This window comes from Tribolium castaneum, chromosome 8 (genome assembly GCF_031307605.1).
Source record: "Tribolium castaneum strain GA2 chromosome 8, icTriCast1.1, whole genome shotgun sequence".
NCBI classification, from domain to species: domain Eukaryota; kingdom Metazoa; phylum Arthropoda; class Insecta; order Coleoptera; family Tenebrionidae; genus Tribolium; species Tribolium castaneum.
The window spans coordinates 7,206,668-7,278,606 of NC_087401.1; the positions used below are offsets into that span (position 1 = coordinate 7,206,668).

Here is a 71,939-nt window from a genome sequence, read left to right on the forward strand (position 1 = left end):
ACCAATCGCCACAACTTTCATGTGCTCTCGCAGAAGTAGTACCCGTGTTCAAAACAGGTAAAAACGCTCAATTATTGAGATTAAAATTACAGACCAAATAGTTTACTTTCGTGCATTTCAAAAATTTTCGAAAAGATAACTCATTTTATACTCAGCAAAATTTTTCAGAAAAAAAAACAATGGGTAGGAGAATAAAAATGAAGTAGATGCTAATACTACGGTACAGTGGAGAAAATAATTTACCTCCGAGATTATAATGAACTAGAAGCCCCCTGGTGTTGACGTTTGACTTATCAAAACAATAATCCGCAGTTTTCATAAATTTTGTCCATTAATTTAATATTAATTTAACATTAATTTAATTAAATTAATTAAATTAATTTCACAATTAGGCTCCAAATCTACACAGTGCAGCACTTCAAATAGTATAAAAAATATAATTTATTGAAACTTCAACGGTATTACAACCAACGGTAATATTATTTCCGCATATAACCAATTACCAGGAATACCAGTTACTCGTGTCGCCAACGTATTCTTAACGCATAAAACTCATATTTTTATTAGATTTAAAAAAAAAAAAAACAAACGATCTCCCTTTATAAAATAAAGCAAAGCGAAAAAAATAAAGTCTTTTACATGACGACATTACTCTAAAACCAAGGAAGCAAATGTTACAGTGGTGTCGAAATATGGCATTTTCAAGAATAAAATCGACCTGTTCGAGGATATTTGTGAAAAATGACTCAACAAAAATATGAATTTTATACTTTACTTTAAACTCACTCTGTATATCAGGACATTATTTTTTTTTAATTCTGAATTTGAGAATGCTCTAGCATAAAAATGTTACAGTATGAATTTCTAGAAAAAATACAAATTTTTTTTATTTGTACAATAGTTCAAAATATGTACATCTTTTTTAATAAGTTCACCCATCGGAATTTCTTCTAACTCTGTACACTTTCTGGCTAGGCTAGGCCCCATTTTTCAACAAATAAATGAGAATAATTAGTCGAGTAGCATAATGTACGTACTCGAAGTTCTTGTAAAAGCAACTTCATAAAAGTGAAGAAAATACTACAGTTACACGCTAAGTCAAAGAATTAGCAAATACTTCTTTGTCTAGTAGGTACTACAAACATTTTTATGGAAGATACTACGGGTTTAGCACCTTCCGAAAAAATCAGAATAAATGCTTCGAACAAAAGTAGGTTCTTCAGCGAGTAGAATTTACTTAGAAGAATTTACTACGACTTTGTGGTACTTTACTTCATTTTTATTCATACCACCCAATTATTGATTGCCAGTTTGGATTTAGACCGAAACACAATACAACACTACAACTTGCCAGAATCGTTAATGATATACAGATTAATTACAATAACAATAAAATTAGCACAAAAGTCTTACTTGATATTTAAAAAGCATTTGACAAAAATGACAAAAATCGACCGACGGTTTAATACAGAAAATGACCCGATTTAAAATTCGGAAAAGTTTAATTTTATTAATTCATTCATATTTAACAAACCAGGAACTCCAAGTACAATTAAAAGACACCCAATGGACGACGAAATTAACTGGAGTGGGGGACCCGCACGGTTCAGTCTTAGATCCGATCCTTTTTAATATTTTCATAAATGATATACCAATATTCGCGAAAACAAATAGGGCGCTTTACACAGTACATGCGAGCTCCTTTTCGGCTCAAATAGCGCACAGGCAAATCGAATTTAAATCAATTTATTGGAGAAATTTTATGATAAGTGGAAAATCAAAATTAACGCAAAAAATACAACAAATAGCAGGTGTTCAATAATTGTTCTGGTCAGATCGCTTATGTGTGGCAATTGTGACAAAAAACGTAGGTCTCGGTTACCATTACAAAACAATGACACATGACAGCTGTTAGTGTTCCGCTTTTTAACCTATTGCATACTTTTCGAGTTTCTGTTTCTTTCTCTAAATTAAAATCAGTTCTTTTCAGAACTTGCAAGTGTTTTCGCTGTGTTTTTTGCCCCACGTGCGTTTTTTTTGGCCACTGTGTTTTGGCCCAGCTCGGGCCTGCTCATCTTTTCTGGACTTTTCACGTAAACTTCGCAGTGGTTTATACTGACGAATCATGATCTACCAAAACTGGTTACATAAATTCTCAAAATATGAGGATATGAGGCGCAGAACATCCCCATACGATAATTGAAACACCTTTGCATCCTGAAAATGTAGGCGTATCGGGAGCAATTAGTACAAGAAGAATAATTGGACCCACATTTTTTAATGATAACTAATTTGTTTAAAATTTTTATTGAATCTTATAACAAAGTGTGATAATTTTAAGAAAACATCAATGCACTCCGTTATCGGGAAGATATTCTGCAACCAGTTTTCCAAGAGTTCTATGATGACGATCTTGGGGAAGGTTACTTCGAGCAAGATAAAGCAACATTACATTGCACACAAGAGTCTTTGGTGCTGCTTCGTGAATACTATGAAGATCGGGTTATAAGCAGAAATATAGATATTTCTTATCCTCCCAGATCTTGCCATCTAACTCCATGGGACTTTTTCTTGTGGCCACATTTAAAAAATTCTATTTTTACATTTGTAAGTTTTATCAAAAATTCCTAATTGCAAAAATAAGACAATATTTAGACAGTTGACAGTAAGCCATATCAACTTATCACTGATCACGTAACCACAGATTATAGCAATAATCTGTGACGTATAACGTGACGCAACCTACCTTTATGCTAGGAATAGAAAACCACAGCAAATCACGACCAGAACAATGATTGTATTATTGAGCACTTGTTAGTATTCACACGAAAATTCACGGACCATAAAATTTGAGATAAATTACGGGTGAAGGATAAGAAAATAACAGATGTACCGCACATTAAGTATCTCGGGACGTATGTACACTGACACACGTAAGGGGCCATACCCTAAAAACTAATGGTAAATTTGAGACTCAGCCCAACTCTGGTATGACGTGGAGCAAAAACTTGGTAACGTATTGAGGAATAAAATGGTACAGCGTAACTTGGAAAGTGATTGACAGCTATCATACAATTACAATTGTTACCGTAGTGAGGGTTTATCCCTGTGGTCGGTCGATTTACCTACTGCTTTGAGTAAAATATTAAAATACACTGCTCAACAATTGAAGTGGATATTGAGAGAAATTCTAAATTTTGGTAATTCGTTGTATATTAAATAACAAAAAATAATTACAAAAAATAAATTTATACTCGTTCACACTCAAAATTGAAAACTGAAAAAAATTGTCCGTAAAAAACCAGCACTAGAAGTAAAACACTAAATCGAATAAAATGTAACGAAACTTAAAAGTTCTCAAATTTAAATTTTACATCATCCCTACAAAAACCTTGTACCGTGTAGGACCTCTCCTGGCTGTTAGCAGGGCTCTTACTCAATTGGAGAGACTCATTATCAAATTGTTCATAAAATCTTGAGGTATCACTTCCCAAATTCCTTGCAATGCATTAGCCAGCTCTTGTAAAGTGTCAGGAGACTGCTGGAGCTGGTTTAAATGCCTAGACATTTCGGCCCAAACATGTTCGATGCAGTTCATGTCAGGCGAACAGGGTGGCCACTCCATTCGTGTAATGCCATGGTGTCCTATGCGCTCATTCACAAATCTGGCGCGACGAGGGCGGGCATTATCGTCAATAAATACGAAGCGTTTGCCTATTGCACCAAAAAATGACACAATTATCGGCTCTATCACTCTGTCTCGATAGCGGACAGCAGTCATTGTTTTATTAATTAAGACCAATAGGTCTGTGCGGCCATTAAAACATATGCCTCCCCATACGCAAACTAACCCGCCACTAAAAAGAGTGGTTGGATTTTCATTATACCGTTGTTCTCTTAGCCAAAATGCTAAAAAGTGTGGAAAGAAAGAGGACAACGGTACAATGCAAATGTGATGGCTTCAACCACTCTTTTTGATGGCGGATCAGTGTGCGTGTGGGGAGGCATATGTTTTAATGGCCGCACAGACCTATTGGTCTTGATTAATGAAGCAATGACTGCTGAGCGTTCTCGAGATAGAGTAATAGAGCCGATAATTGTACAATTTTTTGGTGCAATAGGCGAAAGATTCGTCTTTATTGATGATAATGCCCGCCCTCATCGCGCCAGAATTTTGAATAAGCGCATTACACGAATGGAGTGGCCACCCTGTTCACCTGACATGAACTGCATTGAACATGTTTGGACCGAAATGTCTAGGTGTTTAAACCAGCTCCAGCAGCCTCTTGAAACGTTACAAGAACTGGCTAATGGATTGTAAGAAATTTGGGATCGATACCACAAGATTTTATTAATAATTTAATAATGAGTCTCTTCAATCGAGTAAAAGCCCTGCTAAGAGCCAGGGGAGGACCTACACGGTACTAGGTTTTTGTAGGGACGGTGTAAAATTTGACTTTGAGAACTTTTAAGTTTCGTTAGGTTTTATTCATTTTTTGTTTTACTTCGAGTTCTGGTTTTTCAGAGACAATTTTTTTCAGTTTTTAATTTTGAGTGTGAACGAGTATAAATTTATTTATTGTGACTGTTTTTTGTTATTGAATATACAACGAATTACCAAAATTTAGAATTTCTCTCAATATCCACTTCAATTGTTGAGCAGTGTATTACAAGAGTTGAAGAATGAAGAAAAGAGGCAATAAAATTCAAAGACAATCTCACAAGTTTAATCGTAGATTTACATAAAAGTGGTAAGTAAAACGCTTTCGAAACATTCGTATCATCATCACTGTCTCATAACTGATGTAAACATCAAAATTGCAAGTTAGAAAAAACGGGAAAACGAGAAAAAAAGTTGAAAATGATAAGACTTCTGGGAATAAAATTGTGCAATTGATTTTAAGTTTTATTTTCTCTTCTTGTCAATAATATCAAAAAGCTCCGCTTCGAGTAAATGATGATAACATCGAATTTAGAATTGAAAAACTTTACAAGTAATGATATTACTTGCTTCTCGCTAGAACTACGTTGCTCCAATATTTTTTCATCCAAATAATGATTTAATTTTTTTCAGTGATAAAATACTTAGGTATCGTATGTTTCTTTTTTTTGTTCTAAATTGACATTTATTATTTTTGGGAAAATCGGATTCTGTATATCCATAATTCGCGTGTTTATTTTACTAATATACGGATTTTTTGTATAATACTACAACTCCTCCATTACCTACTATTTTTATAGTAGGTAATAGATTGTTTCACATATTTTTTATAATGTAAAGACAGTGAAGAAGCAAAACATCTTATTATATTTTATATACCTTATAAAATAAGTTGAGATTTCAAAACATAACAATTCAATCTTCGTTGTCAATGGCTTTTTTGTACTGGGTGGAACAACCTTATCGCACACCCAAGAAAATCCCGACTTCTAATGAAATAAATATCCTGAAATTTTACACATCAGCCTGAATGTTGATAAGGACCATTCTCAATTTTCATTAATTTTTTTTGTTAATAAATAAAGTCGTAGCAGTTTTGTGAGTTTTTATGCACTAACTGTTTTTGAAGGGTTAAATATTTCTTAATTTTTTAGAAATTTAAAATTTTAGAGAGATTTTTGCACTTGTAATTAAACGCCATGACGATATGCAATCCCATTCGAAAAAAACAGAGAACGTTTTTACAGGTTTATCAAAAACCATTCAAAATGATTTAATGCAATGTATAGCGCAACACATTAGGGATCATATTAAAAGCGAAATTCAAAATTCAAAATTTTTTGCAATTTAAGCGGATGACACAACGGAAAAATCACAATGTACAATTTCATTGAGATTCCTTAACAAAACTGCAGAGGTAAAAGGAAGATTTTTAGGATTTTTCGATGTATGCGAGAACAGAACTGCAGATGCTCTGTATGATCTTATCACCAGCATAATTCGACCCTTCGATTACAAAACAAAATTAGTAGCGCAATGCTATGATGGTGCTAGTGTTATATGGCAGTTTCCCTGAATGGCCTTCAAACAAAGATAAAAGCCGATGGTCCAAACGCACTTTTTACACATTGTTCAGCTCATCGTTTGAATCTTGTTTTGAAACATGGTTCTAAATGTATTAAAAACTGTAGAATTTTTTTCGCAACATTGTCTTCTTTGCCGGGATTTTTTAACCAGTCTGCAAAACGCACATTTGTGTTAGATTCTGTTGTAGGTCGCAAAATTCCTAAAAGTTGTGAAACCCGTTGGACCTCTAAATCAAAAAGAATACATACATACATACATAGTTCATTCAGAGTGGAACGGTCTCAAACAAGTTTTTCAGAAAATATTAGATGACCCAACTTCTTCTTCAGATTCAATTAACGGTGCTAAAGGCTATTTAAAAAACTTTAGTAATTTTGAATTTTCATTTCTAACGATTGTTTATGATGCAATTTTTAATATAACAAACCCCTTACCTAACACTTTGCAAGTTAAATGTTTAGATGTTAATTTTTGCCAAAAACAAATTGATATAGGTTTGGATAGAATTAATAATTTAAGAACTGATGCCAAATTTCAAGAATTCTTTAGTGAAGCTTTTAAGTTGTTGACTTTAATAGTCACAATATCTGTAACAACAGTTTCTGTAGAAAGAAATTTTTCTTGTTTAAAACGGATCAAGACTTATTCACGAAATGCGATTTCTCAGTCGAGACTTTCATCGCTGGCACTTTTATCTATCGAAAAAGATCTGCTTGTCCATCTTTACAACAGCGACGAATTTATGAATGAAATAATCAATAGATTTTCTATGCTTAAAGTTAGACGTATAAATTTAATATACAAAAAATAATGTAATGTAACAAGTGCTATGTAAAATTTAAAATTTGCGTTGTAAGAACAGTTTCCTTTTCTTCATAATAAACTCAAACGTTCACTATAGTTCATAATTTGGCCATGGGCCTTCGTACATTATTTTTACTATGCAACATTAAGATTTCTCAGTTCCATACGTGTGTATATTTAAACTTTAAGTTGTCGCCTACCCTATACTCAATTTTAACATACGCCGCCTCCGTATGCTGTCACCTGTCGGACACTGCCTTTAAGCCGCTGGAAATTTTTCAAAATAAATGTTTAAGATTAACTTTGAATAAAAGTCGCTATGCTAGAATTGTCGATCTACAGGAAAGATCGGCGACCACTAGCTTACGCGCATTTGTCAATTAACTTAGTAATAATTTTTAACATCAACAACTAAATTTCAATAAATTAACTCGTAGAATCACTAATTTAGAAGTCACAACACGCCCTTCAGGCTAAAACATGAACTATCTGTCAACATTTGAGCATAAATAAACTTCCAGCTGGACCTCAAACTACTTAGATAGACAGATCCATTGAATCTTATTCAAAGTTTAACCGAAATGAATCAGCCACCAATTTATTGATTTAACGTCGGAAATCAAAAATCGACCTTTGGTTCGCTATGTGGTCCACCAATTTCCAAAATGCACTTTTTTGTAAATATGTAAATATCTAATGTACATAAGTAGGTTAAGTTACATTAGTTAAAATTTCACAAAATACATATTTTCAAAAAGCACAAAACTACAGGACTGGGGTGACCTTTGGTTCACAGTCGTGGGCTTCGGTGCATAACTTAAGTTAACATAGGTATAGTCCGGGACATTTCAATATGAGATACGTCATACCGCATACCTTGACGCGAGACTATATAGAGCACAAAAACTAGATAAGAGCTCAAATTTAGGGAACTTGGTTGTTTGATGTGTTTGATAGATGACAAATGTAAACAATAATAAAAATTTAAATATTTCTTTATTGTAGTAAAGTACAGCAAAATGTACCAACTAGAACACTTAAAAACAAATGGAGAAACTTTCAAATGCTTTGAAGTACCGTTGCTGGAGTACTGTTGAGGTTATGTTTGACCTTGGTATGACTGTCAGGTTTAAAGTTGAAATTTGCATTAAAAAGGCCATAAAAGCCTCGAAGTGCCTTTTAGGGTAGTCATCCTCATGTTCCAATTGCATGCCCCCTCTCTGCCACATCAGTAAAATTTGCCACAAAAGTTTTAAAAAACGACTTTAAACAACAAAAAAGGCCCTATTTTCATTAACAATGAGACATATCTCGCTGCATGCGGCACGACATAGGCCTCATAGACCAATCTCATTGTGAATGGTTTTCGCTGAGATCACTTTGAGAGGGTTTCACTGAGACTGACGTTGGCGGAAGGCTGAAACTTGCCTCGCGACAAGTCTTTGCACCAACATTCGAAAACGCTGTCAATGGCTTAAAATGATGAAACTGTGTCAGTTTTTTTGTGTCTTTTGGGATTAGTCTTTGAGTCCTGTCGCGCCGCATGTAGCGAAGCAGATCTCATTGTGAATGGGTTCTTTAAGAAACAGTTTCAATGTACACCACAAGACATACACTGAGACGGCCTCATGCCTCATATCATGGCTTTTTATAAAATGATTTGGAATCATAATGCAGAGATTTTTGCGAGACAGGCAGGCAGGTCTCAAGCCTACTGCAGAAGTCGCTCTCAGTGAGTCCATGTCTTAGAGATGCAAGACCAATTTAGACCATTTACAGTGAGATTGGTGCCCGAGACCTATGCAGGAAGCCAAACTTCATCGTGAATGGACCCTTTTCAATGGGGGTGTGCTTTTTGAATAAATTTGAAATGGCCTTTTTGAAAAAAGCAGTTGTCTCTCTTTTATTCATCTATTCAACACGTTTGTATTTGATGCACTTACACCAATTTCATTATCAGTGACTTGATTATCAGGCAAGGGCAAAGTGGAATTGGAGGCAACCCAGAAATAAAAACACTTTAATTTCCTTTATTAGTAGGCTATATTTTTTATAAAAGACGACTACGCTCAGATAGAGACTTACAAAAATGTAAACAAGAGTAAAAGTTGGTTTTTCGCAATATTTCACACTATTCTTCCACACGTCCACAGTAAAATCAGAAAGCGCTTGTTGTTATAAAGCCCTTATTATGTTTTTCAACGATGAATGAGACTTTGTGACGTATTTGTTAAACGTAAGTTTTCAAATACCCCATGCCAGTGCAACGGAGTTATATTAACAATTTTATGGGATTATTTTTAACTTTACACCCATTCTGCTTGAAACAAGAGTCGCTACTGTCAGTACGTCACAGCAGCTTTCTCCAGCACAATCACTGACTGCAATTCTGTGTTGTGCCATTCCCGTCTCATCATATAATCTATAATTGTTATATGACAAATAATGTTTCTACCTTCAAAAATACTTGCGTAAATATTTTATTATCCCATTAGTACACACTTTTACAGCAGCCACTGGTTATATAGATTAAAATTATAACATTTCCTTTGTTATTGTGTTATTGTTTACATCAGTCAGCTGTTTACTGTCATTTTCTAATGCTACCAATTTAAAAAATGTCCCTGTTATTAAAGCTCAAGGACCATAGAATGAGAGAGAGAACATTTTTTGTTCACATAGACGCTGAATATACGTATAAATGTCAGAAAATTCAAATTTTTTGTGTCCAAATAGAAATGTCCCGGACTGTAGGACACGTAATTTATGGCACGCCGGGGTCAACAAAATAAGGGTACGTCTCTCCCTAAGTTTAATGATAATTTTGTCATGCATGTTATAAATATCTTATATCTTATAGTTATAAGAAAATTTCATATTGTGTTTATTAGCATAAAGTGCCTTCAGCGCACCACTAATTGTTTGCACTACAGGTTAAGCTTGACTTTGCATGAACCTCTAAATTATAATTTGTAAAATTAGGTTAAGATTTCTGACCCTTTATAATTTTTGTAATTGAATAAACCCTGTTAAATTAAATTGGATTGAAAAATTTTCAAAATTGTGACTAATATGTTCATTTCTGTGAAAGGTTCGAATCATGGTCGTGGCGAAAATTATTTTTTTGTAAAATTTAATAACAAAACACAAATTGAAATAGAGGAATAACGAAATAGAACACGAAGTTAATTTACCTATTCTGTTTTGTCAATAATATTAAGATTTACGCTAATTTCTATAATCCTAGTTCAGCGGTTCTCAAAATTTGAGATTTTAATTTCAAAATGATTTTTTGGGAAAACTATGCATTTTTGATCTACATAAATTTTGCTTAATCAATTTGTCAGACTCAGAAATGCTAATCTTATCTGGACTACTGTGTTTAAAAATCGATTATACCATTTTCAACACATTAGTTAAAATGATTTGTTTTCTCATAAATAACTATTTTTGTTTCCTCTCGCAGCAATCTACTCAATTTTTTCTAAAAGAAATCATTTAAAAGTAAAAAAAACACATAATATTTGCTATTTAAATTTTTTAAAGGAGTGGGTTACTTTAAAGTAACAACATTAGCGCAAATATTATTCCTGAATCCGTTATGACAAAAAACGTTTAAAATTTGAACGAGAGGGTTCAAGATTAACAATTTTTAAAATATCAATAATCATGTGATTCTCGACAATAAATCGGTCAGAATTAAAAAAAAGTACATGCCTGCATAGACACTAAAAAACAGCTTCAAAATGATGTGTCGCTCGACCCATCTTGCCATTAAATTTTTTTAAAGAGGTAGCTCTGAGCGCCAGAGGGACGCAGAATAAACTTTTAAACTAAGATAACATTTCAAAATTGTGGCAAATATGTTCATTTCTGTGAAAGGTTCGAACCATGATCGTGGCGAAAACAATTTTTGTTTTTTTTTTGTAAAATTTAATAACAAAACACAAAATGAAATAGAAGAATAACGTAATAGACCAAGAAAATAATTTACCTCTTCTGTTTTGTCAATAATATTAAGATTTACGCTCATTTTTATAATCCTAGTTCAGCGGTTCTCAAAATTTGGGATTTTAATTTCAAAATGATTTTTTTAGGAAAACCATACATTTTTTATCTACATAAATTTTGCTTAATCGTTTTGCCTTGCCATTCTCTATTTACCTTTAAATTTTTACTAAACCATTTTTTAACACGTTGTAGAAAATAGGAACTGAGCTGGACCAGCCTGTATAGTATACATAAATTTAATTATTTTTTCTTGTATCTGTCATCGTATTCGATGATAATTTTTAATTCTAAATAATTTTTATTCGCAAACATCACAAAACTGCCAATTTTTGCGACGGAATGTCACAGGTAAAAGATTTAGTTTTTGGACATGGGGTAATAGTACATTATAATACGAGTTTTATAAGACGCAATGCCAAAATGCCTTGTAAACAAGATATACAGTATTTTTTCTACTTCGCACATTTTGTACCAAAAAAATTGATTTCGAAATTTAGTGAATTTTATGGCAGTTGACAACATTTGCGCGCAAACAATGAAATGAAATTAATATTTTGGAGCAACATTAGTTTATTCGCACAAATGTATTCTAAAAATGTCCAAGACGTTTTATAATGCATCCCTTAACAAATACGGGCTTTTGTGGCAAATACATGAAATTTGAAAATTGGCCGAAGGATAATGAGGTCTCAAATTACTTACTTGCACTGGCTTTTGAAGTTATATTTGTACGTTACTCGAAAGATGTTCGAAAGGGCCACATATCAGGGCTATTACAAAAGCCTCTAATGGTTCGTATTTGATTGATTTGAATAAATTATGCACTTGAAACGGGTGTCGATTGACTCTGACAGTTCTCTGAGAGAATTGTCAAAAAACTAGGTTGGCAACATTATCCAACTAAATTACCCTGTTTTTTTTATGTAATTATTAAAGCACTCCATTGGATATTGCGATACGCAAATCGCGTATCGTAATGACTTCAATACCAAACCGGAATAGAAAAAAGATTTTTATGAGATAAGTCCGATATAGCATTTTTTTTACTTTCTTGTGCCTTTCGATGCGTTGCTGGAGAGGTGATGAATTGATGTTTTCCTTACTGCGTAACAGGGGACACTTCACTAGATGCTGTACTTATTAAATTAAAAAATACTCTACTCATTAAAAAATCTCAACACAAAGATCCGAGAGTGACGTTTGCTTATAAGCATTGTTATGGTAATGAACCACGTGCAAAGCTTTCTGATTGTTTTGTTCATCTACCATACAATTAATGTTGCTCAAAATTGCTCGTTACTCTCTACCAATACGTTTCCGGATAAAATAGTATACGGTGTAAATGTGAGCCTATGTGGTTCAGCTGAATTATCTGCTTCATTGCATTCGGCAAAATAAACATTTATTTTCGCCACATAAACTATCACATTTAAGCCTTTACGAAGTTTAACTTCGATTAATTCCATGTTGTTAATGTGGTGATTGTAGATAAAATGTTGTATTGCATTTGTGTTTTAGTCGCATTTTATCCACTTAAGAATAATAAACATTTAAGCTAACGCCCTCGTGTTTAAACATTCTTGTGTGGATAAAATGCTTTCCAAAATACTTATACAATAAATAACTATTATCAACAGTCAGTCTATTATTAGGTCATAATATTGCTACTAGAAGACGCCTTTTGGTATCAATAAAACAAATAGGTCTAATGAAAAGATCATAAGACCCGTAACAAAATTGAACTATACTTTCGACATTTTTTTATATATTAAAACAGAAATTGTGATGGGTTTCTTCTTTATTCGACGTCGAGAGCAGATCTATTGTAAACGAAATTGGAACTAATGCAATATTTCTATTTTAAAAATTAATTTGACAAACGTCAGTTCAAACGTTACGGGTACGGGTCTTACATGTGTTTAATCCGCTTAATTAAACCTTTGCGCGGATAAAACACATTGTAAGACCCTTATACAATTAATATATATTTTCTCATGTTTCTCATAAAAATTTTAGCCATCAATTTTTCTCAGTCTATTGGGAATGCAGAACGCATTTTTTCCAAATAAATTGGTTGAATTTAAACACGTAGTTTCGAGACAGGGTCATTTTTATTTAAAATTAACAAAATAGAAACTAAAGTGTTTTCTAATATATTTTTATTGACAGTACCTATTATAATCAGAAACTTATTCCTTCATTATGTTACACACCGCCTCCTTAATGAAATGTATGTATAAAGCCGGCGATGATGTTACATAAAGAAATCAAACAAAATCTTCAATTTTTGCAAATGTCACAATTTCCCAACTTGCAGTAAAACCTTGTCATTAATATTCAAAAGAAAAACATAAGGATTGAACTGTACTGGTTTCATATTAGAACTAACCGTCAATTTAAAATTTTTAATAATTGTAATGATTCCAATTTTTGATTGCATGACCCCAAAGCGCAAGCCTGAAAACGTAAAATTTTATTTAAATACTGAACCAAGTAACCAACAAATTTACCAATACAGTTTCTGGGACCATCACCAAATGGCAAATGCACAAAGGGATGTCTTTCTTTCTTTTTCTCTTCTGTGAACCTTTCCGGGTCGAATTTTTCTGGTTTCGGGAAAAACTCCGGATCCATATGAAGCCCTAAAGCGGAAATTAAAATCGGGGTGTCCTTCTCAATGATGATATTGGTGTCACGTAGAACATAGTCTTTGGTACAGCGCCTATTAAGTGTTGGCAGTGGTGGGTACATTCGCAAAGTTTCTGAAACCATTGAAAATTGAGCAAAAATTTTGGCCCGGTATTACCTATTGCTAGATATTTGTGTTTTTGTGAGCTAGAGTAAGGCTTTTTTCGTTTGTTCTATGAGAGTTTTCTCGTTTCAAAGCAAATAATCGTCAGTTAATCTATGTTTCTAGTTAGAATGAGCCGTTCTCAGCCAAGGGCGGCTCCCAAACATTAATTTAATTTTTTTAATCAATAATATGAAAACTTAATGAACAAATGTTTTAAAAAAAGTCTTTTTATTGTTTAAGACTGTATGTAAATCATTATTGTCTGTATTGTCTGTTTATACAGTAGTGTTGTTTTTGATGAGAACTAATTATTTCAAAAACTTAGTAAAACCTACTAGTAAAGAAACATTATGATCAACAACTACCTATATATACAGAGTGTCCCAACTAAAATTTGCACCTCTTGAAATCTCCAATCTTAGTTTCGAAGTTTTTTGTGCATCTCTTTTGAGCACAGAGCTATCTTTTCAAAAAATTTAAATGGCAAGAAGAGTCTAGTGACCCATCATTTTGATGCAGCATTCATTGTCTATGCAACAATATACTTTTTTCAATTTTGAACGTTTTGTTGTTAAGAATTTTGAAGTTTAAATCTCAATAAAGTTTTCAAAATCGCCAATCTAAAATGTTCTTATTTAAATTTTGGAATAAAAGAAAGTTTCAAAACCCGACACACCACACTTTTATTTTAAACTAGTTTATATTCTCACCTGAGGATGACCACTTTGTGCTTGAAACGCATTGTGTTAAAATAAAGGTTTGGTGTGTCGAGTTTTGAAACTTTGTTTTATTTATTTTCCACGCCAAGGAAATCCAACAAGAAGTAGAAGATGGTTAAATTTTAGTGAAGTTTCTTGGTATGGATACACTCAGAAATGCAATCTTATCGGGACTACTGTGTTTAAAAATCGATTATACCATTTGTTTTATTATAACTACTTTTATTTCCTCTCACAGCAATCTACTCAATGTTTTCTATAAGAAACCAACATCAAAGTGATGTCACTCGACCCATCTTGCCACTAAAACTTTTTAAAGGCGCCAGAGAGATGCAGTATAAACTTTGAAATTAAGATAAAATTTGGTCTCCCTTTAAACTAAGATTGACTTGCTTCAGCTTTTTTTCAAACTTGGACAAAATTCGAAATTTCAAGCGGGCAAATTTTGGTTGGGATACTCTGCATCCAAAAAATGCACAACAAATACAGGCTGGGTTATTGATATGATCGTGCTCTACACTGCCAAGATATCGAAATAAATCAAATGGCACTGCAAATGAAAAGTCAAAGTCCACGTTCTAAAATTATTTTGCTCTATGCAGGGTGTTACATTTTTTCAGTGCAGCCTTTAACATAGTTTTTTTAAATGGCACTCCCTGTATATTTGTTCATATTTGAATGTGCGCTTTTTTACGCTTCACAAAAATAAATTTAGTTTTTGCAATTTTTGCAATTTGCAAAACCGTACAAAAGTAATTTAATTTTTTCTACAATTTTGTGCGTCTGCAGGCACATAATTAAAAAATCGCAGTGCGCTTGTTTTTTGAGATATTAAGTTGTGGTTTTGTCTGTGTGTAAAAAACTGTCGGGGGTATCTTTCGACAACAAGACTGTCCAGTTACATTGTAGTATTACCATGCTGCGATACATTCATTTTGGTTAATTTTGAAGAGGCATAACATAATTGTTTCAAACAGCACTGTCTGCATTTTATTACTGAGTATTACTCAACACCACATTTTGCATCTTTGTTACTTCTTATTTTTTTACAAAAGATGACAGTTTAGGAGATACCTCGGTATTTCTGAAAAATTCACATAAAATCTCTTGAATACCCAACGTAGTGTGCCATGTAAAACAATAAATTCTGACATAACAACTTCAGACTGGCGTTTTTTGTACGTCACATTTTGATTTTGTTGTGAAAATAAATTTTTCATGTAAAATACATACAAATCTCATCAAGATATTAACTTTAATTTTCATAAGAAATTATTTAATATACTAATATAATATGTACTAATTAATATGTCATAAAAATTGCAACATCAAGAAAGAATTTGAATTTTTTGAAAAACTTGGCACAAATGATCGGCTATTAATGAGTAATAAATTATTAAAATTTGAACGATTTTAATTGAGTAATAAGGGAGTTTTTAACATTCAAGTTCTTTTACCATCAAGTGTTATTCTTCCAATTTTTTTCTTTTCTGATTATCTTTATATGTGTTCTTTTTTTATTCGTTTAGGTTTAAGTGTTCTCAAAGCGCAATTAGGCCTGGAGACGGCAAAACCAAAATTACTAACAAGCATTTTTAAAGAGACATGTTTTTATAGAGGTTTTTCTTATTGTTAGTCGTTTGAACAGAAATCGAAAAACTATTAAGTGATGTTAACAGTCATGGACTGGAGAAGGCCCAGGACATCGCAAAAGAGAAAGCATACCTTTAGAAAACACAAATGAAGTCCAAAATAGTCGTTTTCGGAGTATGGCAATAATTTAATTACAAGAAAAATTTTTGCCCAATGGGTGGGTTTAAAGGTCGTCTTTTATCCCTTCGGACTGTTTACCATCAAAATTGTTTATTTGAGCTGTTTCCTGTTGCATTCACTTGGTATGGGAGGAATGGGCAAAAACGCATCTTTAAGCCAGACCCATCAAACCTTTATTTCGAAACACAACGCGTTTCGATTATAATGTGGTAAACAGTCAAAACTGTAGTACGACGACCTTCGAACTCAACCATTGATAAGAAAATTTTCTTGTACTTCTGTACTTGATTTATTGCCATAATACGAAAATAACCATTTTAGAATTCATTTGTTTTTTTTAAGTCTGCTTCCTCATCTGCTTTGTTCAGCAAAAAAGTTTTTGTAGGCTTAAATTTTGTACAAATTTATTTAGATATTTTAAGATACTGACAGTAAATTACATTTAATAGCTTCACGATTTTAAAAATTTTTAGTAGGACACCCCCCCCCAAATTAATTTCTGGATCCGCCTCTGTTCTCAGTCAATCTTAAAACGTTATCTGATTTTTAAGCAAGAAATTGTCCAAGATAAACTTTTCCCAAAGTGGTGCATAAACCGTTCACTATACGAAAGTTACAATCGGTTTTTAACTGTCAAAAATAATAATAATAACAACAATAATATCAATAATAACAAAAAAAATACATTTCGTATAATACATATAAGCCGTTTTTTAACCTTTAATCCCAACCTTAATTTTAAGCAAATAAATTTTACAAGATAAACCATTTTTTTCTTACACTGGTCCATACAAAAGTTATAATCCGATTTTAATAATAATAATACAAAGAAAAACTTATTTTGAATAATGTTGGCCTTTTCTCTTCTCAAAAAAGTTTCACGTTTTTAACTAAATAGCTGTCTAAAGCGCGTCGTTCTTTTAAGCTAGAATAAAGTGTTTTCAGTTTGTTTTATAAAAGTCATCTCGTTTCAAAGCAAATAATTTTCTAAATAAGCCGTTTTCTTACAAATTGTAACTTAAATCGTTTTTTTGAGGTTGAATAAAATGTTTTCAGTCTGTTTTATAAACTTTACTCATTTCTAATGGGCCAAATTAAGCTGTTTTTATTCGCTTACATAAACCGTCGTTTTAAAGTGGAATTAGACGTTTCAGTCGGTTTTATAAAAGTTTTATTCGTTTCAAAGAATTGTTCGAAATAAGCCATTTTTTTCGAAACTCTAACATAAATAATTTTTTCAGCCAAAATAAAACATTTTCAGTCAGTTTTATAAAAGTTTCAAGTTTTGAAGTAAAAAATCGTTCTTAATAAGCTGTTTGCAACTAAACTGTAACCATAAATCGTTCGTTTGACACGAAATAAAACGTTTTGAGTCTGTTTTATACAAGTTTTATTCGTCTCTTAGTAAAAAATAGTCCGTTAAATTATGTTTCTAGCCATTTCTTAAAACGTTATTTGTTTTTTTAACATAGAATTTACCAATATAATCAAGCGAAAAAACAAGTAGTTAAACATATTTACATAGTTACGAAGGTAAAAATAGAAGTTGTACACAAAAGAGATAATGAAATCATTTTCAAAAGTGAATACGTTTTCCCTCTTACACCTACCATCAATAACTTGCTGCAAGTATTTCATTTCAATTAGACTCTCATACGTGATTTGGCCGCCAGTCTTGTCCAAAACTTGGCAAATCTCAAATCTTAGTTTCTCCTGCATTTTTTCATTTCTGGCAAGTTCGTACAAAGCAAACGTCATGGTTGTTGAGCTGGTCTCAAAACCGGCTACGAAAAACAAAAACACTTGAGCTGACATTTCGTCAAGAGTCAAACTTGTGGTGTTTTTCAGATCGATCAAAATTTGAAGAAAATCATTTCTTCTGATATTGTTACTTTCACGCATTTTTACTGCATCGGCAACAATTCTTGTAAAAAAATCTATAACATCGTCTGGTGTTGACGTTAATCCAAGTTGTAAGGCGACTTTTGGTACATTGACAGCAAAAAATGCTTTAACAGACTTCCATAAATCGTATTCAAAAATTTTTTTACCCATCATTCTGAATTCAGCATCTGGGTACTTAAAACTGTTACATTCAATACCAAAAGCACATGTGCCGATTACATCGGTTGTAAATCGGCCTAAAACTTCTTTGATTTCTATGTCAGAGCCAAGGTTCTTGTCTAAATTTTCAATCATGTGTTTGGAACATTGGACAACTGCCTCAAACATCATTTTCATTTTTCCCGAAGTAAATGTTGGTGTTAGCTTAATTCGGAGGTTTCGCCAATCAGAACCATCAATAGCGAATAAGTGAGCACTTAAAACATCCTTTTCCTTGTTGTAGTAAAACCCACGATCAACAAAATGTTGGAAATCTTTAGACATAATATCCTTAACATATTCTGGATCAACAATCAGGAGATTTGGTTCGGTCACTAGATAAACACCTCCAAACTTGTGTCCTTTCGCTTTGAATTCATCGTAAAATTGCTTGCTCAAAATCCCAATTGACAAACCTTGAGGCAGGATAATGTTGGTGTTGCCCAGTGGAAATCGGGGTTTAATTGTTGCAACGCCTTTTTTTGACCAATATCGGTAACAATAATTGAAGTAGTTGACCAAAACTAGCAAAAACAATGCAAGGAAGACCAAAATTTGTGGCCAAAATTCGGTAAAAACACTCATCATGACGCGGTTGTTGAAACTGGACTGTCATTCAATCAGTTACTTAACTTTGTTTTGGGTTTCTTATCACAATTGTAATTATTTATGTCATTATTTACTCTCTTTTTTCTTGCAGTTGCAGTTCTCCATGGCTTATCACAATTCACCCATATTTTACGAGTTAAGTTGCCTTGGCCTCAATTTTTAGGATTAGCATAATTTTTTGAAGTTTCAGATAGATTGTTTAATTATCTCTTGGAAGAAGACTTTGATTATTACGTTTTAACTTTATTTATCCAACACCTTCCAATTATTTAAGCGTATTAATTAAGATTAAAATTATTGATTTCAATTGACTTATGTACCTACCCTGCAAATCTCCTGTGAGCTCACCTGTTTGTTATGATTTTTTTTTTATAACTCCGTATTTTATTGATAAATTTCAGATACAGTGTTATGGTATTATTGCTTATAATTACATCAGTAGTTAAGTTTTGAATTACAAAAAATACGGGAAAAACGCATTTTTGAAGAAAAGAAAAGAAGAAAATTTGAAGAAGCCATCGAAAAAAAATTATTACTTATTGTAATGTTATAACTGTTATAAGCTCGGGTAAAATTAAATAAAAATCACACCATAATTATGCAGTGTGACTCGATAACTTTTTTTCTATGCAAGCTATCAATTTAATTTTTTTTAACTATAGATCCTATAATAAGCCTCATTCTAAAAATATTTTAACTCGTATACCTACAAGATGTTTCAAAATAAAATACCAAACTAAGTGCAATTTTTTTGAAATAAGACTTCTAATTTTTGTTATATATTTGAATTCACCGATATACCGCACCTGAGTTTTTTAAACTTATCTGTCATTGTTTTTGACTTATGTCAATTTATGTGTAAAAATAGCGTCTTTCATAGACCTACAGAAAAATTTATTACTTCAGAACCATTCAAGATAATTTAACAAGGTTTTTCCAGTCGATTTTTTAAGCTTTATTTCATCTTTTGCAGTAAAATCTAACTTGAATCAATATTCCATCGCCTCCTCTGATTTTCTAAAAATGACAAATTTCTCGACTTTTTTAAATGCAACATTTTATACATATTTTATTGCATCATTGTGGATTGCTTCTTGTGGATATAAGGTTTGTAAGGTCTACTTTGTAAAATATGTAAGATTTTTGCAAATTAAAAAATATCAAAAAGAATCGAGTAAATTGTAATAGAAACAAGAGTACATTTCAAAGATAACAATTTTAGTAGACATTATAATAAGAGGAAAGTATGATTCACAGAAAACTATGTAATACTTTTGAGAAAAGGTTACTTATAAAAAAAATTAAGACGTATTTCCTTCCTTTTAGATAATTGTTTAGCATAAAAATGTGCAACGTTGACTTAATTTAACCGACCTCGTATCTCTTATAATTACAGAGATTCCCATGGTGGAGCTCAAAAAACGGACACCCTGTATATGACCGCAAATCTCACGATTGTAAAGAAACGATAATGTCATCCATCGTTTTTTCAAAATGCAAATTACGCTCAAAAAATGGGACCAATTTCTGCATTGGTTTCGATGGTAGTCTGGACTGGCATTAAACGATAACTCTTCATTTTACAGTCTGAAAAATTAGATCTGATTTTTTTATGGCCAGAATATTTAATTCGCAAGACTGTCCCACGCTTTAGATGTAACAATTTCCTATTCCATAATTATGATTTTTATTGAATACAGTTGACACGAATGCCGTGGTGTAAATATTTAAATAACAACAAAACACCTTATCATTGAAAATGTATGTATATTTTAGATAGAATTTTATTAACATATTAAAAGTGAAAGTTGTAACGAGCCATAGCGACAGTATATGAGATGCTAGTTTTAGAAAAACGAGGATAACTTAAAAAAAGCTTTACAACACAATTTTTATTTTTACATTGCCAACCTCTCGGCACGTAAATAAATCTTGTCGTACGTATTCAAGACGAACGAATTCGGATTTAACCTTAGAGGTTTTGTGGCCGGACTAAGACTAAATCTAAAATTATTAACCACTGTAGCGATGCCACATTTGGACTGCATTAGAGCAAAACGTAAGCCTGCAAATGTCACACTTAAATAAAATTTATTTTTTAGAATAGACAAACCTATGCAGTTCCTTGGACCATCCCCAAAAGGTAAGTGGACAAAACTAGGTCTTTTTTTCTTATTCTCTTCACTGAAATTGTCCGGGTTGAAGATTTCCGGATCCGGATACAACTCCGGATCCATATGCAGTCCAAGAGATGGTATTATGACTGAAGTACCTTTCTCAATTTTGATTCCAGTGTTGCGTAAAGTGTAGTCTTTAATGCAGCGCCGGTTTAAAGTTGCTAGAGGTGGGTACAACCTTAAAGTTTCATCAATCACTTGTTGTAAGTATTTCATTTCCATGACTGCTTCATATGTGAGTTGGCCTTGATGTTTGTCCAAAGTTTTGCGAATTTCGTTTCTTAACTCTTGCTGAATGTCCGGATGTTTGGCCAACTCATACAAAACAAAAGTCATGGTAGTTGAACTGGATTCAAAACCGGCGGCAAAAAACAAAAACACTTGTGCTGCCATCTCATTCAAACTCAGAGCAGAGTGATCTTTTAAATCGATCAAAAGTTGCAAGAAATCATTTCGTTTAATGTTCTGTTCTTTGCGGGTGTTTACACTTTCTGCGACTATTCCTCTGAAAAAATTTTGCACGTCTTTCTCGTTAGTTGGAACTCCTAGATGGTAGGACAAGTTAGGGAAGTAAATAATGCAGAAAGAGCAAATTGAACGCCACAACCCGAAAGAAAACACTTTTTTGCCCATTTTGCGAAATTCAGCGTCTGGATATTTAAAACTGTTGCATTCAATTCCAAAGGCGCAAGAACCAATCACATCAGTAGTGTACCGACTGAAAATCTCTTTAATGTCCAAATCTTTATCAAGAATGTCTTCAATATAGTCCCTCATGTACCCACAACACTCCAACACTGTCTTAAACATCATTTTCATTTTTCCGGACGAGAAAGTTGGAGATAACTTAATCCGAAGATTTCTCCAGGAGGTACCATCAAGAGCAAACAAATGTGCACTCAGTGGATCAGTTTTCTCGTTAAAATAAAATCCACGATCGACGAAATATTGGAAATCTGTGGCTAAAATATCCTTAACGTACTCAGGATCCACCAAGACCAAGTTTGGTTGAGTCACCAGGTAAACACCTCCGAATTTTTCTCCTCTCTTCTTCAGTTCTTCGTAAAACTTGCGACTCAGCATCCCAACTGAGAAGCCTTCAGGTAAGAGAGTATCTCCATTTCCCAGAGGAAATGTCGGTTTGATGGTTGGGACTCCTCTCTTCTCCCAGTATTTGTAAGCATTGTGGAAGTAGCTCAGCACAAGAATTGCCAAAGTGGTCAAAAGAAAAAACACTTCCGTCCAGAAATCTTCCAAGAAAAGACCCATGGTTGTTTGTGAGGCGCGACACAAGACTGTGATTTCGTCATGAAATGAGACGCAAATTACATGTAAATAGAGTCGTTATAAAAAGATTAAATTCAAAAAATCAGAGACCTTTGATAAGTAATGCAACAGTTGTGATAACGCAATTTTAAAGCCTTGTCTTTGGGTTATCTATTTTTTAAATAAACATTCTGAGAAAAAAATCTGCAATTTTTTTTACACAGATTTGATTAAAAACATACGAGACATTGATTTTTTGACACCGAAATACGATAATTAGTATTTTGGAATGCAGAAAAAAAGAGAAAAACTTGGCAACAAAATGTAGGAACACATAATTTAATTGTGAACTTACGAACTCGATGAGTTACTGTATTTTTTTTGCTTGTTTTTGTAATTGCTAAGAAACTTGTTCCTTGTTTAACTCCCTTGGAGGTGGAATTTCTAAAAATCCCAAAATTTGTTTTTAACCAAATGGAATGTTGAAATATCAGATTTCATAAAACTTCAAGTACCAATCTGCATGATACAAACTAAAAATGATACTTATATACTAAATTTCATCCCCTGTTTTAACCCCCTTGGAATGGTATTTTCAAAAAACTAAAACAGGTGTCTTCATTTCATGAACAGGTCGATTTTATTTTTTTAAATGATACATTTTGACAACAATTTTATTTTTAAACAAACTAAACTTTAGAGGTTTCACTGAATCTGGACCTGGAAGGTATAAGCTAAAAGTTTATTATTTGCAAAACAAAATAAGACAAAGTTAAAAAAATTCTACTCGCCAATTTAATAGAATTGTTAAAATTTAGTATGTTAAACAAAATTTATTGGTGTTTTTTCAAAGCATTCTTTGCAAAAACTCTTTTTCTAAATTTTCATTATCATGTAAGATTCGATGATATCATGTAATACGTGATAGGCAACTATTACAAAATACCACAGCAAATCTTCTCCCGGAAAAATTCAAAGTGCGTTACGAAGTTTTTTACAGCAATTTCATGGTTTAACTCTTAAAAAAGAGTGTTTAGTGTTTTTCGGAAAATATGTTATCCTATTTTGGCGAAATGAGCAAGCAATTCAAACCTTCATCTCTTTGGGTCATGTATTCGATGCGTCATGTATTCGATGCTGCGAAGAGTTTTAGTAGTGAAACATAAACTTAATATTGGAATGGTTGTAGAAAAAGTATAGTACACAACTCGAACTGTAAGTCATTTACGTACTCGTGGAATTACTGCACTCGCCTAGCGGCTCGTGCGCAACTTCTTCCAATCGTACATAATATGTTACTTACAACTCTCGTTATGTAATATACTATTTTCTTATTGATTAAAATTTTTAATTTTTTTTTAAAATTTTTTTAAAAAACATTTTTTTATATATTTTTTTTAGAAATTTGAAATGTTAATTTGTTACATTAGAAGTAACTTTAAAAGTATATGCTAGTAAATAGCTTTGGTTTTGTTTATGCGGTTTTTTTATGGTTATATTGTTAAAATAATTAAAAAAATAATTTTTAATTACAAAGTGTTACTTAAACATCAAAATCCACCCACACAATATTATGCACGGGCTTGACTTAAAGTATTTCATCAAATTTCTGATAAATCCAGAGGGGTTCATAATTTTTAACGGTAAGTAGTGAGCGAACCAACATACTGTATATGTTGCTGTAAAATTCTTAAACCTAACATAACTTTAACACCAATAAGCTACATTTATTTATAACATCTGCATCTGCATCTACCGTGACGTCCAAATGACCAATTTACTCTCTATGGGGCTGATTTCAAGTTGACTTACGACCGATGCGAATCGGTAATGCTATAACAACGGCGCAAATTTAGCAATGCCATTCGTTGCTACTAAGCGACGGCGACCCGCGCAACTTTACCTTTTTTTCTAACTTGACAAAATTCCACGTGTGTTTTAAGTACCACAAGCAGCACTTGCTGCCACTATCATTTAACCCCTCACGCTTTCCGGAAGAGTAGTTCTTACTCTTGCAAAATTTCAGTTTTTCAACGATTTCAAGTACTAAATGTTTTTCTGTTTTTACAAAACCTCACGTGTGCTTTAAGTACCAGAAGCAGCACTTGCTGCCACTATCATTTAACCCCTCACCCTTCCCGGAACGGTAGTTCACTCTTGTAAAATTTCAGTTTTTCAAGTACTAAATATTTTTCTAATTTGACAAAATTTCAGGTTTGCTTTAAACACTACTAGCAGCACTTGCTGCCACTATCATTTAGTCCCTCACCGTTTCCAGAAGGGTTGTTCACTCTAGTAAAATTTAAATTTTTCACCGATTTCAAGTACTAAAGATTTTTCTACTTTTACAAAACTTCACGTGTGCTTTAAGTACCATAAGCAGCACTTGCTGCCACTATCATTTAATCCCTCACCCTTCCCGGAAGGGTCGTTCACTCTTTCAAGTACTAAAGATTTTTCTAATATGAGAAAATTTCACGTGTGTTTTAAGTACCACAAGCAGCACTTGCTGCCACTATCATTTAATCCCTCACGCTTTCCGAAAGGGTAGTTCTTACTCTTACAAAATTTCAGTTTTTCAACGATTTCCAGTACTAAATATTTTTCTATTTTTACAAAACTTTACGTGTGCTTTAAGTACCACAAGCAGCACTTGCTGCCACTATCATTTAACCCCTCACCCTTCTCGGAAGGGTAGTTCACTTTTGTAAAATTTCAGTTTTTCAACGATTTCAAGAACTAAAGATTTTTGTAATTTGACAAAATTCCACGTGTGTTTTAAGTACCACAAGCAGCACTTGCTGCCACTATCATTTAACCCCTCACGCTTTCCCGAAGGGTAGTTCTTACTCTTGCAAAATATCAGTTTATCAACGATTTCAAGTACTAAATATTTTTCTATTTTTACAAAACTTCACGTGTGCTTTAAGTACCACAAGCAGCACTTTCTGCCACTAGCATGTAACCTCTCACTCTTACCAAAAAAGTAGATTACTGATGCGTGTTTATATCTAATTTAACAAAATATTTTATTCGTCGTATACTTTTACAAATAGATAAATAAATAAATGAATAAATAAAACAAGTAAAACAAATACGTGGTTTTATTTTCCAAAGTAAATACAAAAAATAGGATATAATATAAATATATATTGAATCTATTGCAGATCCCAAAAATGTTCCTAGGCTTTGATAATTTTGTGGAGTGTTAAATACAATGTCTTTATTAGAAATATCGGTCTCAGTAATCGTTGCTAATTTTTTTTTGTTATAAGCTTTTCGTGTTGGTGGATGCACATCCAAACGTTCCATATGTTTTTTTATCGACTGCATAACTTTTTTTCTGTACTGATGTGTATCGTTTAATATAACATCCAAAACTTTAGAGTCTTTACGTATAAGAGTTTAAAAAAACGCACAACAGTAAATGCCGCAATCGTAACCATTTGATTGACGCGGCGTATCCTTAGGTACAAATACTTTCCAATGTTGCACACTGAAATTCGTATTTTTCATAACACTATAGCCACTAATATAATTTAAATTTTTTTTGTAATATAGTCATCGGGATTTGACCTCCTAAACTATCCAAATATAATATGACTTTTTGTTTTTATAAAATAAAGAAAATGATAATGTGCTCATACAAAATAATAGGAATTGCAACAATGTCAATATCTGGAATTGCATAAGACAAAAATATTCCTACTCCGTCTTGGAACGTACATAGTTTGTTACAAAAGTAAGTATCGACCGGAAACACAGTAACAGTTTGTAGATTCTTTTTTATGTTCAAAGCATAATATTGGATAATATACATCCAGAATACTGTCAATTAAATAATAGTCTCTCTCACTTCCCACTGATTTTGTTGTTTTTCTCCAACAACAGTTGGTATCATAACCGTAACATTATTTTTTGGAATAATTAATTACATAGCAGTAGGTACTCTCAATGCCTTGATATAATTTTTTTCAGATTGAACATAGGAAATAATGGGAATATAAAGAGTTAAAACAATGTCTGTGTACCTACATATAACCCGAATTATCTAAGGAATCACGGAAGTGACCAGAAATGTCATCGCTAGTTTAAGAGGTATATCCCATTTCAGTTCATTGTAGAATTTTGCAACAACGCATTTGCATTTTTTTGAGTTTCTGGCGGATTTTCTTGGTTTAAAATTTGCCGCTGGAATTTAGCATAACACAAAGTTCTTTTCTTATACAGAAACTCTCAATTTGTGCTTTATTTCACTCCAAAAAAATTAAATGCGCTGTCAAAAAATTCTACTATGAAATGAATGGGATATATGTAAAAAATTATTCAAAACTCAATCATTCAAAACGTTTAATTGTGAAAAGCAAAAATTAGTTCGTGCCAATTGCAGAACTTTAGTTAAAATGTATATAGCCAAAGCGTACTGTGCTATATATAGTAAGTATATCATGTCACTGCTATTGCATTAAAATCGCTATTAAAAAATCTTTTGGAAAATCTATAACTTGCCTGTATAATGTATTACTGTTTTGCGGTCGTACAAGTTTTTACCATTATAATTATAAAAGCTCTTCGGAAAAAGCCAGTTCCTTTATAAGACACTGCATAATGGCAAGTTAGTTTTTTATTCAAAATATGTTTGTATCCTCTGTTCCTCCAACGATGCCGATCGATTGACCAATCTTCAAAATTTTCATTTTCGTACACATAAATTTCACCTGGCAACGGTTTTACAGGTGGAGTACTATAAAAATAACAGAAATTTTAACAAAATTTCTTACAATTTGGATGCCCTTATCGCACTAATATCACAACTTACCTTGTAGTAACAACATTTACGTCTTCAAGTATTAACAAATACTCTTCTAAAGGCTACAAATTTCCGAAAATCTGTACGGTTTCAGGATCGCCATTTTTTACAATTTTGCGGATCTCAGCGAATTTTTGTATTACGCACTGTTAAAACTGGCGTAGGCAACCAACAGAGCGACGTTTTTGTGTAATTTTTTATTTTTCTTTCGTGTTCATCAAGCAAAAAGTCTATTTTTGTAAATTAATTTAATATCTCACAAACGTTTTAAAATATTTCCGCATTAGGAAATTTATTAACTTAAGGCAAATTTTCTGGGTTACTAACGAGTTGTTTCCGAAAGCTCCGACGGATTGAGCACTCACCGATGATAAACCCTTTCGAAGGGTTTTATACTTCAGATCAGACCTAAGCTCCAGATCTTCCCTATGTTATTATTGTTTTTAGTGAGCGTTGTAATTATATAAGAGAAGTTCAAAGTAACTATTCTTGGTACATACATATTACCAAAAAGGAAGCGGAATAATAACTTCAAATATTTTTTGTTTTTTCTTTTGTTGCATGTCGAAGCAAAATTTTGAAAGAGTTAATTATCCTTCCGGGGAAAGATATGAAGTTGAACATTTGAAGAGTAGTCGCAGACAGTGCGACCTTAAAGTAATGCAGAGTAGCATCAAATATAAAAAAAAAATTTAGAAGTTAAAACTGATGATAAACTGAAATTTTACAAGAGTAAACTACCCTTCCGGAAAGTGTAAGAGCTTAAATTATAGTGGCAGCAAGTGCTGCTTGTAGTGTTTAAAACATACCTGAAATATTGTCAAATTAGAAAAATATTTAGTACTTCAAATCGTTGAAAAACTGAAATTTTACAAGAGTGAACTACCCTTCCGGAAAGGGTGAGAGGTTAAATTATAGCACGTGCTGCTTGTAGTGTTTAAAGCATACCTAAAATTTTGTCAAATTAGAAAAATATTTAGTACTTGCAATCGTTGAAAAACACAACAAAAGTCGAAGATTTTAAATAAAAAATCCGTTTATTTCCTTTATCTTCTCTAATGAATATAATTTTAATTTAGAAAAAATTGTTGGTTATAATATATCCAATAATAAAGAGATTAATAACAAAACGTTTATTGCCACGAATCTTACAGAAATCAATATCCAGGAATTCTTCGTATACCTACAAGTAAAACATTTTTTTGTAAAATATTTTTGTCACAGATTATTTATTAAAAAAAATAACGTTTTTTATATTAAAAATCCAATTATTGGCCACCTCTCCACAACGGACAATTAAAGCCAAGATGTATAATAGTGATAATCACTTGAAATTGAAATTGAATGCTTTCCACTAACTGTGCTAATACCATGCGACCATTTGAATTAATAATTAGAGTAGGCGTAACTAATAAAGCCTACTCTAATTATAAATTCATGGTAATAAATAATAAATGTAATAATATAAATGGTACTATTTATATAACAACATAACTACTTACGAACGTGTCAGTGGCGCACACTTTTGCAAACAGAGAATTTTTTACTACCTTTCCCAGCATAAACTCATCTAATACTACCAAGGATACAATTTTGTCGGACTATTTAATAATCACATTGTATATAGTTCGCACTCAATCTTGTCTTGGTCTTAGTTTAATTGAATTTTATCAGTTGTTTACAGTCTTGATGCAACAACGTTACTTTTTTCTATTTTTACATCCATGTAGCATCACTATCAGTCATATAAATAATTTTTAACTACTTCCTAAAGCAACTAAGCCATTATGATAAGAAAAGTAGCACTGTCAGTGTAGCTTCGTCTACGAAGTGACAATGAACATCCCAAGCCCCTATTTCGAGATTTTAGGCACTGTTTTAGCCCTTCTAGTTGCAATAATTTTCTATTACCACCACGCCTTCCAGTTCTGGGCCAGAAAAAACATCCCTTTTATCCCTCCACGCTTTCCACTCGGCAACACCAATGTAGTTCTACCACGAGGATTAACAATCGGATTACTTAGCAAGACTTTTTACGACTATTTCAAGCAACGTGGCCATAAAATCGGTGGTGTTTTCCTAGTGACTGAACCAAACCTCATGATTTTGGACCCCGACTACATCAAGAATATCCTTTTGAAAGACTTTCACCATTTTGTAGATCGAGGGTTTTACTTCAATGAGAAAACTGACCCAATCAGCGCCAATTTGTTCACAATTGATGGCGATCAGTGGAGAAATCTCCGAACTAAACTCACCCCAACTTTCACCTCAAGTAAAATGAAAATCATGTTCCAAACCGTGAAAAACTGCTGCAACAACATGCTTGAAGCTATTGCAAGTAACACTGACCTGGACAAAGATTTGAAGGAGTTTCTGGGACGTTACACTGTTGATGTTGTTGGGTCTTGTGCTTTTGGTATTGAGTGTAATAGTTTCAAGCACCCAGATGCCGAATTTCGAAAAATGGGTCTTAGGGCGTTTCACTTTAGTTTTTTGAGATCAATTCGGGCTTTTTTTATTGCTTATTTGCCCAAATTGTCGCGCCAAATGGGCCTTCCAAGCAACAATAAAGACATTAGGGAGTTTTTCTACAAAGTTGTGATGGAGACAATACAGAAACGGGAGGAAACTCAAATCAAACGTAATGATTTTTTACAAATCTTGATGGATTTGAGAAAGACGGAAATTTTGAGTTTGGACGAAGTAGCAGCTCAGGTGTTTCTCTTTTTCACAGCTGGGTTTGAGACGAGTTCTAGCACTATGGCAATGTGTCTGTATGAGATTGCCAAAGAACCAGAATATCAAGAGAAGTTGAGACAAGAGATTTGCGAAATAACTAACGGCGAAATCACCTATGAAAATCTATTTGAAATGAAATATCTAGACCAGGTTTTTTCAGGTACCTTAAGCGACATTGAATCTTTTCTTTTATTATTAGTTCTTTCAAATTCACAGAAACCCTTCGAAAATATCCCCCAGGTCAAACTTTGAATCGCCGCTGTGTTAAAGACTACACCCTTCCAGGAACTAGCACAATCATTGAAAAAGGGACTCCCATCCTTATTTCTGCAATAGGAGTTCACAGGGATCCTGAGTATTATCCAGATCCTGAGAAATTTGATCCTGAGAGGTTTAGTGAAGAAAATAAAAAATTGAGACATCCGTTCGTTTATTTGCCATTTGGGGATGGACCAAGAAATTGTATTGGAATGCGATTTGGAACTATGCAGTCTAAGTTAGGGATTGCATCAGTTGTGAAAAATTTTAAAGTGTCTGTTAGTCCCATAACAAAGCGGGTTGAACTGGATCCGAACACTTTTCTCCTGAATACAATTGATAAAATTTATTTTAGAGTAGAAAAAATTGTGAAATAGGCAAAATAATTCGTTGCTTTGATGTAATGAAATGAAAATAAATCATATTTTAACAACTGATTTAATAGTTATTTAATAAACTAATTCATTTATGCAGTGTATATTCCATTTCAGTTCATAGTAGAATTTTGCAACAGCGCAAATGAATTTTTTGGAGTGAAATGGAGCACAAATTGAGAGTTTCTGGTGGGTTTTCTTAGCTCAGAACGTGTCTTTGAGATTTAGTTTAACACAAAATTCTTATCTTTTACAGAAACTTTCAATTTGTGCTTTATTTTTCGGTCCGAAAAATTCAAATGCGCTGTTGCAATTCTGCTATGAATTGAAATGGGACATACAGCAGGAGCGACCGATAGTGAGTGAATGCCTTTAATAGCAGTGATGATTAATAGCCCTAAAACAAACGAGTTACTTACAAAAAAATTTGTTGACCCCAAACTCTTATTCCGGCGAAAAAAATTGAATTTATTACCAATTCAAAACCTGTTTCATCTTTTTCATGGCACCATCTTTAACATCAATTTCAACTTTGGCAGCTTGGAAAATGCGATGACTTGTATAAACGTCCTGGTTAAAAAGGTCTAATTCTTTTGGTTTTCGCTTAAAAAAATAAAAATGAAAAAATTCCGTTTTTATTTCGCTAATTCAAAAACAAAGAATGACATCAATTTTCTTTCGGCTAATTGTTCAACAAAACAATGTACTACTTTGCCCTAATTTAACCGACCTCGTATTTCTTACCTATAATGACTGAGATCCTCATGACAGAGCTCGAAAAACTGACAACTGTATACATAATTTTTTTGAACAAAGAGTATTCGTTAGTAGGTATTCGGATTAATAGAGTCAACAAGAAAACGTTTTTTCTATATCTGATGTTAGTTAAACCATTTCTTTATCAACCCTTTTAAATACATAAAATAGCACTTTACCCGCAAGAATACATATAATGTTACAAATTCCAACGTAATAATTTAAAAATTTAAAGAGTTAACTCAATAACTTTTTTCTCTTATCCTTAAAATCCTTCTCTCAAATGATTAAACTCGAAATGTGGGATTATATATTCTCCAGATTCAAAATGCTAGTATTTACTGTGCATTTATTATTTTTACTTGGCATTTACTATTTTTACTGTACGTTTATTATTTTACTGTGCATTAATCATTTTTCTGCACATTTTTCATTCTTACTAAACGAAAATAGTACTTGTCGTTTAAATAAAATACTGTGGATAATTTGTACCAATTCTTAAATAGACCAACAAAATTTTACCCATTGCCCAGGGTAGTATCAAATGCTGGGAAAAATAGTAAAATAGTCTCTGTGTAACTGTTTTCAAAATATGTTTTTAAAGATATGTTTAAGATATTAGCACAGTTAGAGAAAAGTATGATAATCATTTGATGACAATGTATGTACTTGATTATTGCAACAATGATCATTGATATTAATCGATATTTATGAAAAAGAGCACATTTTTTTTAATACAACTAATTTAAACTCATAAGCGCCGTAAGTGGCACGAATTAAAAGGTTTCTAGCCCTACGAGGTAAAAACGTAGATATGGGACAGATCGCCTCTATTTAACCTTGGAAAGTGGTGATAAAATTTTGTTGGTCTATTTATGAATCACTTCGATAACGTAGGCATAGTATTCTCGAAATATTTACTATGTACGACTTATAAAAGTTTTAGAAGCGGTTTCATAATGGTACAATTTGTATTTGTCTAATGGAAAATACAAGGTGTGTTAAAATAATTTTTTGTAATTTGCCGCCATTTTGAATCACGCATTAAGTGTGATGTCATAGTCATTATTTGACGGAGCATTTTACGAAAATTTTTAGATTGGCAAGAAGCAAATTTGGGACGGCAGTTTTACTAATTTCACAATTTTCAGAGGGCTTTCATGCAAGATTACCTCAATTATTATTTATCATCCATACTCTTGTTTTTAGACAAAATTTGGCTAAAACAAAAATTTTAAATAAATTTTTCACTTTCAAAGTTGAGACATTACTAACCGTCAAAAAAATTACAATTTTAAAGGGGTCAAATTACAAAAAATAGTAAATACACGTACGATCGATTTAATCATCATTTCTTCTTTATTTATTATTTATTATGTATTACCCATACCAATTGACAATTCACTAGACGACAATTTTTTTAATGTTATGAGGGTTTTGGCGCACTCATCCAGAAACATAAAAACTTGGAATCCGTGTGCCAAATCAACCCTTATAGAACTTCTTTTTTAATAAACTATTTTCTAGTCGCCTGTGAAACACTTTCCAATAATAAATGACAAATTTCCAAACCTGAAGTAGGTTAACAGTACCGACAATACCCAAAAAATAATTGCGAATAGGTATATTTTTTACTTTTTACTACATTTTTAATTAAATGTTTTAAAATACAATGTGTTTTTATTTTAAATGATTCTCATCTAGTTAACTTTGAAATTCGTTTACATGTAAAAAAAATTGTGCCGCTATGCTCAACTGAATCCTCTGTCAATAAATGTCAAATCTGTCAGTTAAAAAATTCAATTAATTTCTTTTAAAAATGTAGTTAACATGCAATTAAATTGTTACACCGTGCAAGAAAACACTTTTGTTGTCGAAGCTTATTTACCAATTGGAGACTTAATAAATGGGGAATGGCAATATTCAATGCCTAAATGCCTATCATTAATTATATGAAGCGAATTTTCGAATTTTACATGAGAAATTTACAGGCGACTAGATGAGAATCATTTAAAAACACATTGTAGTAGTTTATTATTCAAGTAAAGAAAAGTTGTTCATTGTTATCTGTGGGTGATGAAAGGAATCACAAGCAGATAGGTACTGCCAACTTTTCTTTACTTGCATAATATATGTTTTCTCTTATAGGTAGGTACACTGATAAATTTTTCTTAAATATTTTCACCGATAGAATTGAAAAAAAAACAAAAGAATAAAAAAATCACCAAATGGAGATTTAATTTTTTTTAATTGCTTTACTCACTTGTGCATAAATATCTATTTTAACGGTAAAAAAACGAATGTCTTGCGCATGAAAGTAAGCACGCATTTGTTGGTCAATAGTAAAAAAAATATATTTTTTTTAGATTTGATCTTTGCAATCCTATCAAGTGCAAGCACACTTGTTACTGAAACTATATCTGGTTAATTTGATCAACAACTAAAGCAGCGTAGGCCAGTTTTTATCAGTCATCGAAATATCGTTTTCTATATTTAGCTACAAATGTTTCCAAGGTCGTTTTTATTTTTATTTATTGTCTACATTATCTGTACAAACATTTTTCACTACACATCAGTTTCAATACTTGTCAGTTTTGTCACCGGTAAGTATATTTCGAAATAAATCTAAATTATTTATAAAATTTCTCTGTATCTAGCGTCACAAAATCGCATTAGATAAACTTTTGTTTCTTCGAATACAAAAACTAACTTTTGCAAAGTTGCTGCATCACTTCGCACTCAATGTCACACTTATCACACATTTACGATAACCGAGGAATTTCTGTTTCCGGTGTATGCTACAATTTCTCAGAATCGAGCCAAATTCCACCTGCTGCACTTAAAATAAATGTGTTTGGTGCCATTTTCAGGGGGTCGAGTGTCCTTGAATTGACCGAGAACTTGTAATTTTGTATTAGAGCAACCAGCCCAACCTTAGTTTGAGTCAGCCCAAATTTTTTCCCTGCGAAAAACATAAACAATTTATTGTGAAAACTAACACACTACCCACCAATGCAAAATCTGGGTCCTTCCCCAAACGGTATATAAGAGAACTGGTGTCTCAGATTTCTATTCTGATCATTGAACCTCTCAGGGTCAAAGTTTTGGGGCTCAGGCCAAAATTCTGGGTCATGGTGTAAGGCAAGAATTGGTAAAATAACCCTTCGCCCTTTTTCGATAACTAAGTCAGTATTTGGTACTTTGTAATCCATGACACAGGTTCGGGTCACAAAGGGCAAAGGTGGGTATTTTCTTAAACTTTCTTCAATCACTTGGTCCAAGTACTTCATTTCTGAAATGGCATCATAGGTAATTTCCCCGTGGTATTTGGTCAAAATTGTCATAATCTCCTGTCTTAGTTTATCTTGGATTTGGTGATTTTTGGCCAATTCGTACAAAGTGAAAGTCATGGTCGTTGATGAAGTTTCAAACCCAGCCAAAAAGAAGATAAAACATTGAGCTATAATTTCATCCAGTGTGATCTCAGCACCATCCCTCCTCAAATCAATCAACATTTGTAAAAAATCAGGGCGGGAAAATTGATTTTGTGCCCGATATTCGATAGTGTCCTTTACGATTTTTCGGAAGAAATCTGAAACGTCACTTGAGACTTGCCGGATGCGCAAAAGTCGTCCCAAAGTGGGAAAACTGGACGCAAAAGTGAGCTTAAAAGTCCGCATCTTTGTCGAAAAAAACACTTTCTTTCCGTAGAGACGAAACGGCGAATTTTCCTCCTTGATGGTGTTACAATCTAGGCCAAAAGCACAAGAACCGATGATATCAGTTGTGAAGCGTCCTAGCAGTTCTTTGATGTCGATTTGTTCGCTCTTTTCGGTCATTGCGTCCAATAAAAGAGAAACACACTCAACTATTGTAGGAAACATCATTTTCATCTTGCTTGAGGTAAAAGTTGGCGATAATTTATTTCGGAGATTTTTCCATCTTGTGCCACCCAAGGCAAACAAATGTGCACTAATTGGGTCAATTTTCTCATTAGAGTACATTCCCCGGTCGACAAAATGGTGAAAATCGGTGTTCATTATGTGCTTCACGTAATTGACATCAATAACCAAATACACAGGGCTTGCGAAAAAATACAAACCGCAGTGTTTCCAACCTTTTCGCTTCGCTTGGTCGTAGAAGTTTTTAATATGGTAGCCGATTGAGTGCTTCTTGCGTCTGGGATTTTGCAAATTGCCGAATGGAACGCTTGGAGGGAAAAACGGAATGTTTCGGTTGGCCCAATATTGGTGTTTCCATTTTATCACACTCAACACGACCACAATTAGCGAGATTATCACCGAGCCAAGTCTTAATAAAAACGATAACAAAAGTGACATGTTTTCACTACGAATTCACTATTGATAATGTTATCGAGGGCTCCCAGACATGCGAGATTATCATTCAAAACTGGGCATTACAATTTGTTTCAAATCTCGAACGTGATCTATCAGGTATGGCTGATATTATTGTTTTAACAATTAAATGCGTCACTTGTTGACAAAAAGTGGGAGTGGAATAACAAGTATTTAAGCATTAATGGATCGTAGCATCCTGTTGGGTATTTGAAGAAAATTTTAATTAAGTTTAGGGCAACAATAAAAATTCATTCGGTGTAGTGTTGATAACTGATAAAAACTGGTCCTTGTATTGAGCGACGAGATCAGTTAATCATGTCGCGATTTTCCGTTTATTGTCCGTTTTATACTTTTCACAGAAAGCTAATTTTAGAATGTAAATAGACGATAATTACTGTCGTAAAATGCTGAAGGTGAAACTTTGTTTTGAGGTTGGTCTTTAAATACAAATTATCATCATTTTTTACTACAATATTATTTAATAATTTTTAAGTGTTAATTACTAAACGGTAGTGATACTTCTCTTATTAATACATGGTATTGATCGACCAATTTTCGATTTTTGAATGTATGACCAAAATTTTAGAACAAGAAGTTTATGGAACCAAGCGTGTTTTGTTAAAACTATTTGTCTTCAAAAAATATTTTTTGATTAAAGAGAAAGAGCTTTAAATAATGTGAGGGTGATTTTTAAATAAATCTTTGTCCCATTTTTAAGTTATGGAAAAGATTTTTGGAAATAAAAAAATTTTTTCGTCAATAATTAAATTTGTAACAGTGTGTTCGTAAAAATGTATCTACGCGTCAAAATATTTCGAACAATTATTGCAAATGTACATAAATTACCGAGAAACTAACATTAGTTTTTAAATACTATATAATCATTAGAATTCATCATTAGATTAGGCTTTAATATTTTTTACCTTGTGTGAAAACGCTGTTTACCATAGTTAATCAAGTTGAAGAGGCAAGTAATACAATTTCGAAAGGGTAATATTTAAAAGGCATTGACAACATATTTTTTACCTTTTTTATGTTTTAACTACGGATACCTAAAACTAAGGATATGAAACGACGATAGTTTCGTTAATGTCACCAGAGGCGCAATTGATCTATTACCGTCTAAGTTTTCAGAGCAATAAATTTGTAAAACTTGTTGTAATTAAATAATGGTTTGCATAAGATGAATAAGATAAAAATAGTGCAAAAATTATATCTTAAACTATATTTGAAAAATTTTCAAAGTTTTACCAATTTGCACTCTGCCCAACATTTTTCAAAACACTGCGAATACAGTTACAGATAGAAGAAAAATGTTCAGAGGAAAGTTGTAGAGAATCAAATTTCTTTTAAAAAAGGCTGCCATTTACCTATATTCAACCATTTAGGCCCCAAAGTCATTCAAATACGCTCAAGCGATGGATTTCCTTCATTTTGCCCGTGGTAAAATATTGGAAAATGAATTTATACTTAAACAGTTGAAGATAGACATATCGTGTCGCGGACTTTTTTGTAGAAAATTTAATTCTCTACAACCTCGTTTCTCTCACTTTTTTGCATCTTCAACCGTATTTGCTGCGTTTGTAAAATGAACGCAAATTGATAATTCTAAGCGATAATTTTTTGGGCAACGTCGCCTATTTATTAAAACGCAGCAAATATGATTGGAAATACAAAAAAGTGTAAGGGACGACGTTGTAGAGAATAAAATTTGCTATAAAAAAGTCTGGACACGATATGTCTATCTTCAACGGTTTGGGTATAAATTCACTTTCCCATACTTGACCACCGGCAAAATAAAGGAAATCCGTCACTTGAGCATCTTTGAACATCTTCAAAGCATCTTCAAAGCCTAAACCGATGAAGATAAAAATATGGTCTCTGACTTTTTTAAAGGAAATCTATTTCTCTACAACTTTCTTTTGAACATTTTTTTTTGTATCTTTAACCGTATTCGCAGCGTTCTGAAAAATACGAAAAAAAGCGCAAATTTTAAATTTTCAATATTATTTTTCTCATGTTTCTCATGAAAATTTTAGTTCTCAGTTTTTCTCAGTCTGTTAAGAATGTAAAGCTCAACATTTCTGCATTTTTTCCAAGTAATTACTGAACTGCTTGAATTGTAATTAATTTAAAACGATTTGACACCGAGACGGTATAACGCTCGAAGCGCCCTCAATTTACTCTGCCGTACTTTTTTTGGGTTCAGAAAATCCTGCGATTTTTTATCTCGTTTCATCTCCTAAGTTATAGTCCTTCGTAGTTTCAACCGAGGTTTTATTGGAAATTGAAAATATCGTTTGTGTTATACCAGTAGATTCTTTATAAATTTTACGTATTGTTAAAAAATCAAAGAAACTTATGATTGATTGATTATTGATTAAACAGAGTGCTCAAAACATGGCGCACCAACTCACTAGTAGGTTGTTGAGAAGCATGTGATTACGGGAAAAAACTTGAAAAAATGACTAGTCATATTTTAAAAAATATGGAGCTATAAACTTATTTTATAACTTCTTTAGTTTTTATTATTTTTTAATGTTTTTATGTTTCACACTAAGTAATCGTTCCCTAACATAATGATGAATAATTATTTTTAAATTTACTATCAGACCTTAGGAGTTTTTTGATTAAAAAAAAATAAAATCCATAAAAAAATCACGGTTTGTAGATGTGCCAACACTGGAAATTATTTCCTAGGAAACCGTTTCAAGAATAAATTTATTTTTATTGTTGATCAAGTTCTATTGAGTTCACGACTGTTAGACAACCTTGCCACATATAATTTATTTTAAATTCGTTATTTATGAATAATTTAAATAAAAAGATTTTCTTACTCTTTTTCCCTTTATATGTAAGCAATTCTCTACCACACACTGTTGAGTTGGTGCGCTGGTTTTTGAGCACCCAGTACATACATTTTTGCAAATTTTGGTTATCAAAACGAATTTTTGATTATGTACTGTAATAGTTTTTCTATTATAAGTGCGGTATACGTATAATTTTACAGAGTGAAGTTTTAATATTGAAATTCGAAACGAAGTTGAGGGTTTAAAAAAAATGGACGCTGCATTAGTATATTATGATACGAGCTAGTTTTATATAATTCGCACGCACGAATTTAAAGTGCGACAAAATGCCTTATAAATGAGATATCATATAGTATTTTTTACTTTGCACTTTTTGTACCAAAAAAATTAATTTCGAAATTTAGGGAATTTTGTGGCAGTTGACAACACTTGCGCGTTGGCAGTGAAATGAAATTAATAATTTGGACCGTCATTAGTTTATTTGTACAAATGTTTTCTGAAAGTATCCAAGACGTTTTGCAATGTATCCCTTAACAAATCCGGGCTTGTGTGACAAATACGTGGAACATGAAAATTAGCCGAAGGATAATGAGATCTCAAATTACTTACTTGCACTGGCTTTTGAAGTTATGTTTGTACAATAATCGAAAGGTGTTCGAAAGGGCCACATATCAGGGATGGTACAAAAGCCTCTAAAGGCTAGTATTTGATTAATTTGATTAAATTGTTCACTTGATGCAGGTGCCGATTAACATTGACAGTTCTCTCAGATGATTGTCAAAAAACTAAGTTGTCAATTATTCAACTAAATTATTCTGGTTTTTAGTGTAACTGTTATAGCACTCCGATGGATATTTAATACGAAACCGAAGTAGAAAAAATACCGAACGCACATATTACTTAATATACAAAGTTTTTTGATCGATGGCCAAATCTTCGATTAATTTAAACTTCCATTTTTCAACACTTGATGGATCAATGCATTTACCATTTTTACCCCAAAATGGCGCTAAATATTTTTTTGTAGAAAAAAATTTTAGGCAATGATTACAAAAAAGATAATTCTATGGTCTCTTTTGGCGCCATAAAGTTTTCGTTTTTTGTACTCATCTGTCATTTTCTTGGACCCATCGTCAATAACTGTTTCATCGACAAAAATTGTTGTGAGTTAACGGAGAGCAAGCGTCGCAACATTTGCAACATTTGCCTCTTCCAAAATTTCTTGGGGAGTATCGGAACACTCACTACCACTCATTTTGACCCGTTTTTAAATCGACGTGAAAGACGCTATTAAAGTTGACAGATGGTTTTTGGCGTATCTTGTTATCCAAGGATAACTATGTTTTTAATGGAAATAGTATTAGAAAAATTAATTATGATTAAATTATTTAATTCTGTTGTGATCATCGCTTAAAAAACGTTGTGTGCACCTCGACCTAAGGTGCTTTTTTGATCTCATCTTAACTGCAGCCTCGGCTAACGCCTCTGCCACAAACAACTGATTCGACCAAAAAGATCACCTTTACGGCCTTGATACACAAACAATTTTTTATTTATTTTTAATACCAAATAGATAAATAATTTCAGAAAAAAAATTGGGGATTTATGAAATTAATTGTAAAGATTGTGAACAAAAATATATTGGGCAGACTCGTCGATCAATCAACATTAGATTTAAAAAACATGTGGCACATTTAAAATTCAACAGATTCGAAAGATCAAGTGTTGCCCAATATATTTTTGAAAAAGACCATAGAATTGATAGCTCTAACTTAAAAATTCTTAGAGTATATATAGTAAATAATTGTAAATTTCTTGACTCTTTCGAGAGTCTTGAAATTTTTAAGAATAGAAATAGGCTTATGATTTCAGACAACGGCCTCATCCCTTTTTCTCCCCTCTACTTTTCTAGGAAAAGTGAAAGTCGGCAAAATTAGTATCCAAGGCAGAACATTGTAAGAATTAGTTTAGTTTATATTCTCACCTGAGGATGACCACTTTGTGGTTGAAACGCGTAGTGTTTGTTGCAAATAAAGGTTTGGTGTGTTGGGTTTTTTAAACTTTGTTTTATTTAGACATCATTGGATAAAATTCTTCGAAACAGTTTGAGGTCGTCTGCATATAATAAAGAAGGACATTCAACATTACTAACGATTTCATTGATAAAAATATTGAATAAAATCGGACTCAAAACAGACCCAGAAGTAGATTTGCAAATTCAGAACACTGACCACAACGTTCAACAAAAAATGTTCTTTCTTTTAAATAACTACTAAAAAACTAACAACTACTTCTCGAGGAACCAAAAGTATCTAATTTAAGACATAATATGTTATGATCAAGTCTATCTAACGCCTTTAAAAAATCAGTATGTCGACCTGATGACCATCATTTATAGAATCGGCGATAAATTGCGAAATCAATAACAAGTCGGATATGGTGGATCTACCACGAACAAATCCATGCTGATTATCAATAATAACATGTTTAACCTGAAAGTAAATTTGATCATGCAGCACCATTTCAAATACTTTAGCGAAATTGTCAGTATTAGAGATTAGTCTGTAGTTTTCAATAGCACGATTATCTTTTTTAAACAAAGGTACTATTTTAGAGACTTTCCAACGGTCAGGAAATGTATTTGTTATAATATTAAAAATAATTCCGTCTACACCACAAGTAAATTTGGGCTTAAGTTTTTTTAGGTTATCCAAAACAAGCTGCTCGGTAATACAACCTAATGAAAAATTATTAATGCTTTCAAAATTTAGTTCGGGACGTTTGAAAGCAGTAGATTGGAAAGAAGACGCAAAGAACTTGGCGAAACTGTCTGCAATTTTATCTGTTGCTACGGGTAGATCAGACAAAGTCATAGACGAAGGAATTTCAGAATTATTCTTCTTTAATTTGACGTATTTTTAGTTTTAGAATTTGCAAAGATATTATTTTCAGCAAGCGACAGAAATATTTTAAAGGATTTAATTATCTCATTTTTGATAGTTTTTCTTAATGTAATAAACTGGTTTCGCAGATGTACATTACCTGTTTTTCAATAATGTCGAAGTGCACGATGTTTTTGTTTAAGAAGCTTAATAGTTTTTTGCGAAAACTATGACGGATAAGTGATTGTTTGAGTACGAAATTTTGTAACACATTTATCTATAACAGAAGCAACCTTATTTTAAAAAGAATCACTTGCAAGGTTAACAGCTATGAATGATTTTAAAAAGAACTTTGCAAGAACAGTCTTGATTGAGCCATAAATATTGAAATATTGAAGTCTCCAACGATGAGAAGATTAGAGCTGTATTGATAATACAAAAGAGTAAGACTTTCAAATAAACGATTATATTGCTCCAAACTTGAGAATGGGAGAACGTAAACAACAAAAACATTGCACCATTGAATTCGATTAAAATATGTTAATCCTAAAATATCAACAAATGGTAAATTGAAGAATGTTTACGTGTTAAAGAAGATTTAATAGCTATTAAAACTCCATCACCTATAGATTTATTTGTTGCTTGGAAATCGCGATCTTTTTTAAATACTAAGTAATCCGAAGGCATTATTTCGGTATTGGAACACTTGAATCCAGCCAAGTTTCAGTAAAGAGAATTAGATCAAAATTAGACGACAGGACAGTAGAGTAAAGATCAGATAACTTTGACTTAATGCCTCGAACATTTTGATAGTAAACAATAACATTTTCATCAAGTGGTTTAGAGAAAGTGGTAAAGTGAGAGCCAGATAGTCAGCAAGTTGAAGCAATACATAAGGTAAGTGAATACAATATCGCCACGCTAAGCTTCTATGGATATTTTCCATAGTCAAATTAAAAAAAAAAGTTTTTTCGGGTATAATATTACTGATACAATCTACTTAAAATTTCAACCAGTTAAAAAATGTTCCTGGCATATTTGTACATTCTGTAAATATTTTTTAAAGCATTCCACATTGGCGATATTGTATTAAGGGGGTAAGTAATAACGTTGCATAATACTATTCCTACAAAACATTATTTTTATTCAAAAATTTTCAACTTTTCAATAGTAATCTTTATTGAAAAAAAAGGAAACATAAATAAAACTCTAAATAAACAAACAACTAAACATAAACAAATGTAAGAAAGAACTTGCTGTATTATTAACAAGCATACCGTTTCTAAGAGCTGCTAGAGCATGCTACATATTTTCTTCAGACTATGTTCCTCTGATACCTCAGTTGTGGTTCCTGACTTTATTCATGACGATTATGTAAAAAAATCCATGAACTTTTAGTAGCAATGCAAAATAACAATTGTTTACTTTGCAAAAAAAACACCAAATTTTAAAATTTCCACTACTAGAGGATTCTTTACTAAAAGCAATCGTTTTTTACAAAAAGCACTTACCTTCACAAATTCTTCGCTATTCGACAAATTTTCCCCGTAATATTTTACTATGGCGCCTTTCACACAACACTTTAGGCGGTAAATGTTCTGCCAAACTTAAATCTGTGGTTAGAATTCAATGATTTTTGAAATGCAGTTTTTTTATGATTGGGAAAATACCCAAAGCATCATCTGTCTTTTAGAAGCCAAAAGTTCCTAGATTTTGGCCCTTGGCATAATTGCCAAGAGCGATATTGTATTCACCTTCCTTACATCATTATCAGGACGTAGCAGTACGAGGAATATTAAAAATGTCAGATTTTAATTTAGATACAGCGGACTTATAAGCAAAGCAATTGTCATAATCCCAAGTGACATGATTAACATCTTTATCAGGATGCTGATGCGATTTAAGATGTACACAATTAGAACAGCGTCGAGATTTTTGATCCTTACAAATTGAACAATCTTTGAGCTCGTAATTTTCAGAGCAAATGGGACAGGTAAATTGTTTTTTACACTGCTTGAAGCCATGATATAAACCATTGCATTTAAAGCACCGCAAAACAGAAACAGCATCGAAATCAGTATTACTATTTAAGCCAATCAGCACACAACGTGCATCTAAAAGTTTTCTATATGACTTAATATCAACTGAAGATAAAGCTTCGATTTTTTTTTTATTTTTGACAGTCGGTCATAGTTTTTTAATTTCACAAACTGAAGCAAAAGTATTAGAATTTTAAACTCGAATGTAATTTAAAACCTCTGCTGTTTCTATGCCATAAGCAATACCCACATGGGAGAATTGGTGCAACTGTTTTAACAGAGTAACTATCAGCGAGTTTTTGACCGGCGATCCCAATGAATTCATCACTGCTAAATTTGTTGACGCAATCAATAAACAATCCACCTTGGGATATGGGTTTTACTTTATCAATTTAAATGTTGGAACAAAGCGCCTGAATAGTTTTTAAGATATCAGTCTTGGTTTGATGAAGGGGTTGCTTCAGGCTTAATAATCACCCAAGATTCTGAGGCATTTTTTAACTTTTGAGTATAACAGCTGCTTTTAATAAGCTCCGGGTTGTTTTTTACTGAATTCTGGAGAGCAGATATGTGTTTTTTGTAGGAGAGATTTCCTGATGAAGAATTTTTTTCACATATTTTTGAAAAGGATTTTCTTCCTAAGGAGTTGTAAGGTGAGAGAGGCGGTGCAGGAAAAATATCAGCACAAAGAACACAAAGCAATTTTAGATGTGGAGATCAGTGATGACTGATGAATTATAATTATAATGAGAGTGACGTTTGCAAATGTCACAGGAAATTAAAAATTCCACACTAACAGATTTGTTACAACCAAGACAGAATAGGGCATCAGCTATTTAAAAAGAAATTAAAAAAAAGACCAATAGCAAAATGAAAATTAAATAAATGATAAACAAATAGAAAAAGTGCAAAGTTGGTGTCAGTGCGATAGAATGAAGTAAAAACATAAGATAGCGCGAGCACAAGCGCGATAAGCGCACAGCACGCCGATGCGGTGGCCGCACGCCAAAATAAACCAACAGAAAGTAGGAACGAGACTGAAACTAAATTATTATTAAGGTTTTAAAATTTTACACCGGCTTCAGTATGAAGCCAAATAAAATTATAAATTCTAAATATTAAACACCTAAACAAAAATTGAAAGTTTTTTGAACAAAAGATATATTTATAATCTTTTTAATGTTTTTATTTAAATTTACATAATATCTAATAATAATAAAAGTTTAATAACAAAAAGTTAATTGCTACGAATCTTACAGATAACATGGTCGAAAAATCGAAAGGATTAAATAGACATGAAGTTGTGCATAACTGTATATATTTAACCTTTTTAACATACGTGGCTCCACACTTTTGCCCATCTCTGTTTATTTGGTGGGCACTTTATTGAATGATGCTTTCATAGCCTCCATATACCTCCATGTTTTGTGGCCACTTTGTCATATTCCTACTCGTACGTCACAGTTACATACATTTTTGCATTTAAAAAAATATTTTTTTTTATTTTAAAAGTACCGAATTCTCATTAGTACTCCCATTAGCATACCTCTTCAAAGCGGACAATTAAAGATTCTCAGTGACTGTAGTTGAGAGGTTTTACAGTAATTTATTATTATTTAACTCACATTTTCAACAATAAACAACAATAAACAGATTTCCTGTTTGAAACGGGTATTTTAAGGTTGACTTAGGTGAGAAATAAATTTTCTAATTCCATAAAAAATACCTCTGTCCCTTTCTAAATTAAATTTGAAAAAAAAACAACTTTGATATAACTCTGCTGGACTTTACTGGAACTATGATTTGAGATTTGAATTAGTACATTCGATTATTTTTGTTCTAAAAATTTAATTAAAAAATATCTGAATTATTTGTGAGAACACACTGTTTTAAATTCTTTCGGCATTTAACCAGATTTCGCCTTGAGCAGCCAAAATTAAGGAATTTACTTGAAATTTTATCGGTTCCTTGCTTTTCTTGTTAACAGTAAAAATATATTTTTTTAAGAGTGAAGTTAACCCAACTTTGGACTGCATTAACCCAAACCGCATTCCGATACAAATTCTCGGTCCTTCACCGAACGGGACGTGGGCGTAATTGTGCCTGTCATTTTTATTTTCTTCAGTAAATCTTTCAGGATCGAATTTTTCAGGATCAGGATAAATGTCCTTATCGTAGTGGATTCCAAGGACTGGGATTATGACAGTTGTGCCCTTTTCAATGATCACGTCTTCGTCAGAAATTTTATAATCTTTGACGCACTGGCGGGTCAAAAATGGGACTGGAGGATATTTTCGTAAAGTCTCTGTAAAGAAATGAATAAAAGTTATACAGGGTGATTCTTTTAGGGTATACATAGAAAGCTTTTGAACTTCTAATATAGCTAGATCCAATTCGAACATTTTGAGTTCAACTAAATTTTTTTCAAAATTACTGAATTTCCGGAACGATGATAAACTGGCGCCAACTTTGACCAAAATTTTTTATTGTATTTATGAATTCGCCATTTGAAACTGATTATAATGTACTCTAGTTGTTAGTATATATCTGTCATAATTTTTGACATATGTCAATTCTTTCATTAAAATTTTCATTTGCAGGGGTCTATTAAAATATCACAGATCTTATACCGGTTACAATAAGTAAATATTTTTTTTTGTATATGATAACCAACGGTTTGAAAGGTCTTCTTAAATTTTCAAGACTGTCAATTGTAAAATTGTAAAACTGTAAAGCTACTATGATTTTTTTGAAAATAATGATAAAAAAATTATTATAACACAGTTTTTTCAAATAAAATGATAAAATTTTTATCAACATCTTCTATATCTATCTCGTACAGTTCTTGAATAAAATCACAAAAAATGTAATTTCAGTTCATTATTTTCCGGTTAATCGAGTAAACTTTGGAAAAATACAATAAAGTTTTACTAAAAGAAATGTTCGATCTGTCATTTTCATTCAAGAAGTTCAAACATTGACGGCAAACTTTAGTTGTTATAACTTAATGAATTACGTATGTAAAGTAATAAATAATTCACAAAGTTTTAATAAACCTTAATTAAATATGATTGTTTTACTACTTATTCGATAATAAATCAGCGAAAAAAATTACAAAGTAAAACCGTTTATTGTGATTTTTTTCAAAAACTGTATATAGGTATAAGACGTGTTCATAAAAATCACTATAAATGTCGATGTTCTTTTGAACATTTTGAAAAAATCATATTAGTTATGAATTTTGACAAATGACAATTTTGAGAATTCTAGAGGGCTCTTTGAAGCTTCGGTTATCGAATTCAAAAAAAATATTCACTTATCGCAAAAAGTTCAAGAGCTGTGATAATTTAAATAAAATTTTAACAAAAAAATTAAGATGTTTCAACAACTTGTGTAAATTATAGTCAGTTCGAGAAGGTGAATTTAAAAATCCAATAAAAATATGTGGCAAATAGTTGAAATTTTAAAGTTGGCGCCAATTTCTCGTAGTTCAGGAAGTTAAGCCATTTTGAACATAATTTAGTTGAACTCAAAATGGTCGATTTGGATCGTATACAAAATTTTAAAGTTCTAGCTGTATAATTAGAAATCAAAAAGTTTCTAATGTGGGCCTTAATAAAAGAATCACCCTGTGTAATTGAGGTTGCGATATTTACCATCAACTACTTTGCCCATGTACTTCATTTCCTGTATGGCTTCATATGTGATTTTCCCGTCGTGTTTCTGTAAAACTGTATTAATTTCTTCCCTTACTTTAGCTTGAATGTGTTGATGTTTAACCATTTCGTACAAAGCAAAAGTCATTGTGGTTGAAGACGTTTCAAAACCGGCCAAAAAGAAGACAAAACTTTGAGCTGCGACTTCTTCAATCGTCAAACCACGCTCACTTTTACCCTCTTCTCCAACAAGCTTATTATTCTTCAAATCAATCAACAGTTGCATAAAATCCTTTCGCGTAAAATTGTTTTTCTCACGATAGTTAACTGTGTCTTTGACCACTTTTAGGAAGAAATCACCGATATCTTTGGGAAAAGTCCGAACTTTAAGAAATCGGGCCAGATCAGGGAAATTTGCAGCAAAAGTGCTTCGTACTACCCGGAATTTAGTTGCAGCGAAAACTTTTCGTCCGTATTGTCTAAACGGCAAATTTTCTTCTTTAAAAGAGTTGCAATCTAAACCAAAAACACAAGAATCGATAATGTCAGTAGTGAAACATGCCAAAATTTCTTTAATATCAATCGGTTGGTTTTTCTCGAACTCATCTTGCATTTTTTCTTGGAGATTTATTTCACAATCGGCCAAAGTTTAGAACATCATTTTCATTTTACCGGAGGTAAAAGTTGGGGTTAGTTTAGTGCGCAAAAAGCGCCACTTTGACCCTCCTATGGCAAAAAGATGGGCACTAACGGGATCATCATTTTCATTATGGTAGAACCCACGGTTTACAAAATGTTGAAAATCTTTCGTCATTATATTTTTCACATAATCCAAATTGACTAGGAAATAAGCAGGAGAAGTGACTGTGTAAATTCCTCCATGTCTCCACCCTCGTGTCTTCATTTCTTCGTAAATATTTTGAATAGTCACCGCAATATTTTCCTTACGATTAAAAGGACTTGTGATGTTGCCGTAAGGAATGGTGGGCTTCAAATACGGCAAGTTTTTGCGCTCCCAATACTGGAAGCTCCATTTGTAATAAGAAGTTAAAATAACTGCCAACAAAGCGATGAATACACCAAGTATGCACATCATTTTTAAGTACGAATACGAGTCTTCTTACAACCGTTCTCAATTTATATTTTTTGCTTGTGAGGAGGACTTTGACACGATCTCTATAAGCAATTAAGCAAATGAGCATAACAACATAATGACAAGTTCAGTTTTTTGCCAGTCATCGCTTTCATACGACCGCGACCCCTTGAGAAATTATGCAACTGTACTTTAATACATTTTACTTAGGCTCAGTTTCACCATCTTTAATTAAATCTAATACACAGTTAATCGTATAGTCGTTACTATGATCATAAAAATCGTCGCTGTAAATTTATTCTTCCAAAACTAAATTTAACAATCGTTGGTGAAATCGGGCCTTACATTAATAAACAATTTTGTTTTTTTTTCATTTTCTTTACGGACCTTGAACTCTCGGCTCTGGTTTTATAAAATATTTTCCATGACTGTAAGATTTTTTCGTTATCTAGCTCCAATCAGGTTAAAGTAAGTTGTTTTTGTTAATAAGTTACTAACACTAGTTTACAATTTTTTTTAACACTATATAATTTATAATGCTTTTGTTTTCTGTTTATTAACTGACCTAAATTTATGTCATTTGTCTGTCACGTCTATTTTTTATATATACAAGGAGTTAGATAACGGCTTAGCAATATTTGGTGTATGATGATTGATGAGACATAAAATTACATAATTTTTCCAGAAAGTACGTACTTTCTTCAGAAATTTTTATTAAACCACCTGTTGAGAACCACTGTGTGGCTGATGGTGGTTTATTAGGAGTTAATTTTTTCATTAAACAAAATGGAGATGGTGGCGCATGGGCGTTTTAAAAAATTTTCAAAATTGAGGCCAACATGTTCATTTACGTGGGAGGTTTAAATTCCGGTCCTGGCGAAAATATTTGTTTTGTAAAATTTAATAAATCACAAACTGAAATAGGAGAATAACGTAGTGAATTTAATTTACCTCTGCTGTTTTGTCAATAATGTTAAAATTTACGTTAATTTTTATAATTATAGTTCAGTGGTTTTCAAAATTTGGGACATATAATATACATATAATTTCAGAACGATTTTTTGAGAAAACTGCATTTTTGATTTACAATTTTGCTTAATCCATTTGTCTATCTATTTGTCCATCTACCTTTACATTTTTACTAGACCATTTTCTAACACGCTCTAAACAGGCTGTTCCGTCTAAACCCCACATTAAAAGTATTGGTAGTTCTAATAATAAAAGTCAAAAATTTATATACAACCATAATCACTTATGGTCCTGCTCAATGAAAATATTTTCAAGATGGTGACACTTTCGGTTATATTGAAAATCGCTATCAAATTTCTTATTTAAAATAGAAAGCTATATTTTTTAATGCGTTTTTGGATTACTACAGTTATTTTAGAGTAGTATTCTATACTTTCTATACTTTCCTATAACTAAATTTAGCCGTTTACGAAAAACTACCAGTTCAAAAATCGATAACTCTGCCATCTTTTAAATTTGGAAATATTTTTTAGCTCATTTGAAAGACAAAGCCTAGATCTTTCCTTTGGTGTTTTCAAATTTCAAAAAAATAATAACCAACCCTAAATGTTTAAACTTAAGTTCTCAGAACTTTAAGCACCCATAACTAAATTTTTTCAAATGAAATGTCACAAGTTTTATTGCAATAAATCGTATAGATTTTAATTCTGCACCGATCTGTATTAGCATTCCCTAATATTTAATAGTTTTCAGGTTACAACTTTTTGTTGGGATTGATAAATTCAAGTTTTTTAAACCAACATTCAATGAATTTATTTTGTTTCAACAGAACGGTCAACACAATTTTGAACAGGGTTTGTAAAGTTTGTCGTTTGTTAAATCAAAAGTATTTTTATGGCAAATTATGCAAAAATAGCTGTGGTTAGCAAAAATTTTCTACAATGTCAAAAAAACCAACACAACTTGAAAATTATCATATAGATATGGGGAATGTTAATACAGATCGATGCAGAAAAAAATTCTCTTCCCTTTAGTAAAATAAAAATTGGGACATACCATTTGAGAAAATTAAGATGGGTACTTGAAGGTGTCCAAACTTAACCTTAAAATTTTTGATTTTGTTAACGTCTTTTTTAATTTTGAACATACTGGAGAACAGATATAGGCCTTTTCTTTTAACTCTATGATATGATTTCGAAATCGCTAAAACTAAAAGACTTACCGATTTTTTAAGTGACAGATGCAAATCCAAAGATTTTCAAAAAATCTTAAATATCTGGAGAACAGTCAAACTTGGCTATAAGGTAAGCTGATATAAACGGACTTAAGATAACTCAACTAATCCAAAAACGCAGTTAAAAACATAGTTGATAGCGATTTCCCCTACAACCGAAAGTGCCGCCATCTTGAAAATATCTTCATTGAGCAGAACTCAACGGATTAAGAATGAGTATCAATTTTCAAATAAATATATTTATTTAAACTTTCAATATTTTTAATGTGGTGGTTTAGACAGAACAAACTGTATATTGACGAGAAGTTTTGAAAATTCGTTTCTGGTGTCTAGTTTAGCATTCGTTATTTTTGAGATAAACTAATAGTTAAAAATTTATTTGCTTTAAAATATCGTCAGGTGAATGTAGATTAAGCCCAAACAACTTTTTCTATGATTGTGTTTAAATTATCCTATCAAAAGCTAAGAAGCTTAAGCGATAAACATGGTGAATGTCTCCATCAAGATTTAAAGTCTTATGAAGAAAGGCATTAAGATTTTTGGGATAAAAATATGTTAATCGATTACTATGTATTAGTCTACACTAAGATAAACTAGCCCTGATAGTACAAAAGAAGAAGCATTCGTGACATTTTTGACGTTGCAAAAATTGTCAAATATTGACACTTTATAGTGAACATTAAAATAACTTAACATCCATTTTTTTCGTCTTCAGTATCAGACTTAGGCTTAATTATTCTGCCGATGCACATTAGTTTTATCTGTTGGTAAAGAACGTTGTAAACTATGAGTAGTGTAATAAAACTAAATTAACTAATAGTTATTTCGTACAAGACAAAATACAAAATAATTCAAAATATGAACTTACGGTTGAACTGTTTCCATTTTTAATTAATACAAAATTTTTATTTAAAAAAACATCTTCTCTACAATTGAATGTTATTCTTAAATTTAATTTCATTTTAAAACGACACATATTTTTTTCAAATTTATGAGTTTAAAGTAACGCAAAAAATTCATAGTTTTCTTATGACTCATTTTTTAACCAAATCCACAAACAGATCGATATTGTTTTAAAATATAATTTCAATATATATATATATATATATATATATATATATATATATATATATATATATATATATATATATATATATTTTCAATGACAATCAACATTTTTTCTTACTGATTTTGAGAGTACATAAAAACCTAATTAATGGTTTAACATTCTGCTCTTAACTAATTTTATACGGTGTGTTTGAGGTGTTTTTATATAATTTTTTTATTAATTTGGTACTTTATATTCATGTAATTTTTTATATTATATTTACCAGAAAGATAAAAGAATGCAAATACTATCTAAAAAACTAAAAAACTGTTGGTTTTTATTAAACAAAATTAAAAATTAGTTTATTACTCAAAAATCAATGACTTCATATAATCTGGAATAATGACCAAATGTAGCATTTAAAAAAATCAACTTATTCGAGAATTTTTTTGAAAAGTGAAGCATAAATTTATGCGTTACTTTAAATTCACCTCTGTATACTACTCCTGAGGTCGTAACAAACTTACGATATTTTTGATGCGGTGCAACCTAATGGTTTTTATTAAAAAAATAAAACTACGAATGGAATTTTTCAAGCTGTTACTAATTGGGTTTAAGATATCTAAAATGAAATAACTAACCAAATTTCATTCCTTTTCAACCAATTACATGGTATTTTAGTTATTTTTATATTAGTTGTTTCCGAAAGATTTTCGTAGAAATAATAATGCTATATTTTCCGTAACATGTAAATTGCAACTATTATGTTATCGTTGTTGATTTGTTATACCTCAGTTTATTTATTTTCTTATTTCTCCATTGTAAATTGTCATCATTTTTATTTAATAATTTCTTGTCAAAATTTTATTAAAATGTGTCTATGTTTCTATAAGATTTGTAGCTATGCATTTTACGCAAAAAAAAATTTTTACAAGAAAATCAAAACGTGACGTACTATAAATGCAATTTTGACATTAGTATGTCAGAATGTATTGTTTTTCACAGCACGCTACATTAGTATCCAAGAAATTATGTGTGCATTATTCAGAGAAAAAAACTTAAGAGCTAAAAAAGATGTAAAATGAGACGCTGAATAATGCTTAGTAATAAAATACAGGGGGTGCTATTTAAAAAAATCAAGTTATGGTCCTTCAAAATTTACCAAACTGAATGTGTTACAACAAGGTGATGCAACAATGTAAAATAAATATAAGTATGTAAATGTATGGCCTTGTCACGAAAAGTTACCCCAGGCATTTGTTTACCTACCGACAAAGTCCCAACTTGATATCCTAAAAACCAAGCGCTCTGCGATTTTTTAATAGTGTGGCTGCAGACGCACTAAATTGTAGAAAAAATTAAATAACTTCTGAACGTTTAATACAAATTGCAAAAACTGAACTGATTTATAAAGCCTGTAAAAGTGTAAATTTAAATATGTACAAATATATAGGGGGTGTCATTAAAAAAAATTATGTTAAAGTCTGCACTGTAAAAATGAACCACCCTGTATAGGGCAAAATAATTTTAGAACGTGTACTTTGGCTTCCCATTTGGAGTGCCATTTAATTCATGTCAATACTTTTGACAGTGTAGGTGCAATCAAGCACGCCCATATCAATGACTCACCCAGTATAGCTGTCCAAAGTTAGATTTAGATAGTTTCAGTTTTTGGCAGTTCAGATGATTTTTTTTAATTTGGTTGGCGGAAACCATGGTTAGTAGAGAACATGGTTACGCCGTAACTTTTAGCCAATCAGCAGACGGCGCGCGAATACGTCACGAGATTAAACTTTTGAATTTCATATGGATTTATATACATGTTTGTGTGACTTGAAGAAGATTATAATTACGGGACAATGAAAATTGTAATATACAAGGCTATTCCAAAGATATGCTTCCACACTTTAGGAAGGTTCTTGTGTGAGAAAACGTTTGTATACCAACCCTTAGTCGAAAATATGTCATGTCTTCCCTGGAGCCAGTTTGATCCAAATACGTATTGCTATTTTGTTCATATTAAAAGACTTCGATATTTATAAGCTAAAATATAGCTTATGGAGACTTTTTGAGTGAGTGGTAATTTTATTTTTGGTCGTAGTACCTAGAAGCCTTTGATTTTAAGCCAATTTAATTTAAATAAAGAACATATAGATTCGTCTTGGAAGGCGAGAGTCTAAAAAACTAGCATAATCTTCGTTTTAGGTTACATTATCCCCTTAATTAGAACTTTAAATTGTACCCCTTACTTTTTAAAACCACTTCTAACTCAAAAACAAAACTACGATTATGTGTTTGCTCTACAATTAGATTAGTTTTTCTCTTCTTTCTAATAACGATTTAAAATGTAGGAGGCGCTATTTAAAATGTTAAAGGAGTGGCTATTGACTAGGGGATTGAAACCTAAACATAAACATATATATGTAATGTTGGTTTTGACCTTTACCTTTGCAAATAAAATTGAAGTATTGTTTGTTTAAATCAAATGGGCTTAAAATCAAAGGCTCCCAGTGACTAAAAATTTCAAAATCCACCCCCAACCCATCCCCAAAAACTAATCAACAATTTTTTACGGTTAGACAAGCTTTTTCTTTCTTTTCCAAAAAGTTAAAGTGTCATTTAAAATTTTAAAATAAGGGTGACAAGCGTCTAGGGAATTGGGGGATGTTTTTAAGGGTTGAATCAAAGAGATTGAAAGTAATACCAAATGAAAGCTATTATTAAGTTGTTTAGGTGTGTTGAATTTCAAGTCGGTCGGATTATTTTAAAGCCCTGGTCTGAAATTATTATTGGTTCTGCAAAATTGAAATTCCCCTCCTAATGGTGTTCCTGTTTTTTTCACTGCACTGTTATCAAGTTAAGCAACGCTATTAACTATAAGACTCATCACCACTTGGTTACAATCGTTATTTTTTATTAAAAACCATAAAAAACACGATGTAAACAACACATTTGTAATCTTGTGACGTATCAACGTGGCAGTTCTCCCACTCCTCCATAGAATTACGGCGCAACCATGTCTCTACTAACTATGAGCGGAAACCACAAATCTTTCAACATTAAACTGATAAACTGTTATAGCAAATTTAGTACCATGTGATCATTTGAATTTATAATTAGAGTAGGCTTTACCAGTTTTTTTTAACTTATTACGATTGTGATCGTTAGTCTAGCTGAACGTTCAAATAATAATGTTTTAAACGGTAATATTCAATTGAAATACATTTTTACCTTAGTTTGCACTATTTTTTAAATCACAAAAAAACAAAACTGCTTATTTTGATTATACATTCAAATGATCACATGGTATTTTAGTAAATCTAGACGAACTGCAGGATCTCCAAAATTTTTGCAAATAATTTGTGCAAAATTATTTTTACTTTTGAAGTTATAATTTTTTTTACATGATGTTAACTCTATCAAGTAGTAATTTAGAAAAGAAGTTTTATCAAAATGGGAGGTTTATATAATTTCCTGAAAAGTTAATAAAGTATAGTCTTCCAACCGAAATAGTGAAGATTGACTAAAGTAATTTATCATATACAACAAAGCAGCTTAGGATAGAAGATAAGCAGTCTACAGTAAAATACACATTAGGGTTTTATTCAGTATCAGCCAATTGCAACAACATTTGTTTTGAAAACTGAACAATAAACATCTTTACCAGAGTAAACCCTATTTTGCATTTTACTGCAGGCTAATCATTTGTCCCCAACAGCATTCTTGAATGATTTATTATTTTAGTCAAACTAATTCGGTTGGAAGACTATAAGAAATTGTACACTTTGTAACTAGACTCTTTAATTTTATGTGTCAAATCTATAAATATTTAAGATATGAGAATATACAGAAGAGTGATTCAGAAGTGTCGAACCAAGTTTATGTCGTTCAGTTAAGCATAAAAATAAGCACAAATTTATTTTTATTCTTTTTTTCCTTAGCAACCATCCTAGTTATTGCTCTTTTGTTTCCATTATTAAGTATTGGACTTAATTTATTGTCGATTTTGCTAGTTTGGTTGTTGTAATTTGCTTGTTTTTTACACCTTAAGCTATCTAATAACTAAAATCAAAAAAACATTATATTTGAAGTGCCAAAAACTTATCAAAAAGTTAATATCTCGTTAAAAATGACATACAATTTTTGGTCAAAGAACTTTTAATAATGTTGGTCCCTGGTCACTAACTCAGTTAACAGGATAATGAAATTAAAAGACACACTTTGTTTCAGAAAAAAATTACACAATTCGAATATTTCACTGAATACTTTTTAAAATAAATTTTTCTTGTCAGCAAATAAAAATAAATCATGCTTAAACTTTTCTTAAACATAAAATTGTATGAAAACAACTTCATCGTGCTGAAAAACTTAAAAAACTCGTTCAGCATTTAACCAGACTTGTCCTTCAGCAGCCAATATGAAGGAATCTACTTGGAACTTGATCGGCTCTTGAGTTTAGTTATCAACAGTAAATTTATATTTTTTTAAAAGCGAAGTAAGGCCAACTTTGGATTGCATTAACCCAAACCGCGTTCCGATACAAATTTTTGGGCCTTCTCCAAATGGAATATGAGCATAATTGTGTCTTGCATTTTTACGTTCTTCAGTAAATCTTTCAGGATCGAATTTTTCAGGATTAGGATAAATGTCTTTATCGTGGTGAATTGCAAGGACTGGGATCAACACAGTTGTACCTTTTTCAATAATGACGTCTTCTTCAGGGATTCTATAATCTTTGACGCACTGTCGGGTTAAAAAGGGGATTGGAGGATATTTTCGTAAAATCTCTGAAATGAAATTGTAAAAGTTAGGTAACTTTGTTTGTGATTTTTACCATCAATGACTTGACCCATGTATTTCATTTCTTGTATGGCTTTTCCCATCGTGTTTCTTCAAAACTGCATCAATTTCTTCCCTCACCTTATCTTGAATGTCTTGATGTTTGGCCAATTCGTACAGGGCAAAAGTCATTGTGGTTGAAAACGTTTCAAAACCAGCCAAAAAGAAGACAAAGCTTTGAGCTGCGACTTCTTCAATGGTCAAACCACGCTCACTTTTACCCTCTTCCCCACAAGCTTATTATTCTTCAAATCAATCAACAATTGCATAAAATCCTTTCGTATAAAGTTGTTCTTCTCACGATAATTAACCGTATCCTTAACCATATTTACGAAGAAATCACCGATATGTTTGGGAAAAGCTCGAACATTGAGACGTCGGGCCAAATCCGGAAAATTAAAAGAAAATGTATCCCGAAGAACTCTAGTTTTTGTTGGTGTAAACACTTTTCTGCCGTAGATTCGAAAAGCCGAATTTTCCTCTTTAAAACTGTTACAGTTTAAACCAAAGGCACAAGAACCAATAATGTCAGTCGTGAAGCAAGACAAAATATCCTTAATATCAATCGGTTCTTTCTACTCATGTTCTTCCAGCATCTTCTCTTAAAGATTTACTTCACAATCTGCTATTGTTTTAAACATCATCTTCATTTTACCGGACGTAAACGTTGGGGTAAGTTTGTTTTGTCCGCTAAAAACGCTAAAAAAAATGGGCACTAACTGGATCCACTTTCTCCTTGTGATAAAATCCACGATCCAAGTATTGAAAATCTTTCGTCATTATATTTTTCACATAATCCAAGTTCACGACAAAGTAAATAGGGGCTAGAATTGCATAAATCCCTCCATGTTTCCACTCTCTTTGCTTAATTTTGTTATAAAGGTGTTTACAAGTGATGGCAAAATTTTCGGTCTTGCTTAAGGGACTCAATATGTTACCATAAGGGATTGTCGGGGTCAAAAATGGTAATTTTTGGCGCTCCCAATAGTGATAAGTCCATTTGTAGTAAGCAAAGATAACGGCTGTCAGAGCAATGAATACACTTAACACGTTAAGACTAATCGAGTCAAAAAACATTTTTATTTGATAGTGGTCTAGAGAGTGACACAGTATAAGTAACAAACTGTTTTGCGATAAGATACCAGATAATATTTAAAAGGGTTTAAAAATTAGCATTTTTGTCAAAAACAAATAGATTGATTGACTTTTTAAAGTTTAAAAGTAAGCATTTTTATTTCAAATAACTTGTACTAAAATCACAAAATCGTTCATTTGACTTTAAAACTGATTAAATGGGTTCTCCTACCGGTTTGATTGTTAGCTCGTGCACCTGCAATTCGAGACTTCCTTCTTATCTTTTTCTTATCTTATATTTTTTTATTTATTTTACCTGGACGTGAGGAGGAGTCGATAAGGCATAAACAACCCCATCTGCAATATCTTCCGCTTGTAAAATAGGTCTTCCCTCAAAATTTTTCCTCCTTTCTTCTGAAATGTTTTTACTCAAAAGAGTCAATTCACTTACTACAAGTCCAGGACTTATGCTCTGCAAAATATTTTGAAAAATGTCGAATTCAGGAACGGAACTTCAAATTTACCGTCACTTTTATTTTGCTCCCCAGAGAATTCAATTCTTGTCTTAAAGTCTCCGTCAAAGCTGTGACGGCATGTTTAGTCGCCGGGTAAACGTTTAATTTTGGCTCAATTGCCACGTGATGGCCTAGAATGCTATTAATATGGATAATATGACCATCAATATTGTGAGCATTCATTATTTTAACTGCCTCTCTTGTCGCAATACACAGGGCTAAAACATTGACTTCAAATGCTCTTTTCCAGTCTTCAGATTGGCCCCTTGTTAGTAATTCTTCTTTCAAAATGCCGGCATTGTTTACAAGAATGTGTACCGGGCCTAAATTTTCCAAAGTCCATTTAAATGCGTCCAAAACATCAGTTTCCACAGTTAAATCGGCTTTGACGGCGTGTAATTTTCCTTTTTTGTTTGATAGTTTTTGGGCTTGGGTTTCGATAAGTGCGACTCGACGGGCGACTCCAACAACCTACTAAACATTTAAGTGTACGTACTTTAACTAAAAATTAAGAACGTACCGTTAAGCCTTGTTCAACAAGTTTTTCTGCAATAGCAGCCCCAATTCCGGAACTAGCACCTGTTACTATTGCAACTTTCCCAACCCATTTTTCCATCGAGAGAACCATGTTTAACGCTGCTAGCAGATAAGTGGGTGTAAGGTCAATGTGATTATTTAATTGAAACAGCGCATGAGTCTTAAATAAGCAATTTAATAATATTTAATATTATTTACAGGTTTCTTCGACCTGTGTTTTGCACAATATTTTATTTTTAAACCTTATGAGGAAAATCAGCCTTTGTTGGAGATTGCTTTAAATATATGGGTACAAGTAAAAAAATCAATAAATTTAATATTAGTAATTTTTCTCTTTCAATTAGTGCTAAACTGTAAAACTTTTAAGAAGCAAATTTTTCTAAAGAAATGTGTTCTCTTGTCTGGTCATTCGTTATAAAGTTTGTTGATGTTAATAATTGCTGTACAGCGTTCTAGTACAATAGATTAAATAAAGTTATAGTTTAATAATAATAATAATATTTCATAATTTTTGGTTAAAAAAGTTTACCTGTGTACATTCACAACTTTTATGGCATTTTAACAATTTTATTGAAAACCCACATAATTTCCCAGAGTTTTTAGCACATAGTATTACATATTTAAAACCAAAAGATTCAGATACACAAAAACCCTCAAAATATAGACCAATTACTTGTCTTTCAACAATTTATAAAATAATGACGTCTTGCATATCTGATTTAATTTATGGCCATTGTTTAGAAAATAATATAATTAACGAGGAACAAAAAGGGTGTATTAGAGAATCATTCGGTTGTAAAGAACAACTTATTATAGATAATATAGTAATGGAACAAGCAAGAAAACATAACAGAAATATTTACGCTGTTTTTATAGATTATAAAAAAGCCTATGATTCTGTGCCTCATTTTTGGTTACTTGAAATTTTAAAAATATATAAAATACATCCAAATTTAATCTCTTTTTTACATTATGTTATGAACTTTTGGAAAACAACTTTAAATTTAAATCATAAAGACAAAAGTTTAACAGATCCAATTGAAATAAAAAGAGGTATTTTTCAGGAATTCACTCAGCCCTTTATGGTTTTGTTTAGCTATAAATCCACTTTCTGATATTTTGAATTCATCTAATTATGGTTTCAGTTTAAAAAATAATAAAACAGTTGTTGCCAAATTGAATCATCTAATGTATATAGATGATATTAAATTATATGCTGCAACCGAGAAACAATTGAATTTATTACTTAAACTAACAGAAAATTTTTCTTTAGATATTGGTATAAAGGAAATATTAATATTATTATATTATATTATATTATATTAATATTAAAATCAGAACACTATTTACTCGTTTTAGGAAACACCATCCAAAATCAGCTATTGAAAGATTTTCTTTATCTAGAGAATATGGAGGTCGAGGCTTTCTGAATCTACAAAATTTGCATACAAGGCAAACTTCTTCTTTTAAAAAATACTTTTTAAATCGTAGTAACAAAAATATTATATTCAAAGCCATTTGCTTAAGTGACCATAATTTTATTCCATTAAATTTAAGTAATCCCAATATAAATGAAATAATTTCTGATGAAAATTCAATTATTGAAACTTTAAAAGAAAAACCTTTACATGGTAGATTTTTCAAAGAATCAGATAACAGTAATTATATAGACAAAAAAGCTTCACACTTATGGGAAACAAAGACTAATATTTTCTCAGAAACTGAAGGTTTTATTTTTGCAATTCAAGATCAAGTAATTAATACAAAAAATTACCAAAAATTTATTACAAAAAAAATAATGATGATTGCAGGTTGTGTGGAACTCATTCTGAAACAATACAACATCTAATTTCTTCTTGTCAGGTTCTAGTTACATCAGATTATAAAGTAAGACATGATAATGTAGCTAAAATAATTCATTCTGAGCTAGCTTTTAATTCGGGTTTAATTCAAACTAAATCTCCTTATTATAAAGATGAGCCTGACTCATTTATACAAAATGACAATTTTAAACTCTATTGGGATAGGACAGTTTTAACTAATCTAACTATTACTGCTAATAGACCAGATATTATCTTTATTTCTAAATTAAAAAGACATACATTTATCATAGATATTGCTGTTCCAAATACACACAACACACAAGAAACGTACAATACAAAAATATCTAAATACATGATTTTAGCTAGTGAGATAAAGAATATTTGGAATCTTGAAAAAATAAAAATTGTGCCAATACTTATTTCTGCAGCAGGAGTGGTGCCAAAAAATTTAAAGCAAAATCTTGAACTTTTAAAATTAAGTTCAAATTTAATTGTTGAAATTCAAAAATCAGTTCTTTTGAAAACATGTAATATTGTTAGAAAAGTTCTAAATAATAACGAAATTCAGTTTAGGAATTGCAATACAATAAACAATAATTCAATAAATAATTTATCTTGTTGCGAGGCGGACGATCAGTAGTCAGGCAAGAGTTGGGGTTTTGGAAATTTTACTTACATCATTTGTAGTTTAAACAAATTTTCAACACCATTACTTGACAGCAATATCCGTAATGGTGATTTCTTGCCTGACTTCGGGTTTAAACCCCCGGGTCAGTGGAATGTAAAAGTCTTGAAAATTATTTGCCAGATAATTATGATCAAAGTAATTGTCTGTCAAGTTTTTCTCATACTTTTGCCGGGTCAAAAATAATAATAATAATAATAATAATAATAATAATAATAATAATAATAATAATAATAATAATAATAATAATAATAATAATAATAATAATAATAATAATAATAATAATAATAATAATAATAATAATAATAATAATAATAATAATAATAATAATAATAATAATAATAATAATAATGGGTTTTATTGATAAAAAGAATTAAACAATAGATAAATTTGCTGCACAGTTTAAATGTCGCAAAAACACTTTTCCTAAATGTTTTTCTCAAGAGCTTAGACAATTTATAAATGTAAAAAAATATTATTTTAAAATGTAAAAAACTAAGAATCAATTTTATCACAATCAATTTAATTGTAGCAAGTAATTCATACTAAGATGCTGTGCAGCAGTCTGTACACTCTGATCTTAGATACTTTTCGAAGTTTGTCAGGAAGAAAAAACTACCACTACTCCTGGCACATTTACTTATAAATGTATAAATTTATTAGCAACGACAGATTGCAGCGAACTTCAAAATTATTTCAACGCTATCTTGAGATCAAAGAAAAAACGTATTTAAAGATTTGGGAATATTTTTTAAATACTTAAATAAATGCCCACATAAATGCTTCTGTTAATTTGGTCCACAAAACTTTAGGCTTTTTATTTAGAAATATTAAATCTTTTAATAACATCAATGCAATTAAATGTTTATAATTTATTTCTCCTTAATTTAGTCACCATTTTACAAGTTGGTTTGATGGTGCTAGAAACAGAACAAAGGCGATTTTTAAAATTCCTTTATTGTAAAGTCATTATTCACCAAGCTAGTTCTACCATAATCAGCTTCTTAACCACTTTCACATAAGAGTTGCAGTTGTTTAGAAGATGAATGTGACATTTTTGCAAATAAATTAGTTAAGTTAGTTAAAGCGCTAAAATGCAATTTGGTAATCATATTTAGTTTTAGAATAAATTTATTCTTTAAATTTTTGTAAATAGGTAAGTTTTTATGATTTTCTAAAAATATTTTTTCCTCTTTCTAAATATTATTTTTGTCTTATTTTAGTTTTTATTATTGTTTTCTTAGATGTTTTAGCTTAGACTTCAGTCAAGGGACTTACGAATTTGTTCGTAATAAGCGATTGTTCGTTCTAATCGAACATAATCTCTATAAAAAAAAATTTATGTTAAATGAATTCTAAAGCTTGGAATAAACACCCAAAATAAAGTATTAATCTAATTTATTAGTCTTCATTATTTTTTAGATAATATTTAAATTTTTTATCTCCGGATTAATTTTTTTTCCTATTTTCTTGCAAGTCGCTATTCCAAGCTATAAGTTTAGCTGTTCGAGATATGAGTACCTACTTAATTACACTTTATATTTTCTTGCTCCTTGTTCTTAAAAAATTCCTAACTTATATTTTATACATAAGTGTTTTAAAAACGTATTTGGGGTATTTGAAAATATCGAAATATTTGGGGTTCGAAGTCAATTCGATAACTTCATTGAAACAACGCATGAGTAACATCGTCTATTCTTCCTACATCTGCAACTTAAACTAAACTTTTTGCGCATTCAACCACACGTCTCCCTCTGCGGCCAAAATAAACGAATTGGGTTTCATTTTCAAGGGTGTTTGGGTCTTACTATTTACCGAAAACTTGTAATTTTTTAATAAAGCAGTGAGGCCAACCTTGGTTTGCATTAACCCGAACCGCATACCGATGCAAATTCTGGGTCCTTCACCAAACGGCAAGTGGGCATACCCATGCCTTGATTTTTTCTTCTCTTCACTGAACCGATCTGGGTCAAATTGACTCGGATTTGGGTACAAATCAGAATCATAGTGGATGCCAAGAACCGGGATAAAGACTCTGGTTCCTTTTTGGATGATCACATCCTGGTCTGGGATTTTGTAATCCTTAACACACTTTCGTGTAAGTACGGGAACTGGAGGGTACATCCGCAATGTCTCGTCTATCACTTGGTCCATAAACTTCAAGTCTTGAATGGCATCGTAAGTGATATTTCCATGTTTGGCCAAAACCGTTTCAATTTCGTCACGAACTTGTTGCTGCAAATCGGGTCGTTTGGCCAGTTCGAATAAAGCAAAAGTCATAGTTGTTGAAGATGTTTCAAACCCAGCAATGAAAAAAACGAAGCACTGGGCTGCCAATTCTTCAATAGTTAACATTTGTTCTTTCTCAGTATTTTTCAAATCGATGAGCAGTTGCATGAAGTCTTTGCGGACCAAATTGTGCTTTTCGCGATATTTTACTGTGTCTTCCACCACTGAGATAAAGAAATCTGAAACGTCCTTTGACGTGATCGTCACTCCTAGCGTTCGTGCTACATTGGGAAAATTACCCGAAAACAAAAATTTCGCAATTTTTAAGTTGGACACTTGGAAAAATTTTCGCCCATACTCTCTGAACGGAGAGTTTTCATCTTCGAAAGTCTTGCATTCCAGTCCAAAAGCACACGACCCGATTATATCAGTGGTAAAACACCCTAACACTTCTTTAATATCAACTGGTACATTTTTATCAATCTGTTGCAACAACTGTGGAACACAATCGACCAAAGTCTGAAACATTTGTTTCATTTTGCCGGATGTGAAAGTTGGGCTTAGTTTGGTTCTCAAATGCCGCCACTTGGGGCCTCCAAGAGCAAACAAATGGGCACTAAGAGGATCGTTCTTTTCGTTATAGTAAATCCCACGGTCTGTAAAGTAGTGGAAGTCTTTGGTCATAATATTTTTGATGTAGTCTAAATCGGCGACTAGGTAAATGGGGTTGAGGATTGAGTACAAACCCCCGTGTTTCCACCCCCTTGATTTCAGTTCCTCGTATTGGCGTTTGAACCGAAAACCGGCATTTTCTGTTCGTTTAAAAGGACCGGTTCCGTTTCCGTACGGAATTTTAGGTTCAAGGTATTGAAGGTTGCGTCTTTCCCAGTATTTGTAGGTCCATTTGAAATAGGCGAAAAGGGTAGCCAAAAGAGCGATTGCAACGCCCACAAAAGTAAACATTTCTGAATTAAGAACCAAAAATATATTTGGGAAATTAGTAAGTATTGGGACTTACCTTCTAGTTTGTAATAGTTGGTTAATTAAAGCATAATAGATTCTTTTATATTGTTAGAAATGCATTATCATTATGTTTTGAAAGTGATTAACTCTTTAAAATGATTCAGAAAATGTACACAACAGTCATCAGTTTAATTGTCTTAAATTGGGTATTGTTCTTTCCATAAGCTGGTCTGATAAGACACTTTTAGATAACTCACTTATAAACAACATTTTCGACGTACTGTCACGATCAAAAAGAATAATACCCCTGAAACCGCAGCTACAAATTTTTTTGATAAAAACTATATAAACGAACTGGGTGTTGTGTAAACTAACTGGACAATTTGTAAACTAACCTGTGTGTTAAAATTTATGACCTAAAAGATTTTAGTCGGACTTTTGCTATGTAGCCTGGTTGGTAGGATAGTGTCATTCTTGTTGATCGTGACTGAACCTAAAGGATGCATTCATTTAAATTTCTAATTAAAGAGACATGATTCAAAAGTATTGGACCAACTTTCACATGGTGATAAAGAAAATTTAGCTATGCATAAAAATGACACAGAGATTTTTTTGCACAATCCATTGTTCTTAGTCACTTACAGTAGGTATCTGTTGTCAAGACAGTAGGATATGTTTACTGGTTGTTACGTTCAAGGTGTCGCGTCAGTAGGTACCATTACAAAAAAAAACGGTTTTACACTTTTCGTTTTAATAATTCATACAAAATACAATCAGTGCTCTTTTCATAACATTATGACTAGGTACGTGATAAGTCTAACAGACTTATTAATTAAATAAATTAAATTTAGTTTATTTGAATTAATACAGGGTATATACTTTCAAGCTATTTAAATTTTGGAGCATCATATTTAATTGTTTTAAATGGAAACTCCTATTTATTCTTACATCATTCGATGCGGAATTAAAAAAAATAACATTTTTTTCTTATTACAACCCTAACATATTCAGAGTTATTTGCCAAAAATCGTTCTCTCAACGACAAATGACTTTGATGATTAAAAGTCGAAGATGGTTAATGTTTTTAGCAAATAAGTCGGAATAGGGTTGTGATAATAAAAATGTTTTTTTGAGACGCTGCATGTCAATTTTCAAAATTTTGTTTCCTATACGTTAGTTGGCAAGTATATAAAAAACAAATTGAGATAGAAATCAGCGATGCTACATCTCAATTTTTTAGAAAAGTTAAATAAATGTGTCAAACATATTTTCCTTTTTTGATGATTAATGCGTTTAGCTTGACAGCCATCGTCAATTCAACGTTTTTTTATGTAAACATTAATTTAAAAAGAGATTTTTGTATCAGTACAACACCTTTACGTATAAACCTTTCAATATAAACATTTTTTCGTTAAATCTAAAAAAGGTACCTATTATTATTAACAAGAGTTGATTGTATAAACAATTTTATGTACAAAAGCATAAAATTTTGGGATTGTGGTCACAAATTATTATTTTACGAATCGTGGAGTATATTTTACTTTATTTACGAGTTTAAAATAAGTGACAGGTCTACTGTGATATGCTTTCTGTTAAAATTTCAGAGTGAGAAAGTAACTCATTTTTCAAAATGACTTGACAAAAATAATGCTTTACATAAGGAAGGGCTTGTGAATCTTCAGAAGTAGAGAAACATATTAATAAAGTAAAACATGCCAATCTGAATAAACAAACAATACACTTACCCTCAATGTCTTAGACGATTTATTGATTAATAAATTTTGTCGGTTAGATAGTTGCTACGGTAGAGATCATCAGATTGATGATTCTATAGAAATTATGAAACCGATAGAATTTATCTAACGATAACTTGTTCAAGAAACTGGGGTTAACTCAGGGATTTCAACGGTTACTTAAACTTAATAGCTGAATTAAATAAAAACAATCGTTATTATGATTATAATAATTGCCTCAGTGGATTTATTATACTAATAAATTTAACTGAGTTTGGTGGAACCGACCTTAAGACTGCTTCAAAGCTAATAAAATTAAAAATTGGTACATAAAAAGATTAAAAATACAGTAAGATTAAAATTCTGTAGATCTAAGTGACTGAAAGAATGATACTTAATAAAAAAATTTAAAAAAATATTTATTTAGAAAAAAGCTATTATTTAAAAAATGCACTAAAAAGTAACAATTAATGTTTTTTATCAGAGGAGAATATTTTTGCTAACAAATTAGGATTTTAAAATTTATAAAAGCTTTGAGAACGCCCATAAGCTCGTAAATCATAACAAACCTGCATTACAGAATTACTTTCTTAAACACTGTTCCCAAATTTTTTTAAATTTTAAAATCCTAATATATAAGCAAAAATAATCTCCTCTGATAGAAAATAGTTATTACCTGCACTCGTCACAAGTGACAACATTTGAGACTGAGTGTCGCTGATAAAAGATCTAGTTTTCGGCATTTTACGAGATAAAGCATTTTTACTTTTGCCTGTTATCAAGATTTTTTCTAATGTTGTCAGTTGTTTCTTGTGTCTTTCGCTGCTTCGCTGGAGAGGTGATGATTTCCTCATTGTGAAACGGGAGACAATGCACTAGATGCTGCACTAATTAAAGTATAAAATACACATTCGAAAATCTCGTCACAAAAATTCGAGACTGAATTTTGCTTATAAGCATTGTTATGATAATGAACCACGTGCAAAGCTTCCTGATTATTTTATTCATTTACCTTTAAATTAGTTTTGCTTAAAATTGCTCTTTACTCTTCACCATTACGTTTGCGGATAAAATAGTATATTTTATTCGGCATAAATGTGAGTTTATGTGGCTCAGCTAAATTATTTGCCTCATTGCATTCGGCAAAATAAACATTCATTTTCGCCACATAAACTATTACTTTTATAAGTTTTTCATTTTCTTTACAAATAATCAGTATTTTGAAATAAAATTTGGTCAATAGGTGCCCCTCGACCATTTTAAAGAAAAAAGTTTTCATAACAAGAACTAATACAACATAAAGGACTACAAAGCAAGTAATAAATATGGAAAAATGCTAACAATCACAATATCAAAATGACATTTATAGTACTTCACAACTTTTCAGCATCGAGCCAAATTTCTCCTTCAGCTGCCAAAACAAACGATGCAACTTTGAATTTCAACGGTTCTTGTGTCCTTTCCCCAACCTTAAATTTGTAGTTTTTCAACAGTGTTGCCAATCCAACTTTGGTCTGCATTAGACCAAACCGCATCCCTGGGAGAAACACACTACTCAAAAAAATTAATTTTTTGGTGCTGTTTCCTACCTATACAAATCCTAGGCCCTTCACCAAACGGAAGATGTGCATAATGATGCCTTGCCTTTCTATTCTCTTCATTAAACCTCTCAGGATCAAAAGTTTTAGGATCCGGATAATATTCTTGGTCGTAATGGATTCCCAAAACTGGGATTAGGATTGATGTCCCTTTTTCAATAATTACATCCTGGTCGGGAATTTTATAGTCTTTGACACATTTCCGGCCAAGCATGGGAACAGGTGGGTACATCCTTAAAGCCTCGTTTATGACTTGGTCCATATATTTCATTTCTTGGGTGGCTTCGTATGTTATACTCCCCTCATATCTACTTAAAACTGTGTTAATTTCATCCCTGAGCTTTTGTTGCAAGTCAGGTCTTCGACTTAATTCGTAGAGGACAAAGGCCATGGTCGTGGATGATGTTTCAAAACCGGCAATGAAAAACACAAAGCTTTGAGCAGCGATTTCGTTAATTGTGAGGGTTTTACCGTCTTCACCCTTCAAGTCAATCAATAATTGAATAAAATCTTTGCGTCTGTAATTATTTTTTTCGCGATATTCAACAGTTTCCCTCACTACTTTAAGGAAAAATTCTGAAACGTCTTTCCGTGTCAATGTTAATCTGAACAGTTGTGCAAGTCGCGGAAAACTCATCGCAAAAATTATCTTGACTATATCGAATTTTGTTGGAACGAAAGCTTTGCGTCCATACTCCCGGAATGGTGAATTATTGTCGTTTGAGGTGTTAAAGTCAAGCCCAAAAGCACATGACCCGATGATATCAGTTGTGAAACACCCCAAAACTTCTTTGATATCAATTGATTCCATTTTTCGATCGATTTGTTTGACTAAACCTGGGGCACAGTCGACCAAAGTCTGAAACATCATTTTCATTTTTCCGGAGGTGAAAGTCGGAGTTAGTTTAATTCGTAAGTTGCGCCACTTTTCACCACCGATTGCAAATAAATGTGCACTAAGAGGGTCGTCTTTTTCATTGTAGTAGAAGCCACGGTCGGAAAAATAGTCGAAATCTTTCGTCATGATGTTCTTCAAGTAGTCCAAATCGATAACCATATAGCTGGGTTTGAGAATAGAGTAAAGACCTCCGTGTTTCCATCCTTGTGCTTTCATCTCATCGTAGAAGTTTTTCATGCGGATACCGCCACTTTCCTTCTGGCGGAAAAGGTTTGAGTTGCCAAAAGGAATGGTAGGTTGAATGAAAGGGACGTTTTTTTGACTCCAGTATTGGTAGGTCCATTTAAAGTAAGCGAAGAGAATGGCGAAGAGTGCAATGAACACGCCCACTAGGTCGAGAAATCTAAACATTCTGTTGTGGAAACATGAAAAAATATGCAGGCGAAACTATCACATTACTAACCTGTGTGATCTCAATGTGGTGTAATGTGTGACGCACACGACCTTTTTCGTTGTTGGTTTCAATGACGCGAGGAAATGATTAATCTGTTAGATGAGATGGTAAGTAAGTAAGCATTTACTGGTTGTGCAAACCTGTGTGTATGTTTTTCTAAACACTGTTAGCTATTTTAGAGGCGAATGTTTATGTTATCTGTGCTATACTATATTTGATTTGAAACAATGAATCAATATTATAATACTTATAATACTTATAAATTGTTTTTTCCTCTCTATATGCAACCGTTAAGACACCTATGCATTCTGTTTATCGACAAGTTAAAAATTAGAAAAACAGATAAGAGATATCAAATAAGAAAACAAAAAAAATGATCATGAGTTTTTTTTAATACTTAGGTATTAGGTGAGTAAAAACTACGGAATTAAGCATTGTTTATTTAAAGACTTTACTTTTTAAAAAACCTGATTGGTGAATTACAATGTTTTCAAAAAAAGAAAAAAGGAAAAAATCACAAGATAAATACTCACACGGAAAACACCCACACAGAAATAAGTTCAACCGTCAAAATGCCCAAAAAAGGCTCACAGAAAAATTAATTCAATGAAAAAAAAACAATCTCTACAATTGTGGATATTTAGGAACATATTGATGCCCTAGGCTACCTAATTTGCCGGAAAGTAGCTCTTTGTAATACGAATTACACTTCAAACTTTTAAAAGGTACCACCCTTCTTCTGACACCTCTAATGAACTGATAAACTGCTCAAAAAATGTTAAGGATATTGATGTTTTAATGTAGACTGCTTTACAACAGTTAAAAAAGTATTAACTCTAACATCAAACAAAATCTATTAATTTTCAAGCCTTGGAATCTGATAAAAACATCATTAAATACAGGGTGTCCGTTTTTCTAGCTCCACCATGGGGATCTCAGTTATTTTATGAGATACGAGGTCGGTTAAATAAGGACAATGGTGCGCATTTTTATGCTGAACAATTATCTGAAAGAAAATTTGATGTGTCAGTTTTAGTTTTTGAATTATAGAGAAAAATCAAAAAAATTTAGTTTTGTTTCTATTTTTTCAAGCAAAAATTAAAAGAACTAGACGTCTTTAAATAGGACATTTATTTTATAAGAAATCTAAATCTGTTATCGTCTTTTTCAAGGCGTTCTTGATGTCAGAATTACAACACTCAACTTTTGTTTTTCTTATGGGCGCTATATTTAATACATGTATTTTTGAAAAGTCTTTTTGTTTCACGTGATATGATTGAATATTACATGCTGGTTAAAATTAAGAAAAAAGCAAAGAGTGCATTGGAAAAAAAACACAAAAATTTTGTTTAATAACAAACTAAATTTTGACAGTTGTAGTAAATGTGCAAGCATAACTTTTATAACTGTGTCTTGTTTTGTTTTGCGAAAAATAAATATCTAGCTTATCACGTCGTTTAGTTTTTAAATAAGTAAGCTTGACGGAAATGTGAACGTTCTAGATTCTAATTCAATTAAACTTCTAAAATCTAGTTTGTTTAAAAACAAAATTGTTGGCGTTTTTATCCAAAACACTCTTCGCAAAATCGCTTTTGTCTTAATTTTAACCAGCATGTAATATTCAATCATATCATGTGATACATCATTGTTATCAGAAATAAAATCAGTTTTCAAAAATACAAAATGCGAATATGGCTTCCATAAGAAAAACCAATGTTGAGTGTTGTAACTCTGACATCAGGAACGCCTCAGTAAATACGATAACACATTTAGATTCCGTGTAAAAAAGTGCCTAAAGAACATGCTAGTTAAAAACGTCTAGTTTTTTTAGGTTTCGCTTGAAAAAATAAAAACAAAAATAACAAACTTTTTTTTCAATCATTCAAAAACTAAAAATAACACATCAAATTTTCTTGCAGATAATTGTTCAACATAAAAATGCACACCTTTATCTTAATTCAACCGTCCTTGTATCTCTGATAATAAACTGAGATCCCCCTGGTGGACCTCGAAAAACGGACACTCTGTATGTATCTGAAAACTAACAGTTTTCGACAAAATTTGAGTTGAGACGCCTTGATATACAGTCCGGGACATTTCTATTTGGACATAAAAAATTTGAATTTTCTGACATTTATACGTGTATTCAGCGTCTATGTGAACAAAAAATTGTTCTCTCTCTCATTCTGTGGTCCTTGAGCTTTAATAACAGGGACATTTTTTAAATTGGTAGCATTAGAAAATGACAGTAAACAGCTGACTGATGTAAACAATAACACAATAACAAAGGAAATGTTATAATTTTAATCTATATAACCAGTGGCTGCTTTAAAAGTGTGTACTAACGGGATAATAACATATTTACGCAAGTATTTTTGAAGGTAGAAACATTACTTGTCATATAACAACTACTCAGATTATATGATGAGACGGGAATGGCACAATACAGAATTGCAGTCAATGATTGTGCTGGAGAAAGCTGCTGTGACGTACTGACAGTACTGACTATCGCTGGTTATACGACTTGTGCAATTTGTGATATATTTTGTGTGAAAAACTGGAAAACAAAGTGCATAACTGCATAACCTCACTTATCGCAGTTTTGCACATTTTGATGATGGGAATTGCGGTTCAAGTAATTATGAGTTATAGATGGAGCCCACTGTTTACTTCAAAGTAAGTTCACGAGTTTTACAGATACTTGGTTAACTTTTCTATTTTCATATAAAATTCAAACTAAACGAAATCGAAAAGCTTAATTTTGTCATGTTTTTTATTAATTATTAAAAAATTTATTTAAAAAATCACAGATAGTGTTTATAATTTGCAGCTGAAACCTTTTGGGTCCACTTTTTTCGTTGTTATTTCCTGGCAGCCACTCTTGTTTTAAGCAGAATGGGTGTAAAGTTAAAAATAATCCCGTAAAATTGTTAATATAACTCCTTTGCACTGGCATGGCATGTATTTGAAAACTTACGTTTAACAAATACGTCACAAAGTCTCAGCCATCGTCGAAAAATATAATAAGGGCTTTATAACAAGAAGCGCTTTCTGATTTTACTGTGGACGTGTGGAAGAATAGTGTGAAATATTGCGAAAAACCAACTTTTACTCTTGTGTACATTTTTGTACGTCTCTATCTGAGAGTAGTCGTCTTGTATAAAAAATATAGCCTACTAATAAAGGAAATTAAAGTGTTTTTATTTCTGGGTTGCCCCCAATTCCACTTTGCCCTTGTCTGATAATCAAGACACTGATAATGAAATTGGTGTAAGTGC

General features: G+C 31.9%; 6 protein-coding genes, 2 long non-coding RNA genes and 2 pseudogenes across 9 annotated transcripts; 2 read left to right on the plus strand and 8 right to left on the minus strand.

The window, feature by feature from the left end:
- Positions 1–12,985: 12,985 nt before the first annotated feature.
- On the minus strand, positions 12,986–28,738 carry LOC658247 (uncharacterized). Its single transcript, XM_064358491.1, has 6 exons — positions 28,597–28,738; positions 20,955–22,313; positions 20,743–20,906; positions 17,740–18,841; positions 13,354–13,605; positions 12,986–13,300 (listed from the first exon to the last, which is right to left on the minus strand). The coding sequence occupies exons 2-6, from the start codon at positions 22,285–22,287 to the stop codon at positions 13,140–13,142; spliced, it is 3,012 nt and encodes a 1,003-aa protein (XP_064214561.1). The 5' UTR covers positions 22,288–22,313; positions 28,597–28,738; the 3' UTR covers positions 12,986–13,139.
- A 114-nt stretch (positions 28,739–28,852) lies between these two features.
- On the plus strand, positions 28,853–30,531 carry LOC658388 (cytochrome P450 6BR1). The gene is made up of 2 exons (XM_964782.4): positions 28,853–29,996; positions 30,053–30,531. The coding sequence occupies exons 1-2, from the start codon at positions 28,931–28,933 to the stop codon at positions 30,469–30,471; spliced, it is 1,485 nt and encodes a 494-aa protein (XP_969875.1). The 5' UTR covers positions 28,853–28,930; the 3' UTR covers positions 30,472–30,531.
- On the minus strand, positions 30,050–39,154 carry LOC135267029 (uncharacterized). The gene is made up of 2 exons (XR_010335277.1): positions 39,002–39,154; positions 30,050–31,071 (listed from the first exon to the last, which is right to left on the minus strand). It is a non-coding gene; the product is annotated as an uncharacterized LOC135267029 (long non-coding RNA).
- On the minus strand, positions 33,740–35,950 carry LOC658467 (cytochrome P450 6BK10). Its single transcript, XM_964855.4, has 2 exons — positions 34,235–35,950; positions 33,740–34,186 (listed from the first exon to the last, which is right to left on the minus strand). The coding sequence occupies exons 1-2, from the start codon at positions 35,562–35,564 to the stop codon at positions 34,023–34,025; spliced, it is 1,494 nt and encodes a 497-aa protein (XP_969948.1). The 5' UTR covers positions 35,565–35,950; the 3' UTR covers positions 33,740–34,022.
- On the plus strand, positions 35,579–40,452 carry LOC135267028 (uncharacterized). Its single transcript, XR_010335276.1, has 2 exons — positions 35,579–35,678; positions 40,265–40,452. It is a non-coding gene; the product is annotated as an uncharacterized LOC135267028 (long non-coding RNA).
- A 4,025-nt stretch (positions 40,453–44,477) lies between these two features.
- Positions 44,478–51,046, minus strand: LOC658544 (probable cytochrome P450 6a23; annotated as a pseudogene).
- Positions 51,047–51,443: 397 nt separating this feature from the next.
- Positions 51,444–57,229, minus strand: LOC658620 (probable cytochrome P450 6a14; annotated as a pseudogene).
- LOC658696 (farnesol dehydrogenase) lies at positions 57,214–58,429 on the minus strand. Its single transcript, XM_965060.5, has 4 exons — positions 58,262–58,429; positions 57,751–58,212; positions 57,543–57,698; positions 57,214–57,482 (listed from the first exon to the last, which is right to left on the minus strand). Exons 1-4 carry the CDS (start codon positions 58,367–58,369, stop codon positions 57,441–57,443), a joined length of 768 nt encoding a protein of 255 aa, XP_970153.3. The 5' UTR covers positions 58,370–58,429; the 3' UTR covers positions 57,214–57,440.
- Positions 58,430–62,465: 4,036 nt separating this feature from the next.
- Positions 62,466–64,180, minus strand: LOC658760 (cytochrome P450 6BK7). Of its 2 annotated transcripts, XM_015984514.2 has the most exons (3): positions 64,034–64,180; positions 63,315–63,980; positions 62,466–63,254 (listed from the first exon to the last, which is right to left on the minus strand). In XM_015984514.2, exons 2-3 carry the CDS (start codon positions 63,976–63,978, stop codon positions 62,506–62,508), a joined length of 1,413 nt encoding a protein of 470 aa, XP_015840000.1. In that variant the 5' UTR covers positions 63,979–63,980; positions 64,034–64,180; the 3' UTR covers positions 62,466–62,505. The 2 variants fall into 2 exon arrangements, with proteins under 2 accessions (XP_015840000.1, XP_970215.1); XM_965122.4 differs by having other exon boundaries at positions 62,466–63,980.
- Positions 64,181–66,113: 1,933 nt separating this feature from the next.
- On the minus strand, positions 66,114–69,032 carry LOC658833 (cytochrome P450 6BK6). Its single transcript, XM_008201874.3, has 4 exons — positions 68,802–69,032; positions 68,671–68,753; positions 67,301–68,619; positions 66,114–67,248 (listed from the first exon to the last, which is right to left on the minus strand). Exons 3-4 carry the CDS (start codon positions 68,616–68,618, stop codon positions 67,085–67,087), a joined length of 1,482 nt encoding a protein of 493 aa, XP_008200096.1. The 5' UTR covers position 68,619; positions 68,671–68,753; positions 68,802–69,032; the 3' UTR covers positions 66,114–67,084.
- Positions 69,033–71,939: the final 2,907 nt, after the last annotated feature.

Bases quoted from the DNA above. Each gene is read 5' to 3' on its own strand.
- LOC658247 (XM_064358491.1), bottom strand. From the start codon at position 22,287: ATGGGTCTTTTCTTGGAAGATTTCTGGACGGAAGTGTTTTTTCTTTTG. The intron at 20,907-20,954 runs GTTTGTCTATTC...TGACATTTGCAG, and splicing joins TGGTCCAAGGAACTGCATAG to GCTTACGTTTTGCTCTAATG. The intron at 13,606-17,739 runs GTAGGTGTAAGA...CAATGGTTTCAG, and splicing joins CTTGCAGCAAGTTATTGATG to AAACTTTGCGAATGTACCCA.
- LOC658388 (XM_964782.4), top strand. From the start codon at position 28,931: ATGAACATCCCAAGCCCCTATTTCGAGATTTTAGGCACTGTTTTAGCC. The intron at 29,997-30,052 runs GTACCTTAAGCG...TCAAATTCACAG, and splicing joins TCTAGACCAGGTTTTTTCAG to AAACCCTTCGAAAATATCCC.
- LOC658467 (XM_964855.4), bottom strand. From the start codon at position 35,564: ATGTCACTTTTGTTATCGTTTTTATTAAGACTTGGCTCGGTGATAATC. The intron at 34,187-34,234 runs GTGGGTAGTGTG...TGTTTTTCGCAG, and splicing joins AGGACCCAGATTTTGCATTG to GGAAAAAATTTGGGCTGACT.
- LOC658696 (XM_965060.5), bottom strand. From the start codon at position 58,369: ATGGTTCTCTCGATGGAAAAATGGGTTGGGAAAGTTGCAATAGTAACA. The intron at 57,699-57,750 runs GTAAATTTGAAG...AATATTTTGCAG, and splicing joins GGAGCAAAATAAAAGTGACG to AGCATAAGTCCTGGACTTGT. The intron at 57,483-57,542 runs GTAAAATAAATA...CTCGAATTGCAG, and splicing joins CGACTCCTCCTCACGTCCAG to GTGCACGAGCTAACAATCAA.
- LOC658760 (XM_965122.4), bottom strand. From the start codon at position 63,978: ATGTTTACTTTTGTGGGCGTTGCAATCGCTCTTTTGGCTACCCTTTTC.
- LOC658833 (XM_008201874.3), bottom strand. From the start codon at position 68,618: ATGTTTAGATTTCTCGACCTAGTGGGCGTGTTCATTGCACTCTTCGCC. The intron at 67,249-67,300 runs GTAGGAAACAGC...TGTTTCTCCCAG, and splicing joins AGGGCCTAGGATTTGTATAG to GGATGCGGTTTGGTCTAATG.